Source organism: Ammospiza nelsoni, chromosome 3 (genome assembly GCF_027579445.1).
Source record: "Ammospiza nelsoni isolate bAmmNel1 chromosome 3, bAmmNel1.pri, whole genome shotgun sequence".
NCBI classification, from domain to species: domain Eukaryota; kingdom Metazoa; phylum Chordata; class Aves; order Passeriformes; family Passerellidae; genus Ammospiza; species Ammospiza nelsoni.
In genome coordinates, this window is record NC_080635.1 from 2,558,191 (window position 1) to 2,613,474 (window position 55,284).

The 55,284-nt window shown below is 41.3% G+C and overlaps 1 protein-coding gene across 9 annotated transcripts; it reads right to left on the reverse strand.

Moving 5' to 3' along the window:
• Window positions 1–9,845: 9,845 nt before the first annotated feature.
• On the reverse strand, window positions 9,846–28,852 carry PAPOLG (poly(A) polymerase gamma). Of its 9 annotated transcripts, none has more exons than XR_009418044.1 (23): window positions 28,558–28,651; window positions 26,031–26,189; window positions 25,877–25,943; window positions 25,172–25,253; window positions 24,980–25,089; window positions 24,353–24,406; window positions 23,162–23,273; window positions 22,203–22,292; window positions 21,514–21,652; window positions 21,311–21,383; window positions 21,111–21,231; window positions 20,721–20,805; window positions 20,379–20,432; window positions 18,722–18,841; window positions 18,353–18,462; window positions 16,420–16,541; window positions 16,163–16,332; window positions 15,166–15,254; window positions 14,850–15,088; window positions 13,911–13,982; window positions 13,265–13,318; window positions 11,815–12,491; window positions 9,846–10,098 (listed from the first exon to the last, which is right to left on the reverse strand). XR_009418044.1 is itself a non-coding variant. In XM_059467928.1 (23 exons), the coding sequence occupies exons 1-23, from the start codon at window positions 28,824–28,826 to the stop codon at window positions 10,038–10,040; spliced, it is 2,295 nt and encodes a 764-aa protein (XP_059323911.1). In that variant the 5' UTR covers window positions 28,827–28,852; the 3' UTR covers window positions 9,846–10,037. The 9 variants fall into 9 exon arrangements, 8 of the variants coding, with proteins under 8 accessions (XP_059323911.1, XP_059323916.1, XP_059323910.1 ...); XM_059467928.1 differs by lacking the exon at window positions 28,558–28,651 and adding an exon at window positions 28,810–28,852 and having other exon boundaries at window positions 12,397–12,491; XM_059467933.1 differs by having other exon boundaries at window positions 12,397–12,491; window positions 15,018–15,088.
• Between the last annotated feature and the right edge of the window lie 26,432 nt (window positions 28,853–55,284).

Genomic DNA, 55,284 nt, shown 5'->3' on the forward strand with positions numbered 1-55,284 from the left:
TGTTGGCAGGCAAAGAAAAAGATGGAGCAGTGTTTTCATTTTCTACTGTGCTACATAAAACACAGTAGCTGATTAGTGACCTCTGAAGTGGTCACCAGAACTGCAAACTCCTTCCTTGTGCCACAGTCAGGATTCACCTGATGCAGTAGAGCTGTAGGGAGAGGACTTTTAAAAAAGAGATGAGCTCAAGCTGAGCAGAAGGAGCAAAGTCAGCAGAAAACAACCTTTTTCTGCCCAGAATGATTTTATTCAAAATAGATTACCCCTATAAGCCAGATCACTGTGGTTGCTTTCAGGGGGAAGCCACAAAGCATAAGGAGGCAGAAGAAAGGATAGGAATTGTCCCTTTGGCAGCAGCAAGCTGTTAGAGTACCTTAGTTTACAATGAAAACTGCATAAAAATACACAGGCAATGTGTGCCTAAAGTAATTCTGCTGCTCCCCAGAACTTCAGCACACACCAGCCAGTCATCGTGCACTGGGGCCACTACAGAGGACAACAACCACTCATCCAGGCTTTTATTACAGGACTTCCCTTTTTCCTCAGGGCTCACAAGGACTTTAAGCTACTTAACATCACCTTGAGCTTCAGGATTCTCAGAAGACTGTATCCTCAGCCAGTAATCAGAATCAATTAGGCTGGAAAAGATCTTTGAGATCAGAATCCAATCTCTGACTGAACGTTACCTTGTCGAGTAGATCATGGCAGTGAGTGCCACATGAAGTGTGGTACTTGAACACCTCCAAAGTTGGTGAATCCACCACCACCTCCCTCAGAAGCCAAATTTAGTATCTAATCACCTTTTCAGTGAAGGAATTCTTCATAATGCCCAACACAAACACCCCCTGGTGCTGCCTAAGCCTGTGTCCTGGGAGAAGAGCCCGACCTCCACTCGGGTACACTTTCCTTTCAGGGAGCAGCAGAGTGACAAGGCCACCTGAAAGAGGTGAAAAAGGTACCTCGTTACAGTACAGCCCCACCAGATACAGCTGCTCTTAATTTGAAGTCTCATACCTTGATTCTCACCCTCTAGCCCAATGACTCCTGCAGCTCTGATTTGAGCAGTTAAAGGATTACACACAGGAATGACAGAAAGTGACATCATTCTTCAGGCCAAAGGTAAACACATAACACCTTCTGGGACAAGTTTACACATCAAGTCCTCCTACAGATGCAAAGCAAACCTGCCGTTTGTAAATGAGCCATTACAAACCTTATCTGGCGCTGCATGAGCCCTTTCTCACAGACTGCCCGGGGCTGTGTGTCACAGGTGCCACCTCAGCATGCAAAGCTTTCCCGGCAGCAGCTGGCCACGATAAACTCGGAGTGAGCCACAACCAGGCTGCTCACCCGCTGCTGTCTGTGCCTGTGCATCCAGCTTGCTGCCATCCTGCAACAAAATAATTCACGTTCATTAACGAGGCCTGTATCTTAGTAAAGCTACCATTATTAGTGTGAGCTTTCTGAATGACAGGCTTGAAAGCCCTTGATTTCTCACCCAGAACAGTGATGAGTTTTGCTGTTTCATAGTCTTGTTCATATGGCAGTTGATACATGACTTGCCAATTTTGCTTTTAGGACATGTGGGGAGAGTGTGACTTCGCTTTTGTAATCAATGTTGTGGTTAACCTCTCATACAAAAATGAGTTTGATAAATACTCATTCACCTGCACAGGATTTTCATTTGTGAGTCTTAATATTGTTGAAAATAGATCAAATCCAAACAACAGCCTCTGGGTTTTCAATCTGAAATACTGAGCCTTAGGTATGGTAAATGTGTCAGGCACCATGAGACTCAGAACATTTTCAGATGCCTGAAAAAAATACTCCATGTACCTTACTCACTGTGTGTAGGTAAAGAATACACATATCAATTTGAATTTTTTTTAATTAAAAAGAACAACAAGCCAAGAAGAAGACTACTTCTTCAAGAGATTCTTGTGCAATACAAATTTAAAAAAAAAAGGAACTGAACTGATTTTTTGCTCTGTGCAGTGGAAATAACAGCTCTAGACACAGCCTGTTGAATGGAAACACAGCAGACACCACAAGCTGCTTCTGGCAAGTACGTGCAGGAACCAGAGGAAGGAGAAGGCCAAACCCAAGAAAGAGCTGACAGAGAGCAGCCAGTGGCCAGAAGGATTAATTAGGACAAGGGTCAGAGTTTAATGAAGGTTAATGTCATATATAAATCTGAATATAAAGAAAAGGCAACAGCTTCATGGAAAGGTTTCTTAACAGGCAGATGTAAAATGACAAATTCTTAAGGTCACAGATGTCCCAGCTCCACTTCTGATCAGTCTCCAATGAGACCCTGGGCTGCAGGTCAAGTCAGCAGTGCTGGAACCCAACCTGCTCAGTTCTCTGTTCCCAAAGGTGAGACAAGTACCTGCCACTAAACCTTCCATTGCACCCCGGGGATTCTAAGATAAACATTACAGGTACCAGTACCTAAACAGTAGAAAGTAAGGAAAGGAGGGCATTTGGAATAAAGTCTCTGATTACAGCTCCACTGGCTTGACTCCTGCTTGTCACAGCAGCTTGTCCCTTCAGGGCCCTGATGCCATTGTCTCAGGGATGGTGAGTAACACCCTCGGCCTTGTAGTGTCTCAATAAAATGTCCCCTCGTGGTGACAAATTTCCTCACTGGGCACACGAATCCTGCTCCCCCACTGCTCCTGTACTCCTGGCTCAGTGCTTCTCCCAGAACAACAGGGTCAAGATTTACATGAGCAAAGCTGAGAGCTCTGTGCACTATCTCCAGATCTCATCTCCAAGAAAAGGAGCCCAAGAGAGCTGACTGTGCCTTTTCCTGAGTTCCCATTAAAAGGAAACCTGCGTAACTGAAATTCAACTGAGACCAACGTTCCCACTGAATATGAAAAGCAGTTCTGTCCACATACATAATCATTTGCTTAAAAAAAACAACAGATAAAAAGCCAAATCTCTAGGTCTAAAGAAGTTTGTTACTTTTTAAAAATAATATAGCTATTTCCGCTTTTCTTACCACCTTCTCTTACCCTCTAAAAGCAAAATCCTGAGAGTTAACTAATCCAGATTTAACACCACTTCAAAGTTTTAGAGATACTAGAGACTCATAGTTCAGTGAGAGAGAAACCAAATCTGTTCCCAAAGGCAGGGATGCTGCAGAGAAGTGAATTCTGTAGCTGGCTGATTGCAGAAGATTCAGACATGGTAATAGCAGAGACACTTGCCTAAAGTAAAACTGGCTACCACACTTAATTAGTATTCATTATGCTCCACCCCCCATAAACAGCCTGCAGAGAGACTGCTGCAACTGTGAGATTGGTACAGAGACCTGATTCACATCTGGATACTTTCCCTGCCCCAAGCCTTTCCAGACCCACCAAGTGACTCTCCCAGGAAAAGCTGCTGCTGCTGCAAGGAAAGCTTTGATTCCAGCTTTCTTTAACTCCTCCTTTAATTCCAGCTTGCTTTCTTTCAGTGCTAGACACTTCTGAGATCCAGCTGGAAAGGGCACTGGGCCATCTTGTCTAGATTGTGCTTTTGCCAAGAAAGGTTGAACAGGATGATCCTGAGGTTCCTTTCCAAGACAGCATTCCATTCCATGACTGCTGCTGTCTTGGCAATTGCTGGTGCTACCCTTTTTCACCTGTTTATTTTGAAACTGCCAGGGCTTTGGGACAATTTGAGGAGAGATCTTTCATCTTGCCTCCACAGCTCAGCAGGGTGGTCTAAGGCTACAGCTCCTTGGCTGCACAGCAACCCAACCCTCATGGGATGCACTGATTTATTTCTGGGGCGCCTGAGCTCTCTTATGTGACTGGTCCTAATTCTCTTTTTCCTAATTCTCTTTGCTCAACAGTGGGCAATGTCTGTGCTCTTGGGGTGCAAAAACCCCATTAGAAAACAGATCTGAAATAATGACATTAATTCAAAAATCCACGTTATTTAGCTGCTGGATTTTTTCTTAAACTAGAATTTATCTTCCTTTTACATATCTTAATTACACATGGTATTGTTTCTGCCTCCTGAATATGCATCTTTAAGTTTCAATGTCAACATAAATATGGTACAGCTATACAATTACAGCACTTTTGCTTCTGCAAATATTCCCATGACCTACATCACAAAAAACTCTGGCAGGTGACCCAGTTACTACAGACTTGGTCAGTTCAGGACTTCACACTTGCAACACGGTTAAAACCTTATTTGCAAAACAGCTCTGCTGTAACTGGTCAAGTGGAAACCATGTGACCTAACATGTTTTTAATTGCAATGCAGACAGAACTTTTAATTTACATAGCCTAGGACTAGCATAGACTTCTGTTCTGATGCCAGAGGACACCAGAAATGTAGGAAGTTAAAAAAAAAGCAAGGCGGCCACTTGGATAATTTACTCAGACAATTACTGTCTCATCATTACCATCCCTGCTTAGAAGAATGTTTACCAATGCCCCTAGAAGAAGAATGGAAAAATAAAATTAAATATACAGCTGAATGGAACCACAGAATAAATTACATTTAGCAGAGCAATTACAGTTTCTCCCAGACTATATGCATTATGAACAGCCTATATTTGTGTGGTCAACAGCCCTGCCTCATAAACACCCCTGTAATTAATTTGAAATAACAAAAACCAGGGATAAATAAACATGGTGTTCTTTTTGCTCCCTTTACCAGTGTTTGGCTCCTTACCTACACACAGGCAGTCCATTCACTGCAGCTAATGAAGCAGAACTCTCCAGCCAGCCAGGAAAGAAGAGAAGGATTCAAGTGTGCTGGGGATGAAGGTGGCAGCAAGAACCTCCTAAAATGATAAAACCCAACTGATTGTGGTTTATAAAAACAATACAGAGCAATACATAGCAAAGTAGCTACTGCTTAATTATAGTTACTAAAGGGGTTTTTTTCCCCCTCTCCTTAACAGCCATTTTATGCTCTAGCAACGCTGTCCACTTCTCTTTTGCAATATCCTCCCCTTCACAAGCCTCTAACCCACCATGCTTTCAGCTTTTGCACAAGTCACTGGCTGTCTTCCAGCCCAGAGCTCCCCACCACCACATGCACTGCTCTAGGAACAGATGTTTGGTGTCTTCATAAACTCCTGGCCTGGGCTCAGGAAGATGGAGGGCAGCCACGGCTCTTTGTGGTTCCCTTTACAAGAGAAGCTCCATCTTGGCTTATGACATGCTCAAACAGAGACTGCCCAACAGCATTATTTGGGAATTTCAGAAAATTCACACTCCTAAAGCTGCAAGAGGGAAGGGGTGTGTCAACTCCTCTCAACTGAGTGCTTTTCAAGCTTTATTTGGGGAGCTTTAAGAAACTCATGAAGCAATAGCACATTCTGGGTGCTCATTGTGCATCTTCACTGCACTGGACAAATTTGATTCTACGAATAAGTTTATTAAACTTGAGATCAGGCAATAACACACTCTCAGTTAAGAGTCAAGAACCCAATCACACACCTCACTTTCAGACAATGCTTCCACTTGAGTTGACTGGAATTTTGAGTGATAGAAGTCCATGGCCCTAAAAACAGAACATTCCTGTAAGTATTGAGGTATTGTGAGGGAGATGGATTCCAGAAACTTGCTGTGAACTCTGCCAGTGTTTCAGAAAGATATAGCAAATATAACAGTCCACACACGTAACATTAATAATGTTTTAAAATAAATATGTACACTTAGCCTCCATTCCTTTTCTGGAGATACTCCTTAGAAAATAAATCATCCTATTTTTTTTTTTATAGTTTTACTATCAAGAAGTATTGGGATTCCTCCTCACCACTATCACTCACCCCCACAATATTAGGACATAAAAACTTACCCAGGAGTACTTAATAAGGTGTTAATTTGCATCTGGCAGTCCTGTGGCACTGCGGGTCGTGCTAAAATTCTTAGTGAGACTTTTTTATGGAGAAACAAAAATAAGCAGGAAACAAATTTTGTGATTTTTTAAATTGTTATTGTTAGGAAGATAGTCTGAAAGGAAAAGTTGTTTAATATGCAAGCTTATAAAAAAGCAACAAGAAAGAATAGTGGGTTATCACGTAAATAGTGGGTTAAAAATCAACAGCTGATGTCAGTAGTCTCTAGAAATACAGAACCCTTAAAGCAGTCCTTAGGCAGATACAGTAACTTGTGCACTGGGAATCCCCACTGTGGGCATGGACAGCCTGACTAAAGAAAAAGGGTCTCACATTCAGGGAACTTGGCTTCAGTTTCTGGTCTTGGCCACAAAATTTCTGTCTGGCCCTTGATAAATGGTTAATCTCTACAACTTAGGTCGGTCTGCTAAAGGAGAAGGAAAGCCTTGGAAAAAAATGCATGATACTTAGTTCCAAAACAATACAAATAAGGAACGTCTGGTGGGCACTCTGTCCAATTATTTTGGCTAAGAAGTCATCTTAAACATTGGTGTTACTGGGATCCATTACTTAACAAATAGATTATCCCATGTTTGTCAACAAAACATCTTAAGAAGTAGTTGAAAACCAAAACAATCTAAGCTAAAGAAACAGTGGCTGAGAACAGACTCATGTTCTCATACAAGCAGGAGGTGATGAAATGTTGTGGTGTTGCTTAGAAGTCACTGTGACTGTGGTTGGTTTCTATTCTCTAGCCTTAAACTTTTCTGAGTAGTGGCTTTGCTTTTGTTTGACGTTTTTAGACCTTTGCACGAGGACAGCCAAAAGTGCAGCAGGGTTTCCCCACTGACATCACAGCCACTGAAATCAGGGGTGACCTTTAAGGCTGAACACAAGATTGGGGTTTGAACATACAAACCTCTGCTGGAGCTCCACAGCTGGGCTGCTGGACAATCCACCTCAGCTTACTTGTTACTGAAAGGTGAACCCAAAGCAACCCTAAATAGCCAGAGTCTAGAGAAAAGTGAGATATTACCTTCACTGAACTTTCCCCATTTGAAGTCACCACATGTATGAATGGGAGAGAAAATTAACATGCTGCTGCTGACTCATTTCTGGAAGAGGAATAGTATTTAGTAAACTGATTGATAACTTTACAGGCATGTACCAAACATTCACCCTGAATTACAGCAAAGTGAACATCTCTGTACTTGCACAATTTACCATTTGGTGTAAGGCAGGATTTATTTAGTGGGTGAACAGAGGAACAGAAACAGGGGATTCCCTGGCCTTCTCATTGCTAGTACTTCACTGCTTGCAACACGCTCATTTTCCTCAAAATACGATTCCCAGGGGTATATTTTTGTTTCATTTGGTTGTAACTAAATTACTGCAGGCAATCACTCTACAGAAGACACTGTTTCCATGGCTTTCCAGCTGTTCCTGATTTGGTAAATGCTTTTAACAAAAGCTATACCAGGTTTCTTTACAGACACCCCCAACATGTTATCCTGAATAGCAAGTAATGTACAGAATTAATTAAAGACCTATAAAAACATTCAAAATGAGTGAAGAAAATTAACATAGGCTGTACCATCTAGACAAAACCAAAAGTGAATGCAATGACCAGTTCCAAGTCATGCAAGAAACAGAGACTTTACTTTCAGAAATACAATTGAGAGCCAGCACCAGCTTTCAGTTTCCTGACAGCCTAATGCTTGTTTCATTTGAAAGAGCAGAAATGCAGAAGTGTAAAATAGCTGGTATTTTTTTGGCTTAGTTATTAGAAATCTCTGTTGGATTGCTCATTATGACAGGTTTCTGCCTTTCTGCTTAAGGCTGTACATAATAAAAGGAAAATTCAGTATTGAATAAATAAAAAGAGGAGAAACAATCTAACAAAATCACAACAAACATTGCTCCAAAGCAGTGCTGAAGGCATTTAGCCAAGAACTACACATCAGTGATGTACAAAACCTCAGCTTTTCTTCCTTGCATGCATGCACTCAGAGTAGGTGGTATAAACTGAGCAGAATTAAAACTGCAGGGATGAAAGAAATTCTAGCATGTTCTAGCTTTAGAACCTACTGGCTACAGCCTCTTATTTTTATGATATTATCATCACACGCATTGTTGGTTATGGCTACTCAACGCTTCCTATTTTAAGGCCACATTTTCAGTCACTCCCAGTTTTGCCAACACCTTTTCTTCACATGATCACACACACTGCCCCTTGACACGATTTTTTAGGAAAAACAGAACAGATATGACTCAGTCACTTTTCTACGAATGACCATGGGGAAGATATACTTTAACTATATTCAAAGAATCCTTAAACTTTTAAGAAACTCCTTTGCATTTCAGAAACAGGGACATGAAATTTAGTGAGGAGGCAGTGCTGGTGTCACTACTGGGATTTTTTTCTCTTCCTTGGAAAAGATTGACCTTGCCTGTTTGCCAGACTTGCTTTTAATAGCTAAAATTTTCAGATTTCTGTCCACTGCACAGACACGCAGAGAGTGAGGTGGATGGTGCCCACAGAAGACAGCTGATTGCCAGGCTGAAACTGAAACAGGGCAGGTTATTTCTCCTCTAGTTTCAGGACTCATGGGAGTTTTACTCATTACTACCAAATAATGCATTACCCAGTTCAAATTCAGAAAGAGGGACTCAGGTGCAAGAGGGAAACCGGAATCATCAGAGTGAAAAGGAAAACAGGCAAGAAGAGTCTGAGATCAGAAGAAATGAAAAAGAGATGAGGTGTGAATGAGAAACAATGTTGGGAGAAGACAGCAGATTCAGACAGTGTCTTCCCAGGAAAGAGGAACTGCTCAAGGATGAGCAGTCCATATCAATTTCTTGAAGGTCAGACAGCTGAGAGTTTAACAGGCTGTATTTTCCAGAATAAGAGAAAAATCAGTCCCCAGGCTACTGCTTTGCCAAGATCCTCCCATAATCACACCCAAGGTCCAAGAGCCTGGAGCCCTGAGCCCTTGGGCCACGCTCTGGGGAGATGATGGATGGAGAAACCTCATCTATGGCACAGTCCACGGAGGCAGCGAGGAGTGCAGGGTGGGCACCACCCCCGGGCACTCAGGGCAAGGCAGGCACATCGGGGGGCTGTGGTGTCCCCGCAGGCGGTGACAGCAGCAGCAGCCAGGGCAGCAGTGACGCTCCGCGGCGGCCACACGCGGCACTGTCACAGCACACGCAGCCCGGGCGTGGGACGGGCACAGAAAGGACACACGGGGGCGGGCAGGGGAGAGCCAGAGCCCCCAGAGCCACCCCCGGCACGGGCGCGGCTCCCCAGTGAGCCGGGACAGGACACAGCCCCCGGGACGGGCAGGGAGGCAGGGAGAAGGCAGCAGCTGGGCTGGGTATGAGCCCTTCGCCTGCAGCCTCCGAGCACGGCTCTTCACTTACTGGAATAACGCACAGGATCACACTCTTTATAAGAAGTGTGATGAGGTAATTGCTAAAATACAGCCAGGAGTTTTTGCTGGTCTTTTCAGGCTCAGCAGCTTATGTCACTCAGTGTTACATAAGACAGGGTTAGTAAGACCCCTCTCTCCCACAACCAAGTTTAACAAATTTCAAGATACCTTTTTTTTCCTCTTTGCTTTTTCCTCCTTCAGGCAAAAAGTAAACACTTTCTCTCACCTCCTACAGGAAAATCAATTGCTACAGCCAAAATGTAGGTGAGTTCACATTAACTGCTTCTTTGCTTGTACCTAACGAGTAAAACCACAGATGTTAACTCCTGCGAGGCAACTTCTTGCTCAAAGTTACTGACCAGACACCATTTCAATGCAGAGCTGCTCCTCTCGGAAGACATTGAGATGAGGGACCCATGCTCAAGCCAGACACCCAGCAAGCAGCTAAGAAAGCAGAGAGAAAAGAACAACGTTTGGAGGAAGTCTGATAGCAAAGAGCTTCCCTCACACAGGAGTAACTTCCCTTCCAATCACTTCAACAGAGGAGAACACCCAAGTTGAGTAAGTTTGAACTTTATTTACAAACAGCTGAATTCTAATCTGCAGAGTCCTGGGGCAGCATCGAGCTTCTGCAGCATCCAGGGAAACTCCAGAACACTGACGTCACTTGACATCACACTTGACATCCTTATATGTCAAGACACATTAAGATAAGACGTGTAATTCACCAATGGATCAAGTCTGAGAAACTAGTAACCTAAATTCTTCCTGAATGCTCTTCTCAAAACCCTGAACATTCTTCTTAAAACCCTAAGAGTGAGGAAGAAAATAAAATAAAATTTATAAAGAGCAATTAGAAGATTAACCACAAAGCAAGAGCAAAATAAAATGATCTGTGTAAAGGTATACCCATAGCTAGGTTAGTTTAGTTTGAGAATAGCTGCATAAGTGCATGTGCTGACATAGAGCCTATGGGAAAATCATCCCTTAGTCTTGGAACACTCATGTGGGAGAATTTAAAAGCATGGGAATATTACAGGACTGTAGTCTACTACAATACACTTCCCATACTCCTTTTGCTGTTTATCTTATCACCTACTTCAGGTTTAGTTCCTCCAGATTCATGATGGATTTGTATTTACACAGGTGCTGAAGCTGTATACCTACTGTAACTGGTACACAGAAGTGACAATGCTTGAGTGCCACTGGTTTGGAACAGGTCACAAAAAGGAGGCAGTCATTTGATAAACCCAAGGTGTAGTTCTGCTAAAAGCTACTTAAGTAATAGGGGTACTGTTTCTTAATTTTAACCTGAATCAAAGCTTTGCAGTCTAAGTTTTGGGGGTTTTGGAGGGTAGAAGGAAGAACAAGGCCTAAAACCCACTAAGGTCAATTTCTAAGGGATAAATTGCACTTGAAACAAGCTGGAAACCAGAGAACAAGGGAAAAACAAACAAACAAGTAGATTGTGATAAATGTAGCCATGCCTTCCCCAAGGGTTTGGGATACTGGCAGCAGAGGGAATGCTAAGGAGTTATGACAAGATAGATATCATCTCCTATTTCCTTACAGTCCTTCACTCTCCTCACTGAGGTGGATACTTAAGATGTTTAGAGCTCAGATTTGCTCTTTAAGACAAGCAACTCATTTTAAAACAATTCAGGGATATCTTTGTCCACATACCAAATTGGGACTTCGGGTGAGTCATGCAGTTTGCACAAACGGCAAAATGCAGAGGGCACTAAATCAAACCCCAGATCTAGCAGAAGCAGGAAAGCACAGCAGTGCTCCTGGTCTCCTCAGATTTACTCTAGCATGGCAGTTTAGTGGTAGATGTGGCAGTGTTAGGTTTACAGCTGGACTCTAACCTAAAGGTTTTTCCAACCTAAATGATTCTGTGACATTAAAATTCTGTAGAAAGCTTTTTTCTGGCACTGCCTTCCTCCCATCCCTTTAGAGTTGGTTTAGTTGTTTACATTTTTTAAGCAGATCCCATCTGCACTAAAAAAAAAAAGAAAAAAGAAAAAGAGACTAAGGATTTTAAATTTCACTTTGAAGATAGTTTTTTACAGTACATACAAAAATACTCTGGAGAAACAACTTACAAGTTCACTTATGAAACCATTAAATGATAAAGAAATTACAATAGAGAAATAGCATAATACTTGTTTCATATAATTAGAATTTCTCCCCACCCCCCAAAACCCCTAATGCACTCAGCTGGGTAAGCAGTGTTATCAGTTTACAGAACCAGACTTGAGACTAGGACAGGTATTCATGTAAGCATTTAGAACAGCTTTCAGAGCTTATCAGAAACCACTTTCTGCATGCAGCTTGCAGGTGGGCAGTAGTGGCAGGACAGCCTCAGCTGTTGCATGTTTCAGTGCATCTTTGCTGTGTGCTCAGAGTTGGGCTTTACTACCCAGTGACACAAAAAAACCTCTCAAGTCTCATGCTGGAGCAGTCTCGAGACAAAGAAAAGGATCAGATAACAGAGCATGGGACATGTCTGTCTAATCTCCATACCTTGGTAGCATCCTCTGCTGCATTTCCTTCAATACTGAACTCATTTAGGGGCCTCCATGGGAGGCAGCACCTGTGCAGTGCATGGCTGTGCAAGGCAGGGGCAAGCTGCAAGGAAGCTGAGCACCATTGTGAGAGGAGCACAGGAGTGCGTGGTGTGCCAAATGGGAAAATGATTGGAGAGAAGAACAATGCATGCACATCCATTAGGCAAGCACAAAGGAACACAAGCACGCTCGGACACACTCAAAACCAGAATGTGGTTGCAGCAACTAATTAACCCTGGTGGTATTTATGCATTCTGAACCCAAGGCACAGGACAGGTTGGCTTTTGTAGCTGTTTCAGCTGGTGACAATTTAGACTTTTTAAAAACTCCTAAAGGTAACTGTTACAAGCACATGCCAAGAGTAGTTCAGAAGGAAGCAAGCATCCAACAGCAGTATAAAAATCAGACCATGATTTCAGCTGGTCAGTTACAGCAGGGCCACAGTACCCTTGTACCTTTGTTAGTAACTACAACACACATTCAGAATAAGGACTGGTAACAAGTGATTATCCTCTTCACCTGAAGATCAACCACTTACCCATTAAGGGTAAGTTTGATGGATCTTTTAATGATACGAATGCTATTTGTTGGAACAGGAGATGAAGAATCTGGCAGTTCTTTACTGGAAAGCCTCTGTAACACACAAACAGATGCCACAGGAAAAAAAAAAAAAGGAAAAAAGGAATTTTTAATAATTATTGAATTAATTTTAAATTCATTATATCAGAAGTAGCAGCAGATAAACCCTTTCCTAGCTGAATATAACATTCTTTGTGTAACACTGTTTATGTACTAAACCTGTATGGCTCAAACCCATTTTTAGAGAAGCCTTTTTTTTTAAGCACACCACTTATTAATTACCACCATATCCAGAGGAAGAACATTTTCCCCTCTGCACAATTCTCTTCTTGAATGAACTGAGACCAGTATATCCCTGATGGAGGGAGGAAATTAGCTGGGAGTTGTTCAACAGCACAGTAAAGGAAGATTTTTCTCAGATCCATGGATCAAGAAAACAGAGTCTCTACTGTCTGGACCACTTCCAGCCTCACAGCCCTCAATTTCACAACATTCTACATGACACAGAGCAGTTAGTCACCTACAGACTTCAAAGCTTCCAAGTCTCATCACAGAAATCAGTATACAAGTACTGATAACAGTACAAGAAAACCAAACCAGGACACAAACTCAAGTGTCTGAGGGTATGGAAATGTGGTTTGGCAAGTTCAAAACTTGGAAACTTCAGCTTTTGTGAAGGTCATTGCTCAGTTATTCAATTTGTTGGAAGCACAAAAGGCAAAACCCTACTAATCCTCAAACCACCAAGTATAATGGTACCTAAATCTTTGTACATGTAATGAAAACTGGCTCTGCTTTACCTATGAATACAAATGCACAATAAATACCTGTGATCTTGATGTGATCACTGGAATCTGCATGGATTTTCCATCAAGGACACCCTAAAAAAGCCAGAAGGGATTTGTTAGGCAGTATTGCCAGGTTCCTGACTGAGAGGCAGCAAGCTCTGGCAGTGAGGATACCTTAAAATCACACATGCATTATCAACCTCCACCCCATGGGGCGTGGGTTTAGGTATCCTGAAGCCCTAAAACCACACAGACAGTGGTTCAGGTATTTCAGCCCTCACCAACAAGATCTCATCTTTATTTGAGGGTGTGCCCTCAAGAGTTTATGCCTCAGTAACAAGCACCATGAATAGCAAAGCTCTCTATCTTCCCTCTGAGAGGGAAAGGATTTAGTCTTTACAGCAGTTTTAATTTACATCAGTGAATCAAATAGTTTTGAAAAGAAAATTCAGTATTATTTCAAACATGGAAATGAATTAGAGACTACCAAATCAACTAACAGTAACATTTAAAAGCTAGGTCATACAAATGTAATATTTGGGCAGAGAGGACTGAAATAAGCTAAACTAAAAAGTGTATTTTTGTTTCCATCAGGAAGTATGCAGAGAATTTATGTGAGGCAGTCTAATAACTAAACTATTGAGCTTTTCAGTTAGTCCACTGAATAAAATCACTTAAAAATTACATTTTTTGTAGCTCTCTTCCTCCCATCTTGAGGGTATCCACTTTCTGTGAAATCCGAGTCCCACACGTTTAGCTGGAGGAACAAAATACACAGACTCAAAATAATTGCTGGGCTAAAATTCTCTTATTTGGGTACAGCTTCCAGTCAACACATTAAATGTATTAGGGGCCATTCTAAAAAGAGTATTTACACAAGTCCACCATTACCCCACAGGAATTTCAAGCCTCTGAAAATGCCCTGCTAACCAAGCCTTGAAATCTGTACTTGCAATATTCAGCACTAGATTAAGTTCTACAAGATGATTCTTTACAAGTGTCAAAACTGAGGGTTCTTTCTCTGGTTGTTCTTTGCTTGTGCCTCAAATCAGAGCTCAAGCTCCAAGAACAGCTACTTAAGGACATTTACACATAGGAATAAAACAAATTAAGTACTGATCTAGAAGTTCACAAACCAAGACCTAACAAGAAACTCCACACTATCATTTCTGAAGTAATGACATATCGAGGAGGCTGCTGATTTCTAAAGCAGCACAACTATCAACAGGCACTCAAAAAGCATCTGCCAGAAACAGATTAGCTCATACTTTTACAGTCATAAGATTCATATCTTCTTTGTTTGGACATAGTTTTTTTTTTTGCATTAAGCACTGCTTCCAGATGAGACAGTTCATTCAGCAATTGGTCACTGCAGTAAACACAGCAGTATTTAGGTAACTTGGCACCTGATGAGAAGCAGCCATTAAGTGCCAGATCTTGAAAATATGTTAACAGTTACACACCATATTCATTACAATTACATTCCAGTCCAACTAGAATGTAAATTTAGATTCCCAAATCCTTTGGGGATGTATAAATGCATTCATTTTCAGTTATTTAACTTGTTCTACATCAGTAATCAATACTGCTTTCAACCCTCCTTGGACTAGCCCCCCCTTCTTGCCTTTTCTCCATCTATGGCTTTTTGGGGGCACTCTCCTGCTGTTGGTGGACGAGATACTTTAGAGCTTGGTGAATAATGCTGCTTAGGTGAAGCACTCCTAGGATCCGTGATTAGAGTCCCACTTAATTTATGCTGCTCTTGCACAAAACACCTTCTGAGTTGACAAACCGTGTCATATCCTGGAATGGTGCAACCAGTGGGAGGTCCCGGTGATCTTAGTGCAACTGTAGCCTCCATTTCTGCAGGAGACACCTGGCTTTTAGAGTTTGGCCACCAAATTAAAAACTACATTCCACCTACCACTTCAAATACATACTTGGGTCAGTCACAGGAATGCAAAGTCCCTTAGACGTGGATGGCTCAGCTACACTGTTGGCACCACTACAACTCTGACATTCAACATTTCTATAAAAGTCAAACACTTGAGTTATAAAATGCTAGTTTGTGAGATACTGTATATGTCATTTCCAGAAAGTGCATGCAAGACAAACACCGACCTCCTTAGCCCCTTGTCAGAGCTCTATTAAACAACACAACCTCCCAGGCAATGTAGCACCAGACCATCATTTTGCTGGATTTCAGACTGCAGATTTAAACTCAAGCATTTTCTTTACTGAGTCTTTATGTGCTGATATATTTTCCCAGATTAGTCCACCCAGCTTACTGTGCTGCTTTGAACCACTGTTCTGTTGTACCCAGATGTCCACACAATTTTTTGTGGTTTGTTTTTTTTTCTCCATGTGACTCCTACAGTACCAAACTTTCTGAACAGAGCAGGTATCACACATTTGGTAGGATTGGGCAATTACTCTCAAGATTACGTATCCTTCCTGTGCTTAGGGATAAACAGACTTCCCAGGGAGTGACAGACTTTTACTGCCTGAGCTCTCATACCACTCCACTAAGTCAGCAGCAGCTCTGGTGTTTCTGACACCAAAATCAGTATGTCATTAGAACTTAATCTGTTTGGCATGAGCAGTACTTTTCGTTAGAAAGAACACTCACTTGCACATAAAATACTCCAGCTTCAAGCTACCCACTAACCTGTGAAGATTTACATTCAAAACTAAATGTCCCTGGTGTCAAGTTCTCCATTCCTACATGTTCATGGATATTATTTAGATTTTTTTCAAGGATTCCTTTAACCTGGTCTCCTACCACATGCCCAAAGGAGATTCCAGCTTTGTTCCTGAAGCTCTTAGAGCCCTCCAAATGCTTATGATCCACACAGATCCAAACTAGAAATCCTAGACTCATTTACAGTGAGTCAGTTAAAAGCAGCTTCTCCACAGTTCCAAGGTTATGGCACTAACCTTTCTGTCTCTGCTGTAGAGATGTCCAACTTAGATATCTTATTTAACGAAGAGGAATTAGAGGGTGTTCTGGAATCTCTGTCTTTGGAACCATCCGAACAGCTTTCACCTAAAGAAGACCTTTTGCACTGAAGTCCACTATTATTTTGACTAATATCTGACACCCTTTGCTGAAACGACAGTTAAAAAATAAAGTCTTCAAGTAATCATTAAAGCTTTTATTAAAAATTACCAGAAGCGCTGGATTTTTATTATACCTTCTTTCTTTTCTGTAAGGTTCCTGCTGGCAAAAAATAATGGAGTTGCTTTCTCTTCACATAAGTTGCCTCAATCTTCATACCTTCCTTTAGGATGTTGAGGGCACTGGCCTGCCTGTAAACTGACATCAAAAACAGCATTGGAGCTTAGTGGGGATGTTTGCATTAGTGCTGGTCAGTTATATTTGGTTTCTTTAGAAACATGTCTGCCCAGCCCAAATGAAGAGTTCCCATATTAATTTAACACAAAACACTGCCCCAAGCACTCCCATCATCACAAAAAGGTGACTGTGACCTGTGATGCCCATTTCACACTCACTACAGCCCAGCCACAACAGCTGTTTGAGTTAAAATTTGCATTTATAAATTCTATCTGTCCAAAGAAGCCAGACTGGGTTTTAGGGACATCTGACTTAACAAACTCACTACAATTTAAACAGGTTTTTCTCCACTGCCTGCAAACAGCCTTTTATGCCACTGGCAAAGGCTATAGCAGCACAACAGTTATTACAGAGTTAAGTCACATTTAGATAAGCTTATCTAACTGGCCTATCACTGGAGCATAACTGGAAAGTCAGCTTACTGACACACAGAGTGGGAATCAAAGCAAGGATATGCAACCCAAAGGCTTTCCACAGGAGACCAGAAGTGAAGTAAAAGCACAGAGATGAGCCCACACACCAGTATGGACAGTTCCTTCAAATGAAATTCAATAGTTCGTATGTAAAAGGGAAATAAAGTTCACTGAACAAAAGCCCTCCAAACTGAGCCTTCTATTCTTGAGCTCCTCAACTTGAAATTAATCTTTGCCCTCTGAAATTATTCTCTCAAAGTCAAGGCACACAGTAACAACTCTCTAGCAGAGAACTACTGGTCCTCCCCACACATTCCAAAGGGTTTGCCACCTCTCAAGGAACAGCTTTTCTGTTCAATTCTCTCTGGATTCACACCCCACACCCAGCACATACCACAGGCTGTGAGAGCACACAGCCACACTAACAATGTTTGTGCACAGAGGATTTACCATTAGTTCTGGCCTCACAGCAGCACATAAATCTCATTAACATACTTCACATTTGCCACTGAAATGTAGTGCCACTGGATGTAACTGGATGTGCAAGTACAGATAGCAGTGCATGTCTGAGGAAATCACCCTGCCTGGCTTGTAACTCAGATGAGAGTTCTGATGCATTTTTCTGTGCTTTTCTCATATCCCAAGCACGAGCTATGAAGGAGGTTGGGTTTTACTGCTTTTACTCATGTCATCTGAGCAAAACAACACAGAAGTCCTGCTGGTGCTATGGATAAACTCCAACAAACATTTACAGGGTTTCACTGTTTAGAACTCTTCGTCCAAACACATTCATCACTCCGAAGAATAGCCTAATTTCCTTATTATTCTAGCATTATCTAACAACACCTGCAATATTAATTTATTTCTACATCTATCAAAAGTAGTATCAGACTTTGGACACGAAAATTTACATGCATGTAATTACTATGTGACAACCCAATGACTTCCACAGTTCTGGGATCACATTATACACAAACTGTCTTGGAAAAATACCATCAATAGGCATCAACAACTCTTTTCAGAGCTTGACACAGTCACTTCCCACTTCCAAAGTGGGACTACTGTTTGACAAGTATAGCTACCCCAGCAAATGGGCATCCCTGGGCTTCACAGCTGACTGTCCCCTACAAGAAACGCACTTTTGTGAGGACTTATTTCACTTATGGTACACAGTGCATGACTGTAACACACTTTTGTTTTAGGATGGCCTTACTGTGACAAATGTCAACACAATGTGTTTTTGAAGCTAATCTTTTATATGTTGCTATCTAATAACAAAAGGAAGTACTTGGTGAAGCAACTTCCACTGGAACAAAAAGAATGACACTCTACAAGTCTAGAGCAAAAAGAGAGCCTTACCTGTGTCTGTGAATGACTGTATCCCATGTGTTAGATCAACGTTAGTCTTTACTGCACTTTCTGCTTTCTTAAACACAAGCCCAAGAAACCACATTGATACAAATCCACTCCTAAAAAGAGACAGATTCAAAACCTGAGTTGGGCACTGATAGCAGCCACTTGGACTCTGGTACATTTTATTTGTTCATTTTACAGCCAACCCAGACTTAATGTCTCAGAGCACTTCTCCCTGAAGTGCTCCCTTCTTTAAAAAGATTTTATGTGTTCAGGGCCCTGCCAGAGACACACTGAGCCTCTATCATCAATGAACTGAGGAAAATGAAGATACAATTTGGCCAATGTGTACTTCAGAAAAGCAAAAAAACTCACTGTTTATAGAGAACTTCATTGCCAGGGAAAGACTGTGGCTGCACGTGTGCAATAGTTATAAATTCATTCCTTTCCAAGTTTCCAACCAGCACACGGATTTTAGACTCCACCAGGCCAATCCTAATAAAAACAAGAGGTATTTTATTAATTTTTAACTGTATCCAGCTCATCAGTTAGATGCCTTTTTGTAACACAGTGTTAACCAATCAACAAGGACCAAGTTTCATACAGCAGACACTAGATCTTGAGATCACATACACACACTGTAATTTGAGACGTTCCCAGTGACATTTGTGCTTTTGTTTCTAAAGACAGAGACGAGTAAGTTTTACATGTACTCTGCACAGTTCAGATACAACACTCCCACCTGTAACCTATGATGAAAATAACAAGGAGCAGATCCCAGCACCTCTGGGGTGCAGCAAAACTCCTTTTTTTCAAGGAGAACAGTGGTTTTGGAAAGGCTCAAGCACAGCTGTTCAGTTACACCCTAGTAAAGATGCAATTCTTCTTGCAGAAAATCAGTGAAAATGTAAAAATAGTTATTTTAAAAAACAAATCATCTAGTCAACACTCCCCTCAGAAACTTCCCTAAGAGATGAATCATGACCACAAGGGCTTTAATTTCAATAAAGTACTGGCATTTCAGCCTTCTGCCTAAAACTCTGTTAACTCTAAAAGCAGTCACAAATCTGTATGTTCTTCAAAAACATCTTATGTTGATGAATAACAGACATATTATCTATTTCCAAATCCACTCAAGAATTGGTGAACTAAACTTTTCCTTATAATAGACTGAAGCAAATTTATCTTCTGCTTATCATTTTCCCACACTGCAAAACTGGAAAATTTGCCTCTATTTCTGTCACTGACAAAAGCAAACCCTCAGCTCTTACCACAGGCAGAATTTCCCTTGTCTTTATTGTGAGGTACAATAAGCTTTGCTCCCTCAAGAATATTTCACATTAAAAGTTATTTGGCCCTCTGCCCATACACCTTGTAGTATACAACTGTGACTGATACCAAGCTGCAGCTGATAAGACTTTTAGGTGAATATTTTAGAAAGTTCAGATAAAAGGTATTACTTATTAAAACTATATTTAAACATTAAGCTATCTTTTAGAGATGGCACAAGAATTATTTGACTTAAGGCACAAAGCAAACTTTGAAATAAAAGTAAGTGACCCCAGAATGGATGTCTGCCACAGACAGGTGTTTTGCTTCCTTACTTGAGCAAAGCAAGCAAAGAACTAACTTCTTAACAAAGAAATCCACTGGAAAATGAATAAACACACATTACAGTGCCTTAATTCCTCACCATTTCCCCTTATTTCAAAATTCACAGTGACTCGGCACATTCACATGGGTTAAACAAGTAATTATTAGCAAATCTCCTTTCTTTGAAGAAAAGCAGGTCTGGAACAGGCTGACTACACACCAGTGCAATCTAGTCCTTAAATATTACAGTAAAACTCTTTATGAAAACAAGTGTAAGGCTCTAGAACAGTGGTCTTCAAAGCAGGGAGGGAAAGGGGTGCACTCCATGCCTAGCTGCATAGTTACTGACTTTATTTGTTAATACAATTAACAAAAATATGGTGCAACATGGAATTGAGTTTCAGTTTTGCACTGGAGCCACATTTAAAGCAGCACTTACCAGTTCAGGTGATGCTCTTCTGTAAAGGCACTGGCAGTCAGCACAATGTAATGTCTAGAAGAAGAAAGGCAAATGAGTACACTAGCTCAAGATTTTATTCTACATTCTAAACATCAGATTTTTCTTCTTGGTAGGAAAAATGCTGTGAGTGGCATAAGACAGCTTTTCCCATCTTCCCTATGCTTATACATACCAAAACTTATATGATTACTTCCAGTTTCTTTAAAAAGCCCTGAACTGAAAAACATCAATCCAATTTTCTATTTAGACCCCAAGTTAAAACTCATCATGCTAACCACTAAGCAAATAACTTCAAGCTCAGACAACAGATTTCATACATACTTGTACTTCTGAAAGAAGTTCAGCGGTTCAAAGAGCTTTGACCAGTCTGATTTTCCTTTGAGAATCTCATCTGTAACTTCAAGACCTACAAATAGGGTTGAAAATCTCATCACTATTTTTTTAAATCTCTTTAAAAATCTCTTTTAAAATCTTATGACTTTTTAAAAAGTTTAGAAGATTGTAACAGTAACAGAAAAAAAAAAAAAAAGTAGGAATTCCCCTGACAAAATGCAGATCCCACAACAGCTTACTGGAAAACATATTGCCTGCAATGGGCATATTTCCCAGAGAAATCTTAAACCTAGAGCACCTCACTGAACAAAACCAGTTCAGATGGCATGGTTTCACAGAGCCAGGATGAGACTGTGACAAGCACAGATTGTACTTTACCACGCTGGAACTCCTCCACCATGACTGCCCGTGTTGACACAGACACGTTGTAGGTGGAGTTCTGCTGTGGGTAGGCTGGGGTGATGATGGGCATCACGTGGTACCGGTCTGATGGGTTCACCTGCGAGGTTACAACAGCTCTGCTCAGCACCAGCCAGGGCAAAACAAACTTTAATGCCTCTGATTGCAATGGTACCTACCCTGGGGTCCCAGACTGGTAAATTAAGAAAGCTCTCTTCCAGTCGTTTCAGCAATACTGGCTTTGGCCAATCCCTGTAGAAGAAAAAAATAGTGAAGTGTCCATTTTAAGCTCTGCTCTGCATGGGATGCTGTCAATGCACATCTTGATATAAATAATTACAAGCGTTACTTCTTTATGCAAATTAAAATAATCAGCTTTTACCATTTTGAAAAAATCAAGAAGAACTTGTTAACGAGAGTAGAGGCCAAAGCATTTGGGTAGAGTTGACATATTCTTGCTACCAGCATGGCCCAGGAGACTCCACCAAGAAATCCCATGATGTTGGAGTAAACACCACGTCCTGGAAGGGACACCACACAGTTAGTCTGAGGTCTTTCAAACTTGCAGCACCAGCTGCACAATCTATAGAATACTTAATACATTTCAGCCTCCATGTCATTTATCTTTGCAGTGCAGCAAGGCCAAATTGCTGGTCCTTACAGTGATGAGAAAAAGAATCAGCACAACACCATGTCCCAAAATATTGCTACTGTGGAACTTGCTTGTGCTGCTACACTTCAATTCCCCTTAAGGTTCTGCCATTCTTCTAGTACTTGCTCTAGCCACGTGGGTAAGTGGGACATTCTTATTCCTTCTACACTTAATTGGGAATTTTTATCATTTGTAGTCAGGTTCCTGATAAGCAATGCAGCAGTGTCTCATAAGCACTCCCCTCTTCGCTGAACTCCATCTCCAGTAAAAAACCACATGGACAGACCATGAACCTAAACTGAAAGGCTTTTAATACAACTGCTGTCATTTACACAGCAATCCAAAGCTGAGGTACATCCAACAGTGAGCATGAGGTGCCTCTGAAGGGTTTAAAGGTCACCAAGCACTCTGGCACTCACGTTTTGCCCACAGTTTAACTGCACGGAGCGTGAGGCGGAAGTTCTCCAGGTTGGGCACCAGGCGCAGAATTTCATCTGTGACCCTGCTGCCTGCGGGACAAAAGGGGAAGCACACGAGTTCCCAGCAACAGGCACAGCTCAGGAGCTCCTACACTGGATCAACAGCTCGTGGTTCAAGTCTAGGAGAACAGGTCTGGAGTACTTGCTTTGTATTAAATTATCGACTGCACACAACCTTCAGCATCACTTTAGGTAACCGGTGCCCTCAGCAGCTTTGTTTAGACTACAACTAAAAAATTTTAAATAAAGCCTCCCCACAGGATGTTTTGGTCATAAACTACAACCCAGGAAGCTCCACCTCAGCATAAAGAAGAACTTTACATCACAGGGTGGCAGAGCACTGGAATGGGTTGCCATGGGAGGCTGTGAACTGTCCCTGTCTGGAGGGATTCAAAACTCACCTGGGCACACTCCTGGGTCAGCTGCTCCAGGTGACCGTGCCGGAGCTGGGGGGTTGGACTGGATGATCTCCAGAGGGCCCTTCCAATCCTAAATATTCTGTGATTCCAGAAGCTAAGTTTCTTTTGACAGCCAACAACCATTAAACCAATTGGAGCTAAACATTGAGCAAGTCAGACTTCAGGTGTTTTAATTACTTTTTTTTTTTATGAACAACATTGTTTATCCTTCATACATTTTTATCAAGTGCCCTACTTAGTCATCTGAATTTCTGGGGCAAGCTGGAGCACCTGCTCACAAACCAATCAAACAAACATGAGACACAAGTCTATGTAAACACACAACTCCTTGAAATACCTAAATTTAGGCTCACTGGTCACCTCCTCAGAACTCAAGTACACTGGAGATCAGTTTCTGCATCCTGTACAGAATGTGGGTTGTGCAATGTGCATTGTGTGCCAATTTAAATGTCCCTACAAGGGTGTGCAGAACGTGCTCACCATTCAGGCTCCGGATGCATCTTATATCCAGGCTCTTGAGGCACGAGTCATCCCTGAGATCGAGATCATCAGACACCGTGGGCAGAGAGAGCTTTGCAAACACGAGGTCAATCTTCAAGAGAAAAAGGGTCAAACATGACTTAGAATGCAGCACTGCTTGCAAACAGGACACCAGGGAGGGACACTTGGTCATTCACGTGGTTAACGTTTGTATTTACAATTAGGGGACCACAGATAAACATTTGTTTGCCAGAAAACAAGAAAACCTCTCCAAGTTCCCTATTTGTTTACAAAACCACCTCTTTTTTTTAAGCTCAGGAAAGGAAGAGGTTTTTTGTTTGGTTTTTTTTTTTTGGAAAGATTACTCTAAACTTAGAACTCCTACTAAAAGGAAATTTTTAATTACCCATAAAATTTAGACAAATTAAAACCACCTCAACTATACTTCAACAAATGAGAAAGCATTTCCTTTATGCTGTAAGGCCTTAAGCATCTGGTTTTTAGTATAACCTGGGGCAAGCAAATGATTCCGTGAATGTCTGTAGCAGACAAAGGCCACAAAGAGGTCCTTGAGTGTCTTCATGATAGTAATTACCAAGCAGTAACTTGCTTAGGTGTTACAGCAAGTGGGTATTTATTCTCCACAGGAAATGTATTCCAGACAGAAGGATTCCTGCAGCTGACAAACAGAGGCAGGAGTCCAGTGAGTAGTTTCACTTTTCATTTCCCATGTTGTTTGTCTCACAGGGACTTTATTTTTGATTTTCAGCAGAACACCAGGAGATTTGTGCAGGGAAGCACAACAGAAACACCCCCTGCAGAAAGGGAGCTCTTGTCAGAGCCCAGGGAGTCAGCAAGGACACTGCCTCTCCTCCCACTCTGCACATCCTTGGGAGATAAATGCCACCCAAGCACGCTACCCTGGCCTGCAGCACGGGTGTAAAAAGAGATGGCACTCATGTTCCCACGCTTGCCAGGGGATTATTTTCCTAGAAGATCCCATTTTGCTTCTTCTGGGATAGGTTGTGGTCTGGTTGTTTAATTACAGCTCCCTAAATGTGCTGCAATGTACTGATAAACTTATACAACAGCAGGATCATAAAATCCTGAAAAAGTTATCCCCTTCTAAAGCAGGAAAAACAAATCTCACTTAAAGGTGAAAAAAGCCCAAATAAAAATTAAAATTCTTACCTCAATGCCATCAAACTCAAATTTGATAACAGGTACATATGCATCCTCAATGGCCTGTGAAGGAGAGGATATCTCTAATAAGATATCCTTTTGCTACTTTAAAGTTTTTCCTACATTGTGATAAAACACAGGATTTACACTGAACTACTCAGTACAAAGACTAAGTTCCTTCCAAACACAAAAAATGCTAATAACTCTCAGGTGGGACAGCACTGTTAGGGTACCAACACTACATTTTAATAAAAGATTTTATTTAGGCAAGAGATTGAGAGGCTGATTGTGTGCTGTAACAAACAGTGCACAACAAGCCATCAGTATCAGTGGCTGCAAGCCCTTCCTACACCCAAGGTGAAAACACAGCTTCCAGGGACAGCCTTGCTTTTTGACTCATTCCCAAAACACAGGGAGGGGAGAGGCACCACAAAAACTCTTTTGTGATGTGCTCACTGGGGAAAGGAGCTAAGAGCTGGACAGCAACATTTTCATGCTGCACAAACCAGTACATTGGAGGGTACTCAAAATTGATCTAATTTTGGCTTCTAAGATGTTCACTACCAATGCAAGTCTTTAACATGAATATTTTTACTGCAAAATTTACACAATCTATCAAGCAGAGAGTTTACTCACTCTCAAGTTTTTTACTTCCTCTTGATTCTTCAGCTTTTCAAAGAATGACTGAAAAAAATCTGATCTTTCCACGTGACTCGGAGCAACACAGAGGGCATCGATGTCTGAACCTGCAGGGAGATCCCATTGCTCCTGTTACTGCTGGAAGTCACCCTCCAACACCAGAGCTATGACCAGCTCTGAAAGTACTACCTTTGGTGTGTACTCCAAGTCTGTAGGAGCCAAATGTAAATATTTTGCCACCAACTTGTTCTGTTATTGAAGGGGGAAGGTTCTGTGGGTAGAAGAGAAAGTTTAAGATGCACATTATCCTCTGAGCATGTAAGTTATTTAGAAAAACTCTAACAGCCTGCATAAGCAATGTCTTCTCACTCCCTTACGTTTTAGTTTACTAGGTTTTGATTCTGTTTTTCTGAAATAAGTTGAGCTTGCAACTCCAAAAAAAGATTACAGGTGATGTAGCAGTACTTCTATAAATTTATACAAATTAAGACCTATTATTAGACCTCCCTGCAGCAGAGACACATAAATTAACACAACCTAGGAGCCATTCAAAGGTCATGTCTAGAATCATCATTTCAAGCTAGACTGAGTGCTGTAGGCTGTCTGGGCCAAGATTAGTGCCAATTTCAGCATCTTTCCCATCCACATCGCCTTGTTTTACTTTGTTAACAGCTACGAGTCACCTGATTGAGCCAGTGCAGGAATTTATTCAGTTCCCCAAAGACTGTGAGCTCTTGATCTTGAAATATCTTTTACAACTTATCTCAGTGGCAGTTAGTACAGCTCTACTTGATATTAAGAAGTTAAAAGCTGAACTTCAGCACAGACCCCAGCAGCCTAGCCTTTAAATCAAAAGGCTTCAGCTGTTTTGACAAAAACAAAAAAAATTCTTACCTTGCTTTCAGCAAGCTCTGAAATCCATTCTCTGACAAAGTTATTCAGTTTTCCAAGAACAGTTGTCCTGTAAAGAAAACTCATGCTAAGTTTGCTTAAAAAAATAAAATTTAAAAAAACCCCAAGAGGTTAACAAATTTTAGCCTTGTTATACCTGTGATAGAGTTCTTCCTGATCCTCAAACACCCCAAATGGCTTCATTGCTTCAATCAGCTTCTGAGTATGGATGTGGTCTTTGTCACTGGGAGGAGCCAAGCTAATTGGAGAGGTAAGTCCATAGTGCCCTTGAGGCTGGTTCTGCTGCCTGGAAGTACTGAGAGAAAACACAGGAATGAGTACATAAAACAAGAAAATCTTATAGGAAAACACCCCTTAGCTTACACGTCACAAATCCATTTCTGCCTTTTCACCCCATTTTGAGAGAAAGGAGGAAAAAATCTTGCTTATCATTTTTAGAACACTTGACTTCACTTAGAAGTCACAACTATTTTAGAAAAAGCACTTATGGATGTAAGAAACCATCCAAGATGCTGCCATCTTAACACAATTTATTTGCATTGCTCCAGCCCATCAGAACTGATCACTGGGAAATGAAAAGGTTTGAAACCCACCAAGGACAACCCTACAAGTTTTGGACATGTCAGTTTTAATTTAAGAATATTCCAAATGGTTTCCTGCTAGCACCAAACAAAACAATTCAACATCTTTTAATTAAACGTTCTTGTTAGGTTTCTGCTGATTCAGGAAGGGCATTATAGTTGATTGTAAAGCATATAGATCTGTTAAACAGAGTTGATGCAATAAATTGGGTGTATTACTATATAAACCCCTTGCTTTAGAAAGGGGGAAATGGAGAAAGAACACCTTATTTTGCATTACCAGCTGAAACCAGGAAAGATTTCAGCTGGTAATGCAAAAGGAAAGGAGCGGGACTGGAGGTAAAAATGGTGCTTAATGCACCTCTACAGAAACACCAGCACCAAAAGGAGAGACACCCCAAAAAGTCTCATCATGCTCATCAGGGTCCTGAGGCTCAAGGGATTAATTGTGCCATTATTTACGCAGGATATTTCCCTCCTTCACACATGTACAGCTTCAAAGATCAGCTGAGTTAGGCAAAACATATTTATACCTATTTAAGGTACCTGACCCCATTCTGGCTGGAACAAGATTAGGAAATATTCAAAGACAAGCTTCACCGCTTGATTTTTAAAAAGACAGGTTATTTCACAGCTCCTTGTTTCTAATTGTTGCCTTTACTCCCTCTCTTAAAGAGATTTCCCTCTCTTTAAGTATCCTTATGCAATGACACACAGAGCTTCTAGTCACATAGGGGTTTTTTCCCCCTTTTCCTCTCTCCAAGCCAGTTTTTCAAACTTTCTTTTCTCTGCTTTCCAAAAAAGCTGGGGAGGCAGGCATTAGGGCTGTAGTGCTATCAACAGGTGTCCCCAGTCAGAAAAGCTGTTTATTTACAAGCCTAACCAGGCCTTGACCTAATTTACCTTGTTTATAGACATTGACAATTTCCACTTCATAAATAAAAATATTCATAATGAATATTTTCCTTCCCATGATATTATTTTCATAACAAATACAGGAGGAAAGCCTGTACTTAATTGCTGTGCATTACAACTAAATTAAAACACCTACAGCAGCAACTGCTTCCACGTTTTATGCATTGCTTGCATTGTACAGCTTGCACAGAACGAGGACAGGATTTAAACTACACCAGCATTTAAGATGTTTCCAAGGTACAAAAAGGCACCACCTGCCTTTCATTGCCTCATTCTGCCTACAGATGATATAACTGGAGACTGACGTAAAGCACAGTATCAATTAGATAAACCTAATACTATTAGCATCAAATATGTTTATTTTTAAATTAAATATTATTCATATAAAATTCCTCCAGTCAACAATAGATATTTTTCAGTTGCTTACACATATCACTGATAGCTTGACCTCACAACTTAAGAGGTGAGGGAAGCAGCACCTGGTAAGCTTCACTGAGTGAAACTGAAGAATTTGTTGCCCCTTTTGGAATAAGAAATAAACGAAGTCCTACTTTGCTCTCTCAAGCATATAAACACAGAATTAGGGATCTTATGGATCCTAACACACATGGCACACCACCCATTCACCCACCAGCCTTCTCTTTAAACCAGAACCCTGCTGCACTTTAATATTTTGCCAAACCTTGCTACAACCTGTGCACCACAGCAAAAACCTCCAGTGTGTATCTGCTCTGGTAAACCACACTTTTACACAAAAAGCCGTCCTAAACGGATTTATTCCGGGTTTTGCCCCTCATTTATAGCTCCCCAAGCCGCAGGGCGTGTCTCCCCACACACCGAGGGTCGGGGGTAAGGCGGCACAGGCCTTCAGCCATCGCTGCGGGGCACAGCGAGCACAGCCCGGCTCCCGAGCCACCAAACCAACAGCAGCACCCAGGGAAAACAAGGAAGGAGGAAAATCCCCACCACCTGGGACCTTCATCGAAGGGAGCCCAACTCCACCCTTCACCGCTGCCGCACCAGCTCATGCTGCGCGGCGCCCGCGGGCGGCTGTGCCGGCTCAGCGCTCCCCGTGCCCGTCCCCGAGGCTCGGGCAGCCACTGCTCGGCTCTCCTGCGCAGGGCTCCGCAGGACGCGCAGCCCCAGAGCAAGGCGCAGCCCCGTTACCGCCGTTCCTCGCCGGCCATTGCCGTTGCTTGGCGACGGCGTCGCCGCCACACGCGGTGAGACCCGGGCGAGGCAGCCCCGCCACCCGCACTCCACCATTTATTTCAACCGGGAATTCCTCCCCTCGTGGGCGAGGGCAGCTCCGGCCGCCCGCGGCCCGCCGGGGCCCCTCGCGGGGCGGCTCCGGCGGGTGTCCCCCCCCGGCCCGGCGCTGTCCCCTCAGGGCAGGGCGGGAAGGCGCCGCCGCCTCACCCGCGCGTCTCCTTCATGGCGCGCGCGCACAGCCCGCGCCGCCGCCCGCGCTTCCCGCCCTTCTGCACCGCCGCCCCCTTCCCGGCGGCCCCCGCGCCGCCCGCCCGCCTGCCCGCACGGCGCCCCCTGGCGGTTGCTGTGCGGTGTGTCCCCTCACGGCGCCCCCGCTGTCCCCTCGGGCTGCAGCCGGGGTCCCTCAGCACTTCTGGGGGACGGTGCTCCTTCCCCGTGGGCGATATTCCTTCCCCGAGGAGGATATTCCTTCCCCGAGGGGGATATTCCTTCCCCGAGGCGCTGACAGACCCGCCGAGCCGGGCTAGTCCCCGGCATGAGGCAGCTCCGCATCGCACCCTCACTCCCACCGGATGCTCCCGCTCCTGACATCCCCTTCCAGAAAGAAGGGATAAAAAAGAACGGGAATCGCTCCCGAATTAGGCTCCTGACAGCTTCCTGACATCCCCTTCCGGAGAGGACGGGTGAAAAAACCCCTCAGGAGCTGCTGTTGTTTGAGTTTATTCTCATCCAGTAAGTGCAAGTGCAGCATCCCTTGACTGCAGCTGGTATGGGTGGGATTTATTGCAAATGTCAGTGAATAGTACCCACCACAATGTCATTGCCATACATAATTATCACAGAAACGCGGAGTGGTTTAGGTTGGAAAGCACCTTGAAGACCGTCCATTTTCAACTCCAGGGACACATCCCATTATCCCAGGGTGCTCCAAGCCCCAGTGTCCATCCTGGCCTTGGGCGCTTCCAGGGGCAGCCATGCCGCCATCACAGGGAAGATGTTTTCCCCCTAATATTTAATAAAAACCTACCCTCTTTCGGTCAGAACCCATTCCCCCTTCTGTCACTACATGCTCTTGTAAATAGCCTTGCTCCATCTTTCCTTGAAGTCCCATTCACACAATTATCACAATTTTGGGCCAACACCGTGTGTTACAAACTGAGCATTAAATCAGCCAAACTACCCTGAGAATATGGCATTTAGATTACAATTCCCTGCTCACATTCAAGTCCGCAAAAAGTTAAAAAATCAAAAGCATAATGTTTTTGTAAAGTTGAATAGATCTTTGGAAAAACTTTTGCTTCTTGCTGCCCCGATGTCTTGTCATGTCACAGCATTTTCTGAGATTAGCACATGATTTCTGTACTTTTCTGAGTTGTTTTTAACATCTTTTTTGAAGTAAAACACATATTGTCTTTCACGATGCTTTGAAGAAACACAAACTTAACTTTTGTCCTGAAATTTTAATAAATTAACAAAATAAATGTACCTTTAGCAGGATTGTCTTACCTACCCTACTCAAATAACCTACTGGGGAGTTGAAAGTTATTTTATCTACTGAACATTTAAATTGTAATGTTTGTGCTAAAGTTTCAGTCTGATAGGATTGATACTTCTGCAAAGAGCTATAATGGTAAAGAAAAAATCAAGCAAATTTATTGAGAGCTTTTTTTGAACCTCTAGCCAAGAACCTTTTAGTCTCAGATAATCATTAGGGTATTCTTTATTATTTCATGGTCCTCACAACAATACTGTGATCCTACAATCAGGAAAACTTGTATGCTGCTTTTTTATTTCTTTTCTCTCAGGTTCATATCTCTACTTAGTGTGAGGAAAACACCTGCCTTTATTTTTCCGGATTTACAAGGCCAATTACCCAAGTTTAATTTTTTTAAACCTGAAACCTATTTCTGCTGCATGGTTTAGTATCTCAATGTGAACTTTGCCTGCCCACAGATGTGATGGAAGGTTTTTAATGGAGAAGTGATACTTTCCTTTTAACCACCTGAAACATTTAGGAAAATAATTAGCAGCTCTTCAAGCACAAAAGGTTTTCTTCTGGTACAACTCAAATGTTAAATGGAAGTGAAGACTAATCCAGTTTAACCATCTTCAATGCCCAGCTAATAAAGAGTTTTGGTTTTGGTTTTTTTTTTTTTTTAACAGAAAATAAGAGTCTCCTCTTGTCTGCCGTTTATTTAGTCTAGCATTAGTTAGTTACTACTAGTTATTTGATTGTGATTTATTCTGTATATTCTGCCCACGTTACTGCCACAGTTTAATCTGTAGCAGTGACTAAACCATGTCATGTTCCAGAGTGTACAGAGTTTGAGGACAGGTTGTTTCAAGGCAGTGCTTTCCTCTGCTGGATGTAGTAACTTTTGTGAGGCACACAGTTTACAGAAATGGCCAAAAATGAATTAAATATTGTAGCCAGGGTTCTTTCTTGGTGTCATGCTTATAGCATTAGCTTGAGAGTGATGTGAAGTGGGGTGGGATGTTTGGGTTTTTTTAGTTTTTAAATTGCTGCTGCATTGTAAATTTCCTTCTCTGTGGTAAAAATGAGATGATATCTGAGTACTTTCAATCTGTTAGAGGCTATTCCTGAATTATGGAGAGGTGCTTTGTAAACACCTTGGCTATGCATTTTCACATGTCAGAGTCTGTATATGTGATTTTAATCTAATCTGTGCAGTTAATGATGTTAGTGTGATGTGGTTTATAAAGCACTTGTGGGAGACCACGTCTATGATAGACTTGTGAGGTTTGACAGCCTCCTTATTCCTGGATAAAAGAAGTTTTCTGTATATTCCTTATAATCTTGCTGTTGTTGTTTCTTACCCCTTTTCCACTTGGGTCTGTCCCTGTGTCCCATAGGGAATTTTGCTTGTAAATGACTGTCCCTTTTCAGTGGGAAGTGGCAACTTTATCCATTTTTCCTTTTTTAAAAACTGTTTCGCTCTATCCCAAGTGAGCTAATTACCCATTGCTATTTTATTTGATAAAATGCTTTGTGATTATCACATTTAAACACTATAAAATTTTAATGATTAAAGATGAATGAGCCTACACAGATTTTTTTAAAGGCAGATCTGAAGAAATTTGGGGTTTATGCATGAAAAGTTATGTACTAACTACTGCACATGACTCTGTATGAAATATGCCTAAAGGGAGACTGCTGCAGAGAAAATATTTGTGTGGTATTAAAATATTGTCCACATCACGGAAATTTATCAGAAAAAAGTAGTTTATTCAAACTTTGTATTTGTGCAGGGGATCTTATCTGTGTAATGCACTATATTTCACTAGAGAGATTTTTGTCTGCAATAATTTGTATATATACATTTAGGCTCTGATGAATATCAGCTAAAATATGAAATTCAATTCTGGAAAGCTGCATTTTGTGATAAATGTTCCCAGGATTCACTAATCTATCACGTGGAAGATCTATGTTGAGAGATAACACTGCAACAGCAGAAGGTGGGGTTACTGAAGGCAGACCTTGGGGGGAATTAAATGAGTGGTGGCTGTAGGATCTGAGCACTTTGTTGTGGATTTGGGGGTTTTTTCCCTTTATTTTTCAATTTCAACAATTTACCGAGGGGCTGTAATTCTGTAGAGCTGTAACCTTACAAGCTGCTGAGAATTGTAAATGCATAAAACATTTTATATTTGAAGCCAGCTGAAACCCCAAGCTTGCCTTGGAGGGCATCCCCTTTGGGACTGTCCTGTTCCAGTGCTACTTGTCCTTGCAGGCTGCCTTTCCCTGTAATATTTGTGATAATTCCCTCACATGGGCAATTCCTGGGGATTCTTCCCTTCACTGCAGTCACTTGGTGGGATTTCCGTGAGCCCCTGGTGATGATGAGGCGGCCAAATTGAACCTCTGCTTTGTTTTCCCAGGGAAGTTTGGAAGGCTGATGCGTTGATGTGGAATTCCTGGCGCCCTTCCCTGTCCATGAGGAGCAGAAGGCGTTGCTGGAGCTGCAGAGGGTGGCAGGGCAGGTGCCACTGTCCCCGAGAGATGGACGGGTCACTGCCGGCGTGGCTCCCGATTGAGGCACAGATGAATGCCGGTGTTAGAACAGGTTGGTTAATGGGAGCTAACTGTGAGCTCGCTGAAGCAGCACTAATCTCACTCAAGCGTCTCTCTTTGATCAGCTCATTCTCTCTCAGCAGGCCGAAAAATAGCCACAGGACAGGAGTGCTCGGTTCACAATCACCGTAATTTCGCTTCAGGTTTGTCTTTAGCTGCTGGAGATTAATGAATCCAAAGGGTGTTTAAATTTACAAGTGGTTCTCTTCTAATCACTTGGCAGTGTCATTTCTGGCTGTTTTCTGCTTTGATTACCTGAGCCAGTCATCCAAAGGATGCTGCTGTTCTGCCATCTGATAGTGGGGTACAGCTTTACATGTCTGGGAACTGGGAAATGATAGCAGAGGGCGTTCAGGATTTTTTGCTTTTCCAGCTGTTTCCTAAGCTGTGTATTTGTTACAACCAAGTCCAAATCCACCATCTCCCTTTCTTCTTCACTCATATTTGCCCATTAAACAGTAATTTTTCATTCCACCAGCATGCATCAATTGTGGGGACTGTGTGTCTGGGATACCCATTTGTGGGGAGGTGTGGATGGGACCTGTGATGCTTAAGCATGAGCAAAATATCTGCTTTACAAGGTGTAAGGATGATAGCGTTTGGCATAGGGAATTGTAGGTTCCTTCAGTTTCTTGGGGTTTCACTCTTAGGGGAAACCTTGTGTGGTGAAGTGTTTGCACATCCCATGGAGAGCCTGGGTGTTGTAGTTCTGTCAAGATTTGATTTGAGCTCTGGTACCCTCCTAAGCTATTACATGCATAAAGTTCCTTGCCCTTTCAGTTTTCCTTTAATGTGCTTTCATCTGGGGAGGAAAACTGAGTGAAAAGTGCACTTGTAATTTAAGATTACCCCTTTATAACAAGAACAGTGATCTCTGCAGCTGCACCTGAAGAAGAAAAAAAATTTATGTGGTAGGTACAGGTTCAGAAAATCTCCTGGGTCAGAAATCATTGCCAGGAAGGTGTTGCCCAAATTTAGCAGGATATGGCTCTTGTAGTTTTTCCTTCAGCAAACTGCCTTCGTTTTGCAGGTAATATTTATTTTACAGGGGTACTGAAGAGGTGTAACTTGTTATTGTTGAAAAAGTATTTTCTCTGACCTGAACAGAAGTTCCTACAGATGAATATCTTTATGAAAAGCTTTACATGGAGAGCAGACAAGTGTACTTTTTTATTTTATTGATCTAGGAAGAGAACAAACCTGTTTAATCTTTGCATTTTTCTTTACTCCTCTGATGGGGACACAAGCCCTTGGACAGCTGCTGGTGTGTGACACTGGTGCTGTTCCAGTTCCATTATAGTGTGAGCGTGGCTGTGAGCCTGTTTTTGAGCATTAAAGCCTGGTGCTAATACCCCTGATACACCATCCCTTATCATGGTGAGGAGTCCTCTTTGTCATGAATTCATTAGTTTCATGCAGAGATCGAATATAATTCTGATTGCTGCTTGCAGGGAAACTTTAAAGGGGGGAATGGATACTGATAATTACAGTAACACCTCAATTGTATGTGCGAGTGGGGAGAAATTTTCATATCCATTAACCTTGCAGTACAACTCTGTTGAAGGGTTTTTTCCCCTCACCTTTTTATATCTGATGGTGTTCTGTTCAACTTCATGCAGAAACAGGAAAAGAAGGCATAAGTAAATTTCAGCTTCTTTTAGAGGATTTTGTAATTTTGCCACTTGTATCCAGATTGTACATTGTTCACAAACTTTCTTTGTTGCAGTTGATGAAGTAAACCATAGATAATTGATAATAGTTTCTTTTTGAACAGTTGTTTAGTCAGAGAATTTATGTGCAAGCTTAGCATGGAAGTGATGCTTTCTTATAAGTCTTTACATAAAAGTTAACTGAAAAAAAAAGAGGAGATGAAGCAGAGGAGAGTGACAAGTAATGGGCTGAAAAAATAAGGAAAAAGCAAGAGGAACATTATAGAGCAAAGTAACTGCAATTATGTAGTTTATGTGCATATCTTTTAGGACTTCTTATGTATGTACTGGTGGATATGCATATTCAATTACTTCTGCCTTGATGACTGGCAAACAGACATAGAACAAAATCAATACTGCATACAAATATACAAGTATTTCCTGATAAGTTCAAATTTTTAAAATTAATGAATTTTAAATTTTTAAAATTTTATTTTTTTAATATATTATGTATTGTCTTAGCCACAGGTAAAAGTTGAGTGAGAGAATAGAAAGCAAGAGACAAACAAGTGAACAGAGGATCAGATGTGTGTGATGTCCCTGACAGCTGCTTTAGAATGAGGCAGTCCAAGGTCTGCCTCAGGAATACAGTGCTGGGATGGGCGTTCCTGTGTGTGGGTGAAATGCTGAAATGTTGTTCAGCTCCTGAATGCAGGGCTCATTCTTGGGTGCATTGGCTCTACTGAAATACAAAGGGTTCCTACTTGGGATAAATAAAAATGACTCCTGGTTTTGGTTTTCTTTATGCTGTACGAAAAGAAGAAAATGGCAATTGTGCAAATAAGTCCCCACACTGTCTTTATTGTACTTTATCTGCCTGATTTCTCCTGAATAATGTATATTTGGTCCATTTTCTATTAACAAATTTCATTTTAGTCTGAAAATTTCCCTTATTTTTTGCTTGCTGTTTGAAGCAGTGGAATAAAGGGGATGTGTTCACAGGGAAGATTGCTGTAAAGGCTTCAGATACACAGGATTATCATTTTCTGAGATTATTGAAAATTGATTCACTAGAAGTTTGTTGCCAGAGAAGTTTTCCATCTTTGAAGCACTCTGTATTTCCTGGGGAGCCCTTATTTAATTGATGTTAGCCAGATACAGTAACTCCTTTCTGGGATGGCTGAGTTCACTCTTTAAGTAGAAGTCTCTAGGCGTTCTTTGCTATTTTGCACAGCAGTATTTAATTATTCCAGGTATTTAAGAAATAATGCTAACTCATGCAAGGTTGCTTCTAATTGTGCTCTCAAACTTTGGGACTATTTCACCATAAAGTGAAAACAGGGACAAGTGTGATCTTGGAGTCACACTTTAATCTTTGTAACGTGCTGATGGTTTGCAGAGGTGCTGCAGGAAAATAAAACTAAGAATTTGTTACACAGCTAAAATTGAGACACATCTCAATAAGTAAAATCGTTTCGGTCACATCAACATAGCCACAAAAATATTGGCTGTGTTGATTGCTGAAAACTTGGCAGGGGGAAGAAATGTTCCATCAAAGTTTTTGGAAAAGCAGAGGGAACAACTGGTTTCATGTGTTTGTGAATTTTCCAGGTAGTCCACATCTGTGCAAGTATCCTTTTTGTGAAGCTGCTGGTTCCTTCCCCAACAGATGACCAGCAGGTTATTGATATTTCTGTGTACTGTTGTGTAATGCATGTGGATAAAAGCACAGGATATGCTCTGTGCCTGGATAAATACAATTAGTTGCAACGTTCCTAGAAAGCAGAGAGCTGCTGTTAAAGCTGCACTTTTTGGAATCATCATCTTAAGTGGAAAGTTAAGGCTTCTGCAGGGGTTTTTATTTAGTGTGCGACCCTTCTGCATGTTTCATAGTGTGTGAAGTGGACTCTGCTGTGAGAGAGGAGCATGATAAGGGAGGGGCTGAGCTCTGGAGCTCAGAGTGCCTAGCAATGAAATCACAGCAACCTTGCTGTGTGAGAATCACCCTCCTGAGTGCAACTGTGTCTGTGAGTTGTCTGGTTTTGCTTTAGGATTTCCTTCAGTGCCCACAAATTCCTGAGGCAAAAATCAGGAAGTAAAATTAGTTTTTAAGGCATAAATAAAGCGTTGAGGCGTTCAGGTGTTTATGGTACGTGTTCTCCACCCCTAGTTAGTCATGGCTGTGGAAGCAGCTGCTTGCCAAATACTTGATTTGTAACTATGCTGTGTAAATCTTGTTATCTTGTAATGGTGTGAGGCAGAATGTGAATTCTGGGTGAAGGTCTCTGCTAAAGGCTGGGTCTAAAGCAGCAACAGACACAGATGTGGGACTGTTACCCTGCAGCTCAGCATCTTGATGGTTATTTTCACTCATGTAGAAATCTGTGTTTATCACTAAGCAGGAGACCTGCATAGACTGCCCTGCCTCTTTCCTGGGACTGTAACTTTATAAATTGATTTTCTTTTTCTTTAAACTACATGTGGATTCATTTCATTTATCCTTTCATGTGCCCCATCAACGAAGCACGTAGGAAGATAAAAGTATTAATTACCTTCAACTACTAAGACTGAGAATAAATAGGTTTTAATATTGCTAGTTTCATACTGTACTATAATTAACAGCATCCAAGAGTGCAGAACTTGAAACAGATTAGAAAAGAAACCTCAGTGCTGTTCAGCTTTTACCTTCAGCCCTGCAGCTTTCCAAAAAGTATACAGTGGATTTTCAGTCTAGCGGATATTTCTTAGCTGGCAACAGATAAAAGCCTTCAGTTTCCTGGGAGAGAACCAGAGCATAGCAAAAGCTGGTTGCATAGCCACTAGTGGAATCCCTTTAATGCTGGCTAGGTGATCTTGAGAATTTTTAAAATAACAGTAAGGAGAATCTCATTTCAGTGAGGCAGAGTTCATTCCTGATAAAGGGCTTTCCAGAAACTAGCTCTTTGTAACTATAGAAACACCTAAATTTTCTAATCTTTGATGGAGAATGAGAACAGACTTTGCTGAGTTCTCAGTAAATCCCAGAGCTGATAGTGAATGCTTAACACATTGAATGTAGTAGGAAAGAGGCTCTTTGGAACTTGCTTCCAGTAAAACATTCTCTAAATCAGAGTAATATCCTTATGAGGCTGCTTAATAATGAAAAAGGTGGTCAGAGGAGTGTTGTGGTGAATGTCCTTGGAGTTGGGAGGAAAAGGCTGAAGCAATGTAAAATAATTTTCTGAATCTTCCAGAGAATTATTCTCTCTGCCCTGTTTTATAAAATTGGAATAAAACCCAACTGTACTTCTTTTCCACTTAAAGAAAACAAAACTTTTGGTAATACTTAACAGCAGTGGAAACTTACTGCTATGGAGACAACGAAAAAAATCCGGATAATACAGGAGGATGAAAAGCTCCTTTAAATCTGTAACTTCAAAGATGTGCGTCAAGAAAGTGAGCATCCTACTTAGATTTGAACAGAATTTGATATAGAGCCAAATTCAGGTGGAAGGAGTACATCCTGAGCCTGAACTACCAGAATTCTTCCAATTCTGGTAGAAAACTTGTTGCTGTGCTTTTAGCTGTGTCAAATGGGAAGGAAAAGCAACAGATGGAGCAATGAGAAACACTTCCTTGATGGTGCTTTTGTTGTAAGGGGATCTTTATTTTGGAACACTCCTTCCTGCAGGTAACATGCTTCACAATGTTTGTGAAGGAATCCAGGGAGCAAAAGGGAATTTTAAAACTTTAATATGGGCTAGGTTATATCACACTGAAGCAAATAGAGTGACAAAGCACAAGGTATTCAGAGTTCCTAAATGGTATATTCAATGCCATGCTTTACGAACAGTTTCCTATTTTCATGTTGCTGATTTTGTAGATCTTGTTACTGAAAAACAATGGGCTGGAGAAAATCTGCATCCATAACCAAACTTGCATGGTTCAATTGCAGCCACCTCAAGCACTTGTGTGAAAACTGCAATTTTTACATGGGTAAGGCCCCTGCCATTGGATCAATGTCAAACTTATCTTTTAAGCAAGATTGCTTGAGAATGATGATTCCTCTCTCCACTACTTCACCAAAGAGAGAATATAACATGAATGGAGTTTCTTAAAATTTCTCAAGGAGCTGCAGAGGTAGTTAGACACACAAGGATTCTTTTATTTAAGATTATTTAGCTTTAATAGGAGATATGTGGCTAAATATCCATGCAATATGGAATTATTGGGAAATATGGTAGCTGGACTGTAACAAGCCATAGTGACCCCAGTAAGCACTTCAAACCCAGTAGCTCAGTGCTGTTAGAGGAAACTTAACCAAGGGTGTGAAACCTGGAATTTTAGCTCAGTCAAATTATTTTTCACTGATGCAGAAAAATTCATTCTTTCATGAGAGAGAGAGAGAAACAGTTTTACTTTTCAGGAGTACAGCAGGATTTGTGATATTCATTCTTTGACAGCTGTGAGTTAACTTTGTTTTAGTTTTTTTTTTTTTTAACTTTTTACTGTGTCAGGTAAAAAGTTTTCTCCCAGATTTGCCCTGAGATTTCTCCCCATGTCATTCCATGCTGCTGGCTTAACTCTTGTGCTTTTCAGCTGAATAAGGCATCTTGCAGTTGTTGTGTATTGTTAATTAAACGCCTTAAGAGCATCTGTCTCTGAGAGAAGCAGGCTGCAGTTTCAGTTCATGGCTACTGTATGGAGTGAGGATCAAGGAGAGTGTGCTCAGCTCCGTTTTCCAGGATGACACAGGTGCAGGGATGTGCTGCCTCTTGCTTCAACAACAACAAAACAATGTGTTATCACCCAAGGCTGCAAATGCAGCACCCCTGAGACTGGGTGTGAGGCTGAGGCTGCCCTGCTCTCTGCAGGTGTGTGTCTGATCTGTCTGTAAGCCTGTCAGTGCCTCGGGCGGTGCCTGGGCTCAGGGCACACAGTCTGTGCTGCAGGGCAGGGCAGCTCTTTTCCTTCCAGTGATGCTGCCCGGGATGTGACCGAGGGAAACCCTAAACTGGGACCTGCCTGGTGCTCCCACCCCGCCGTTTGTTTCTCTCGGAAATGCCTGGCTTGATACATTGTATGATTTCATTTGTGGACTTTTCCCCTTTTGTTTTTCAGGCTGAAATAACCGTCCCCTGGAAGAGCTGGAAAATACACAAGTAAGTTTTTAGTTTTGTGGGTTTTTTAATTCCTCCTCTGAGTCATCTTTTGGGAGGCCACGTCATTGCCACTGTCTGTCTAGAGAGCTCAGACTGACTTCCCAACGCTGGAATTTAAATTGTTTAAGATCAGGTGGTGAATTTTTCAGAATCTTGGAAGAATTTCAATTCATGTTTCAGCTTTCATTGCAGACAAACTTGAAGCAAAAGTGCTTTCAAACACTCTTTGCTTTCTGTCAGCATCAGTACAAAAGCCTTGAGATTTTGGGTGGGAATCTAGAGAAATATGTATTTTGTGTTTTTTTATTAGAATTTGTATGACTAGAGGCAGAGGAATAGCAGGGTCTATTTTTAATTGACCTTAATATCAGGTTTTGGCCAGCCTCTGCTCAGTTATGTGACTGCAGGTGATCTGGATCTGTACCTTCAGCAGGGCAGGCCAGCACAGAGCTTGCACAGATTAACCTGTGCAGACACCTGCAGAGCTTTCCATCCATCAAAGTGTAAGAGATTTAGCTTTTACAGAGTGGGTAGGTCTCATCTGAAACCTTCTTCTGTCATGTGCTCTTCTCTCAAAGTGAATTTTGTCTGCCCCACCCACCCCCCCCAAAAAAATTTCTTTGTGATCTTTATAAAAAATAATGAACAAAGACAAGGGATCGTTGTCTGCGGGGAACTGAATACAATACTTGGTGTCCAGAGTGTTGATTTTCCTGGGGAAAAATACAAGCTACTACTCCCTCTCCTGGCCTCATAAGGGAAATATATGGAATTGTCAAAAGGGGGCATTCTTGCTTTTTCAGACAAATGAAAAATAAGTCATAAAATAAGTGTATGGTTAGACCTGTCATTTAGGAAGAGTAGAAATTGCTCAAGCCGAAAGTCTTTAGCCAAAGCAAATATAACAGATGGAATATTAAATATCAGAAGTGATTTGCAGACTAATTTAATCCCTCACTTTGTGGACAGAGGTTTTATCTATTTCACCTAAGGTTTACCCAAAGCTTTTGTTAATTGAGGAAAATGGCCACTGCAGTTACACATGCACTGTCTGTATCCAGAAATACAAATCCCCTCCCATTGTCATTTAACTCTCTGAGGATAATTCTCTATATCTGTGTTCTGGCACGCCTGGAGTTGCCAATTAAGAGTTGAACAAATTGTGTATTCTTCTAAAAATCTCTTGAAAGGGCAAATCCTAATGTGTAACCTATCTGGAAGTAGCTCTGGAATCTGAGAAGTTACTGATGCCCTGGGAAGCCCTTGGTCAAGGAAACAAAAGCAAATCCAGGACTGACTGTGCAAATAGAGAATGGGTTTGGTTTTAAGCTTCTGTGTTCAGAGATGTTATCAAAGATATTTACTTCTAGGTTTGCCTGAGCATTTATGGATTAAATCTGGTAATAAACAGGTTCAAACTGGTGCTGATAATTCCTGTTTTCTAACCAAATTTTACTCTGCTCTTAGGTATTCCTTGTGGTTTTATTTACTCTAGTCTTATGATCCTTATGATTAGGTAGAGTCTTCATATACATGGCAATTAATATGCTGTGCTTTTAATGTTCTAGATCAACTAGAAAAAAGAAAATATATGAGCTGCATTTAAAAACTCATATCTGAAGATATATATTTTTTGCCTCTTGCCTAAGGAATAATTTTCTTTGTAATTCTGTTTATCTAGCTAATACAAATAAGAATTATTTCTGCCCTAAGTTTATAGAATATTTTAGTCACTGTATTTAAAAAAGATGCTACTTTCCCACCAAGATTCTGTTTGTCACACCTCAGCATCTCATTTAAATGTAGTAGAGCGTTAGGATTGGGATAAAGATGTTTTTCATGCTAAGAGGTAGAATCAGAAAACACCAGCACCACAAGGAGGTTACAAGTATGTATCTGAAGAGAGAGCCATAGAATAGTGCAGTTTTAAAACAAACAGAAAACTTCAGTGATCTTTCTGTGCTGCCCTTCACCTCCTGCAGCCATTTGCACTCGAGGGAAGAGGGTGCAAGGCAGCACCAGACACTCCCGGCTCAGGTTTATGAGCAGTCACTGAGCTGCACAGGGGCAGGCAGTGTTTACACTGACAGTTTTCTCCTGGCAGTGGAAGAAAAACACCGGCCCCAAGCACCTGGTTCTGAGCTCCTCACATCTCTGCCTAGCCAGGGTGGGAGGTTAATTTAGAGTTAACGGCACCAAATACTCGGGTTTGTTACGCTTTAAACTGCTTTAAACTGCTAATGGAGACATCCTCTCGCAGGGACCCGGGTATTTGGAAAAGATCAAGTTGCAATGAGCTGGAGGTACAGAACAGAGCTCTGACAGAAAAGCAGTTGTAGGTGCAAGGGAGAAATCCAAGTGTTATCTGGACTCATCAACTCAAAAATAAAACGTGAGCAAAGAATTTCCATTCATCCACTGTGCAAATGAAAAGGTTAAAAGGTGAACAGAAAACTGGCAAGATGGTCAATCTGCACTTAAGGGACTGAATATATGTTTTTTGGGATTGTGCCTGCCAAGATGCTCTTCTCCTACTGTGTACTGTGACCAATTTTAGGATTGCTTTCTGTGTGTAACTCTTCTGCTTCACCCTATTTTGTACAACTTTGCACCAAGTGCAGCTCCTGAGGGTTGACTACAGCAGGATTTAAAAATGCAGATTGCCATTCTGCTTTGGCTCACGAAATGCCCAGGTGTGTGCTTTGGGCATGGTTATACTCCACTGCAAGTTAGTAGGTCTCCTAAGATAAATGATACCTTATTACTATGATTTTTTATTAGCAATCTATTATTAGTGTGCTTTTGGAAGACAAAGTGCTGTGGTTTTGTTTATTAGTATGTTTGTGCAGGTGTGAGGGAGTGTAAGATATGTAGCTATTAAAAACCCTGAAACCACTATAAATGATCTCCACATGCCATGAAGTAGAAATCAGGTGATGGATTACTTGTAGGCTACCCCAAAAATGTGGTAGTGAGAATAAATGATAATATTCTCAAACAAAAGATTTGCAATTGCAAGTAAAAAAATTATTCCAAATGCAGAGGAAGGAAGGAGCTTGCAGTGACTGTAGGGAGGTATCAGGTAAAGAAGGCCACAGGCTGTGAGGATAAAGGGCCATGCAAACAGCCTGGAATAATCACTTGTGGAATAGCATGGAGTAAGTTTTAAATCCTGGAGTTCTGCAAATGATCAATTCAATCAAAGTTATTTTGATTGTGCTACTACTACACAACGAAATATTTATCCTCTTCCTAACATTCCTCCAATTGCTGGAGAAGAAAAATCCAACCAAAACCCCGGCAGAAAACTGGTGATCAGGAACCTGAAAATTAACTAAAGTTCTGCTAGTTCACAGCACTAAGAAGGGTGTAACAGCAACGAGGTGTTGTATAAATGCAGGGATTGAAACTCCCAAGAGAAACCAACTTGGGTGGATTTGAAATAAATAACTAAAGTATTTCCTAATGCACTGGTTCAATGGTTCAGTTAGAGGCCAAGCCTGCCCAGCTCATGTTTAAAAAATGGATTTGTGAGAACTTGGTGTTGCATATGACCACTCACTCTTTAAGTGACTGCAGGATGACAATTGCTCCCCATGTTAGCACTGCTCTGGCTGATCCACGAGGGACACAATTATGATTCCTTTAATAATAGTAATGAGTTCTGTGTCTGTCCAGTTCTAGGAGAGACTGAACGCACATCACTCCAACACTTTCCTGTTTTAACTTCAGCCAGTGATGAACTGGTTAAGGCTCTTTTCAGCTTTTTAAACACTTCCAAAAGAAGCACCAGATGCCTGGTTCCTGTTACCTCTTTGGAATACAAGGGTTAACCTTTCTCAGATGTACAACAGACTTCAGTTTAAGTAAGGATCAGCATGAGAGGTTTCAATACTAAATTAGAACGTGATTCTATACAGAGTTCAAATTTGGCATCAAAAGTGTCAAGATTTGCATGTTAATTTGGCTGTGAATTTCCACGTGGGCTGCTGGACATCCTTCATTTGAAACCATTGTGCTGTAGACTTTGATTTCATTATAAGGGGATGGAAAAAGCCAAAATCCTTGAGAGGACAATTCAGGGAGCCCTGAAACCAGTCTGAGTTTGTCCCTGCAATTAATGTAATGCAAAACTTTATGAAGACAGCACTTTATTAGGAGAATTGAGAAATTAAGTTGATTTGTTTTTCAAACTCCCCCACAGAAACTGCTCAACTGATTTCAGAAGATAAACATAAGTGAAAATTTTGTGATCAAACATCTACTTACAGGTAAGAGCAAAACTCCAATGGATTCTTAGGAAAATGTGAACCAAGTTCTGGGACTCTTGGCTTCGCTTTGTCTTCAAATGTTGTATTAAGAAGCCAGGCAGGGAAGTGCTTTGGGAGCTAGTGCTGGGTGGGAAGCAAAGAGCAGAATGATGAATAATGTGCTGGTCTCTGGGAGGAGAGGTGTCTTGTTCCTGACACACTGTCAAGAAGATGCTTTGCTGATTTGACTGTGCTGAGGAGCACATACCAGTTACTTAGTAAGTGGTTTTGTAGGGGATCTCACCCACGTTACAATAAACGCAGCTCCAAGATAACGTGGCTTTTATGCTTCCACGCTTTCTGGATGATAACTGTGAAAAATTACCCAGGGGAGGTTAGCAAGCTGTACCTGTGGCCATTTTCTCATGACCCCTGAGTGATAAAGTTTGCTATCTTGGATCATGATGTGCTGTCAAATGACAGGTTTGCCTGTCTGGCCAACGAGAAGTAATTGAGGAGTGTTACGGTTTTACAATCCAGGTTTCACCAAATTTGTAGCTTTTTGAGCTGTTAGACCTGAACAAAATAGGTCAGTGTTGACAGAATAAGGTTGGCTCACACTTTTCTTCAGATTTTGACTATTGTTTGCGTGCATCTCATACCTGAAAGCTTCATGTGGGAAGCATGTAGTTTTCTGGAGATATTGCTGTTGGAATTTCACTTACAGCTCAAGATAGGATTTTTTGGTGTTATGGTACAATATTTTTTTGGTTGCTATTCTAAAATCTGTATCTGGAATCCCAGATGTGCATGAATTTGAACAAGTAATTTGAGAGGCTCCTGTAAGTGGGGAATTGGGAAATCCCTACCAGCTGGAACTACTTAATAGTGGAAGCTTTGCTGACCTGAGGTGAGCTGTCCACAAGCCATTTATTTTTGTAGGTATAGGGCCAAGATATGGAGCAGCAAATTTGCTTCTCTTGCTCTATTTCTCACACCCTCCCCTTCAGCAGTGGTTTTATCTGTTGCACCCATGTTGTGTCTTGATATATTAGTGGCTGGAAAACAAAAAAAAACAAAACCCCCCAACCAGATGTGTTTTGTGTGGTGATTTTTTTTTTTATATTCTTGAGACAGAAGTATCTGTGTAAACAGATCCTTATGGCTGAGGTTTTCTGTAGCTGTTCAATACTTGCTGACTCTGTGACTATTTTTAGCCACCATATACATTAAACATTGCTATTTTTAGGCAGCTTCCTCAAGTACCTTCATCTGCATGAAATGTATTCTCTTGCCACTTGGAATTTGTCTAAGTCAAATAATAAAAAAGCAAAGTATAAAATGATGCTTTACAACATTACAGCGATGCTTTACATCCATTACACTTTTCCAGGTAAGAGGAAACATTAAAAAAAAGAGGTTGTTTTGACAATGACTTTTTAACTCTTTTAGGGAAAGAGACTTCACATGGGTATCATTTTGGTTGTGGTGCCACTGTTGTGATGTCGTGTTTCAGGGATACAACTTGGTAAATAGTTTTCACTGTAACCTCAGAAGAACAAAATCACTGGAAATCCTGAACTTCCATGTACTGGGGAAAACAGATCTGTATTTGTGTTACAGTAAGAAGATAGTTCATGATCCAGATATGAAAAAAGCTTTTCTTTGAGGTGTGGATGAACTGAAGGACCCCAAGATGAAAATGTTTTCAGGTTACATGTAGTGCAAAGGTGGTGGCACAGCTGAGATGAGACTGGTGCTCAGGATGCATAAAACAGTGGAAAAGGTGTTAAATGAGCTGGAAAAATTAGGAATGATGGAACCAGTGTGGTGACCAAATGCTCTTTGCGTGGAGTGCCTGAACTCCTTGCTGTGGACTCTGTGTACTTATGTTAAAGGTAAATGGGGCAATTAGGATAGCACAAGAATTATGAACCAAAATTCCAAAGCGAACAAAGTGCTTAAATACAATCAGGAAAGGAAAATACTGTTATATTAGCACTGGTCTTCAGCTGACCACATACTAGATTGAAGCAGCTTTGTAAAGGAAAACACTTGCGGGAGAAAAGTATGTAATCAACAAAGTTTAAGCTTATACCTTGTGATTTAATATTTTAGTGTGAAAATAATGAAAACATTTTGAAAAAATGTTTTTCTACATTAGGGAAATATTTTTTTTCTACTTAGGTTTGATATTAAGAAATGGTTTTTACAGGAGACTAAGGTAGAATTTTTCCAGCCTGCAGTTATCATGGATTTTCTTAAATTAAAAAAATTCACAACCAAACAACAAAAAAATCCCAACTTGAAGCAACTCTGAGGGATTTGCTAGCTTATTATTTTGCCCTGAGGCAGGATCAATTTTACCTGTTATTCAAGACAGAAAATTGTCTGGCTTCACTTTAAGACCATTATGATAAAGAGTGAGTCTTCCTGCTTTCCTCTGTTCATGTTTGATTATCTTTACCTGTTGTTTTGCCTTTTCTGTGTGGAATAAGTAGTGAGGTTTTGCAGCAGCCTTTTGCACAGTGGAAGGCTGTTACAGTGTCCCCTCAGATGGGCTTTGTCACACAAAACAAATTCCCTAAGGACAGTCAAATATAGCACAAATAGAGAAATATACTGTAGGAAAGACAAGGGTGACACAAAGCCATCCCAAATGCCAAGTGCAGAAACACTCACCCGGATGCTCCTCAAATCTTTGCTGCTTGATGCAAGAGTTTTTCCTTCTAAATACCGCCTTGAAGGACAGAAATTGTTTTTTGTGGCTTTGCAATTCTGCCTCTATTAAAGAGTTCAGTTTCTCCACAATGTGGGGAGTTTTCCCCAGTTTCAAGTGGTCTGCATTGGACAGGGCACATTCCTACCATGCATTTCACTTCCACCTTGTGGAGGGGAGGGATTGGATCCGTTGTTTCATGAGCTGCTCTGTCAAATAGCCTGAGAGACACCTTGCCTCCCATAAGACTTCCTCATCTGAATCTCATCTATCAAAGGAAAGTCTGATATTTTCTAGGATGCCACAATTTGTGGAAATGAATGAGCTTAATTAAGCTCATGGGAAGCTCTCACAAATGGCTGGAGATAAATATCAAATGGGGTCAATACACTGTCATGAGACTTTTGGCTTGTTACTGGATGTTCCCATCCCTTTGGGATGGCCTGGAGGGCAAGGACTTCTGAGAAGATTGGGGTCGGCCATGATTAAAGCTATATTTAGAAACTTTTTTAATTGCATAGACTTCAGGCACATTAGAGCTGGCTGATTTTTTTTTTTTTTTTTTGATGGAACAGTTTTCTGTTAGAAAATGCAGTTTAGTGGAAATTGGAGTGTTCCATGGGACTGTGTCAATCTGATTGTAGCTTTTGACAGAAAGGGAAAATTAACTCAATTTGTCAGTGCTTTAGTAATATGAGTGTGTCATTTGGACAATGTGTGCCTTATTGAACTATTTGACATGTTTCATGTTGGAACTCAAAGCAGAATTCAAGTAATTGTTCTCTTACCAAGATACCACTTTCCATATATGATAACTATTATCTTCTACTCAATAATTTATTGATGGTAAATCATATTAAAGTGGAACATGTGGGTAGACACAAAACTTCTGAGTGTCACTGCCACAGAATGTTATTTATTATTTTATTCTAATAAAATAAAAATTAGGCTCTAGATTAGATTCTTATAAAAATTTACAAATGCTGGAATTTCTTGGAAAATAGAAGTTGTCCTCAGCTTGAGGAAGAGTTGGCAGAATAAAAAGCTCCAGATCTTGCTATAAATCAACTCTATTGGTGATAAAGATATTTACCAGTTCTGTGAGTCTGGAATGAAAGTGATGGTCTCAGATTTTTCTATAGGAAGCTTAAAACATTGGAAAGTACTTAGTGAATGTAAAGGGTGACCAACACAGTAAAAATCAGAGATCTGGGAAAAAATACTGTAGGAGCATAGATTATATGAAATAATTTGGAAAGCCAACCTCAGGGGGAGCCTGGCCTGATGGAGACACAAAGGAATAACCTTAAGAAAAAGCAGCATGAACATTCTAGAAGTACCCAAACATTTTTAATGTAGATAAATGCCACCAAGAAATTGCTTTTGAGCCGATCGAACTCTTGTGCTTTGCAAGGGACAGGATCAGGCAAGTTGTGAAGGGCCATGGGGGAAACGTTCATTGGGGTGATGGGATCAGCTCCTGGTTTCTGTCACAACTTGCTGGCTCCCACACTGGGTGGATTGGCCACAAATTCATTTGCACCTCTTTGCTGGGGAGAGGAAGGTGTTTGCTGCCTGTCAATTTGGAACTCGCTTTGAAGGGTAGGTGAACTGCTTAAGGCTCAAAACCCAAGGACCAGTTCATGATTCTAGTGTTAGGAGAGGAAAGTGTCATGAGCTCTGAGGGTATCTTGCACCAGTCTCTAGTTTTAGCTTGTACTTGGCATTTCCCCTTTGGTGTTAGTGACAACCAGCAAAAGATCTCCTTGCTAGGGCTGTTTTTTGAAAAAAAATCCATTTCTAGGTTTGATTCTTGGTAGAATTGGGTGCCTGCTTTTGAATTTGCACAGTGGGTTATAATTTGGGGTGTTTGTGGAGCTGCTTCTGGCAGTTTGGGGTAGGGAGTGGGCTGATGTGATACACCTGGGACGGCTGGCATCACAAAAGGGTCTCAGTGTCTGCACAGGTAAGTGCAAAGATAACCTCACAGAGGGGATGCTGCTGCCTCCAGCCATTCAGAAAATCAGCTCCAATTTAGTTCCATATTTTGTAAACTTCCGATTGGAAGTGTTATTTTTAGCACCATGGCATATTTTTGTTTCCCTTTCTCAGCAGCTGACTGTGTTGCATTCATGGCTGGAGCACTTGAAGTCAATTGCCAGCACTGACTAATGCCATCAAGCATAGCCTGTGCCTCCAGAATCCCAGCAGAGTTTTCCAGTCTCTGGATGACTCAGAACTATTCTCTGGACCCACAAGCAAAAATTCTTAAGTGGTACCATTGAAGAAGCAAAAATTTTTTGCATTACATGAGCATACAGGAGGAAATTTTTTTCCTTGGTTTATTTTTCACATTAGGAAAACAGCAAAAAATAATATAATACAACTTAATATATGCTGCTGTGTCCCATCTTGGGGGATGAGTGTGTCATTCCATATGCTGTAGCTAAACATAAATGAACTGTTATTAATGATTGCCATAATGTTTTCTAGCAGTTAGCTGGCTGTGATTCTAGGAATTTTTCTCCACTGTGTTTTGAAGGGTTAGGTTATTTAAACTTACTATCAAATAGAATCAGATCAAAGTGAGCTAATTTTTCTTAAACACTAATCATTTTAAGGCTATTGAACTAAATATAGAGTCAGTTCATTAAATCATTAAAACAGCCTGCAATAATGCTCACAAAGTCATTATAGTGCTATTCCCCAGCCAGAGAGGTGGTGTTGCCTTAAGCACAGTTTAATCAAATTAGATGGTGGGTTATGTCCTGGGGTTTCTCCTATTGATATTCATTAAAAATACATGATTTATCACTAATCTCTGTAAGGTATATCCTACTCCTCCAAATGAATTTTGTAAATGTCAGGGGGAAGAAAACAGAATAGTTTATTGTTATAAGAATGTAAGTGTGGTGTGATCACATTTACATTTGTATAATATGTAATTTAGTGATAGATGATAATTTTAATGTGCCTTTAAAATTTCTGTCCTTAGTTAAAAAGTTAACAAAAATGGAAAACCCTCAGGAATAGCCACTTTATATTTTAGTGCTGTATAAGCATATGAATTAACTTTGGAACTAATTATTCCGTAGATCGTCATATAGTTTCTCTTATAGATTGTCTATAAAAGTTCACTGTTTAATTTCATGTACTCCTTTTGGCACCATTTTCCATTTTTCCCTTTTATTTGGAACACTTCAGTGTTGTAGCTCCCCTGTTCTTTCCTCTTTACCCTTTTAATTTTGAGGCTTGCCTTGTTTTAAATGTCGAGGAAACATTGATGAGAAGACCACACACAAACATTCCCCTCTGTGCTGTCACCACTGCTCCTTTTAAGTGAAAATTTCTTCATTAATACAATGCTTTTTAATCTTGTAACAGTCTAAAAATGGGGTGGATTGATTACATCACCCAGCACTCAAACATGCAGCTGGTTAGTGGTGCTGTGAGGCTTTGCCATGCTTCAGACCAGGATGAACACATTTAATTAGTGCCTATTTGGAATTAGTACAATCTTAATTCCTCAAACTGGAATTTGCCTGAATTGTATCAACTCTGAAGTGCCCTGTGAATTTTTATCATTTTTGTATTGCTGATACTTATGAATCTTTGATACCACTTGGAAGCCCAGCTGAACATCCCCAGTGGTCCCTCTTGCTCTGAGTTTCTTGGTGTTGTGCTGTCGCTTCTGTCCAGGGAAGAGCCACCTACTGAGCTTGGTTATGGCTCCTGCAGTGCTTTCCCTGGGTTCTAAAAGAATAGATTGAAGATTTCTGGGAGAAATGGATCAGGTTCTCAGTGCCCTGAAAATCCTCTAAGCTCAGAGTTCACCCAACACTGCCTGGCTCATGGCTTTGCTCTGTGGACAGACTCTGAGAACTATTGACTTGATTGTTGGGTATTAATCATGTTACCACAGAACTGCCACTTAATTGAGATGGGCTTGAATTAAAACATAAGTTGTTGTAATTACTGAGGTGATGTAATTACTGACAAGTTCATGTAGCAACACTTGCAGTAGGAACTTCAGCTGTGGTTTTAAAACCCTGTCCCACTTGAGTTTGTCAGCTGTGCCAAAAGCTATTGTCAAATACTCTGAGGTAGATCTGAACAGATTGCTGCTGTTGTGGGCTCTGCTGCTGATTTACACTGCCATGTCTGAAAGAGGAGCTTGGTTTTACACCCCTCAGAAATTGAAAAAATTCTTCTAGGTGGGTAATTACTCTGCTGGACACCTGAATACCCGTGGCTTTGGATTTGCTGGGCTGTAGCTAAATGCAATTGTGATTCTAGACTGGTTGAAGCCTCTCTATTTGTGGTGTTGAAGTTCCCCCCTGCCTCCTGTACACTGGCACAGGAGCTTGTCTCATGCTAAAGTAAGCAGGTTAAGGAACCTCAGCCTGCAGAAAAGCTTTCCTATTGGCAGCTGAACTCATCCTAGAATGTCTTAGGTGGGATTTGACAAGTTCTAGGTGCAGGGAGGTGCAGGGAGGAGGTCAGGGATGTACAGCTTGGTGAGGAGAAAGGCAGGCCAGGAGCAATGCTGGGAAGGGCTGGAGATGGCACAGAGCTGAACTCTGAGTTAAAGAACAGCAGTGCTTTTGCTCATGATCTTATTTCCAGCCATGTGTGGGGTTCTTTTTTGTCTGGGGTTTTTTTCGTACTGAAGTTCAATGAGATTTCTGAAAATCAGCTTTTGTTCTACACTTTCTAGCTCTCGTTTTGTGAAGGAGAGCTTGAAAACCTGTCCTAAACAGAATGAAGTTCCATTGACTGAGACTTGAAGAGTTCAAATAGAGAAGATACCCTTTTTTCTCTACTGGCTGCCCGTGTCATGGCTTGTAACCAGACCCCTGACATTTCTGGAACGTGAGTTGTGGTTGTTGGATTTTTTTCAGCGTGCTGGGCTGGCAAAGTGGGGTAAAGGCAGCAGCCTCAGAGGGGGCTGAGCAGCACCAAACCCTGTCTGGGTGCAGGAGCTGCTGGGGCAGGGTGCAGGGTGTGGGCACTGTGTGCATGCACCCCAGGGGAGCTGTGGTGTCGGTCTGGCAATCTGCCCGTGAGCCCTAATCCTGCAAACATACATCACACCCTCCATTTTATACTTGTGAGGATCCCAACCTAAGTGAAATCCTATTAAATTATGAGTCTAGTGCTATTTAAACATCTGCCTTTCAGTGATTTTTCTATTATTATTTTTGTGAGATTACATATAATGGATAGGTAAGTACACATGTATAGGATTTGTTCTATCAATTTTTTTAAAAGGCACTATATGAAACATTGTTTTTTTTCCTGTGATAAGTCTTCATAATAAAGTGCTGATGAATGACACCATCTACTTTAGCTGGTTTTACTTTTGTTTCAAAACTTTTCAAAGCAAAGTGTGAGGTACAATAGGGCAGCTGGCTGTTATCCATAGGCTCTGCAGCTCCAAAGCCTTTAAGGTGAGATGTGAACAAGACTGTGCCTTAATTATTGGCAGCAACTGGCTTGGCTTTTCAAAGTAATAAATGGGGGTCCTTACAAAGTCTCTTCTTAAGTAGCTAAATGCATAATCCACACGGGATATTGTTTTAAAATTCATTTCATCTTCAGTAATTTGATCAGAGAAAGAGTTGTACTGGTCATTTCTCTTGTGTAAGAACTGTGTCGCACCTAGGGGCAAGGAACATTTATTTTCATGATTAATACCTGTGAGTTTCATGGCCTAATGAGAAAGCCCTAGATGTATTTGAAATGAAATTGCCTTTTTTTTTTTTTTGACCCTTTGTTCAATTCATGTAAACACTCTGACTACTGTCCTTCTCCTTGTGAGTCTGAAGATCCTGTAACACCACATAGCATTTATTTGTATATCTAGTTGCAATGTTAAGGTAAGGGAGTTCCAAAACAAATAATTTATAGGTGGACACCTGTATACATTTGTGTAACTTATTACATTTCTCAAAGATGAATAGCCCTGGAATTGTGAAAGTGAAAGCTAATGGAATCTTTTGCCCTACTTTCCCTGGCACCCAATCCAGCCTCACAAGAAATCTGCTGCTGGGTTTTGTGTTGCTATTAAGTCTATCAGTCTCTTCATTGCAACCTCCTCTTTGTTGAAGTCCAGTCCAAAATACATATATGTACCAGAAAAAACCCTATTTAGTACAATCCTACCTGCACTGTTTCCATCTCATGTAATGGCTTGGCTTGAAAGTACCTTGAAGGGATTTTAAACACTCAGTCTTCCCTCTGCCCCAGTGTAAAAGCAGCATCAGTCCTTGATGATCTCACTGCAGTGTCATCTTTCCTTTCTCTAATGTCAGCTCTTACTGTAACTTGGCTGCATTCAATTGAAGAGCCTCGGTGTGAAGGTATGTCTTAATTCCCCAAATCCTTTACACCCTTACAGCTTTGAATGAATGCTGAAACATTCATACTCTATTTGCTGGTGTGGTTTTGCACTTGTCTTCCTTTGGTTCTCCTGCTCCTTTAAAGTCATTCACTGGAAGTGCATCTTGCTCTGTAAAGACCAGAAGAAATTAAAGGAATACCTTGGAGAGGGCTGGGAAAGGAGGACATGGAGCCCTCATGACAGGCAGGAAAGTACTGAAAGACAGGCTCACCTGCTGGAGCCGGTGGTGTCATTAAATGCTTATCCACAGTGTCCAGAAACTTAAGTGGGTGGCCAGAACTCCACTGTGTAAGGCAATTAAAATGACTGATGTCTTAATAAAAAGGCAGCATGTAGCTGATATTTTGGCTGTTTGGTGTTGCATTGGCATGCTTTAAATGCTGCATTTTGTTTCTGTCTTGACACCCACCGCCACAGAAGTTAACTTCAAAAATAAGGAGTGATTGTGCCCGTTGAGTTAGGGGTGCCCTGAGAGAGGCTTGGTGTCACTGGCTGTGGCCCACCTCATTCAGTGCTACTTTCACCTCAGACAGTGGCATCTTTGCACTGAGGCTGTTTGGCCAGTGCCGTTGGCTCCAAGATGCTGAGCTTTGTTCAACAAAGCCAATGCTACATTAAAACATGATTGAGCTAAATCAATAAGCTGTGCTGCTCTGAATGCAGTGCTGGCAGAGACCGTGCCCCTGGTTTTCATTTCAGATGCTGCTGTTAAAATGAATTTCAAGGATTCATCCTGCCCTGTGCAGAAGATAAAGCACATTTAAGACTTTGGTTGTTTATACTTGTTGTGTCCCAAAAAAAGGATAGAGCAACTGAGAGAAGCAGAAGCTTTATTTACCAGAGAAGAGGAAGTAATTCTTGGAGGGTCTCTGAGGACTTTTGCCATCAGGTCAAGACCCAAGACTGGGAGCTCAGGGTGCAGGGTGGAGTTCCCCTCTTGTCTCAGTGTATGAAACCTGCTTCTTGTGGCCTGTCACGTAAGCATGGTCTGTTAGTCACTTTTTCCCCTGAAAATGGTTCCTGCAAATAGAATAAAACATTCTTTCATCTTGGTGCAAAAAGTATAACTATTTAACTAATTTACATGTTCTTTAGTTAACAACTTGTGTGGTAGATTTACCGTCCACCCCCTAAAATAAAGGCTGATGTTTCCATTAATTACAGGATGATTACTTTGCAGCAGGATAAATCAGCCCCTGCTGAGCTCTAGGCTGCCACAGCTAGTCTGGTCCCTATGCCTGAATTCAATACTTTAAAGCTGACTTCAGTATTTCTTTCACAGGTAGCACCTGTCTGAAGGCTCCCAGACATAACCACAGACACTTCTAATGTCAGTAGAATCCCTGCCTTCTGGGCAAGTCTGAATCACTTCCTTTGTATTTATCAGAGATAAAAAGTAAACATGCTCATGGAGCTTATCGTGTTTCCGTCCTGCTTGTAGCATCTCGTGTGTGCACATCTGAGTGCACAAACCCACAGCATGAGCTCAACTTGGAGAGCATCTGCTTGTTTGATTGGTAAATCAGATATTTCCCTATGAATCTGACATTGTCCTGACTTTGTTCTCCAGGGGATTTTGGAAGAGTGTCCAGATGCTGTGAGCCCATTGGTTCATGGTAGTTTGCTCACTAATTTTCACATTGCTGTGTGCATATGATAGGTATGGTGTGTGTGAACTTTTGTGCTGTTTCACTGAGAAAGATGCAACCATAGTCATGTTACCTAAACAAGAATTTATCTGTTCAAAGCACTACTCAGGAGTGCGTGATTTGGCAATGGAAACAATTTCTTAATAAGTGGTGTCTGGTTTTAGTTCTGACTGCTATCTTTTCAGACTAGACAGGTTTTGGCTGTTGCACTTTTTTGTTCCCCTCTCTTTCATCCATTGTTCTTTCTACCACCAGTCTCTCACTGCTCCCAGTGCCTCCCCAGATTTCCCAGTCTGGAATGACTTGCCTGTCACTGCTGTTCAGAACTTGCCAGTTAGGTTTGACCTTTTGATGTGTGGTGGAGCTGAATTCTCTTTTCTTGGTAGCTGAAAATGTATTTTCTGAAGCTGCATGGTTTGGGACACTGTATGTACAGAAATGTTTTTATGGTGCTTATTGTGGTAATGAAAGACCTGTTGAGTTCTCAGCAGTCAAAGGAGTCAGAATAATGAAGACATTTGGATACAAGGCCAGTGGGTTCATTCCTGTTTTGCTTCAGGGTCTCTTAGGAGTCTTCTCTGTGTTCACAGCTACTTTTCTCTTGCTTGCACTTCCTCATGTGTCTCATCTTCACTCATCATGACGTTGATGTCACTTGACATGCCTGGCCAGCACACAGCATCTGTTATTTTCCACACTCAGGCCACTATCCTGGAAGTATAGAGAAAAGGATTCCTTCTTTCTAATGATCTGTGCCTCATTATTTGATTGTCTTACG

Excerpts from the sequence above, each read along its gene's own strand:
- PAPOLG (XM_059467926.1), bottom strand. The coding sequence starts at position 28,418 with ATGAGCTGGTGCGGCAGCGGTGAAGGGTGGAGTTGGGCTCCCTTCGAT. Across the intron at positions 25,254-25,876 it reads CAGAGCTTGCTGAAAGCAAG|AACCTTCCCCCTTCAATAAC; the intron begins GTAAGAATTTTT and ends TTCTACCCACAG. Across the intron at positions 13,319-13,910 it reads GGAAGAGAGCTACAAAAAAT|GGTGTCCTTGATGGAAAATC; the intron begins GTAATTTTTAAG and ends TGGCTTTTTTAG.